Below are 70,008 nucleotides of genomic sequence, written 5' to 3' on the forward strand. Positions count from 1 at the left end.
CTTGCTTTGAGGCTGTTGACAGGTCGCTTCGGGATATCATGAAGAACGAGCTGGAGCCGTTCGGCGGAAAGGTAATGGTGTTCAGCGGTGATCACCGCCAGATTCTACCTGTACTGAAGGATGCTACGCGTGCGGAGACGATTCAAGCTTGCTTCAAGTCTTCTCCCCTATGGGAGCATTTGCGTCAAGTGCGGCTGACCGAGAACATGCGTGTCCGCACGGCCCCAGACGCGGCCAGTGCGGCTGAGCTAGCGGAATTCTCTGAATTTTTACTTCAAATTGGAGAAGGCCGTTACCCAGTCAACCATGAGATCGGTGATGGCGACATTTGCCTCCCACGCGACATGTGTATCATTCCAGAACGACGGGTACAAGAAAGGACCTCTGATGAAGAAGACGCGGATATGGAGCCTCCACCAAGTTTCAGGTTACTCCCTTCAGCGGACGAGGAGCACGAGCGAGACTTGGACGAAGTTGAAGAAGACCGACGAGTCCGCAACGTCAACACACTCATAGATGCGGTGTACCCGGGCGTCGATACTGAGAATTTACCCGATGAATACTTCGTTGAGCGAGCCATACTAGCCCCCACAAATGCAAGTGTTCGGCGTATCAACGACATGGTTGCGGAACGGCTGTCGGGTGAAACTAAGGAGTATCTCTCGGTGGACAGCCTCGAAGGAGTCGCGGATGCAAATATGTTTGAGCAGGAGTTCTTAAACTCTCTTAACTTCTCCGGTATTCCTCCGCACAGGATTGTTCTGAAGGTTGGAACACCTATCATCATGATTAGAAACCTGAATAGCGACGCAGGACTTTGCAACGGAACGCGGCTTCGGGTTGTGTCACTGCGCGACAGAAGCATCGAGGCCAGCATTATGTCCGGGCCGTTCAAGGGTACGAAGGTGTTCATTCCTCGGATCGTCTTTTATAGTGAGGACGATGACAAGGAGTTCCCGTTCAAACTCAAGCGTAAGCAATTCCCCGTGGTTCCAGCGTTTGCCATGACAATTAACAAGGCCCAAGGACAATCGATCCACCACGTGGGTATCTACTTGGAATCACCGGTCTTCGCACATGGCCAGCTGTATGTGGCTTTGTCGAGAGTTACTTCAAGGAAGGCGATCAAGATTGCGGTGGATCCAGAGGCCATCGATGAGGACGGGAACGTACACACCAACAATATTGTGTACAGGGAGATCTTTGGGACGCGGACTTGGTAGGGCACGTAATTCATATAATACATTTAGCTTTGATTTCAGAATGTTCTTTCATCCGCCGTAGCGCAGCGGAGGCGGACAGCCCACACTACACCAACCAACCCATGCCCTAGCGTCCGCGGAGCGGGCGCCCAGAGCGCTAGTAGTATCTTACCTCTCTAGTGGAGTGTGTTGTCCGTCTGTCTGTCAGTCCGTCCGAGGGTAGGGTTCTAAAATGTAACGCAAATACGCGCGTTCTACTGGCTGCCGAGCGCAGCGAAGGCGGCCTCGATTCGCTAAAACAGATATTATGTGCTGTACTTACTGTATGTGGACTACACATCGTACTTAACTGCACCATTTAAATTTCATTTTGCTCTCATTTTCAGCTGCGGCTCGCCACCTCACGCAAAGGGCGCTGCCTGTGTACACGTTAATTAGCACAATTAAAAGGCGCCGATGAGCACACACGTACTATATCGTCGTAGGAGCTGGAGAAAAAAATTATAGGCCCTGGTGACTTATATTTCGGCCTCAATCGAAACTTTAGTACTTATTGAATTTAGAATGATGTTTTAGGCTTCGTAGTACTGCTGTACTAATTTAACTTACAATATTATTTTTCTTAGTACTGTTATCAAGGCATTTCATATTTTTGCTTGCAGTCATTTGTAGTAGTAGTACACATAATAATTATATCAGCGTTTAATAATAAATAACAATTGTATTACTATTTTTAATAATGTGAAAACTTTAAAATATGACTATCGTGGCTTACACCCCTGCACCTCACACTGCCCCCGGGAAAAATTATCATCTTCCTTTGTATTTGCGCGCGTAGTGTGCGACGTTAAGATATTATGTGAACTTTCCAACAATATACGTTGTGTACATCAAACAATATACGTTGTGTACATCAAACAAAATGGGAACAGCGTTTGTGATTAAGTTGGCGCGGATGCACATGTCTAAGCAAGGACACGAAACACGAAGGAAAACCGAATTACACTATGTACACGATGGGATAGAAGAGCAACACGAAGCACGGAAGGCCATGTACGATGATAGAAGACTTAGCCGATGCAAACCACGAAGTTTTATAAGTAGCGTGAAAGATGAAAGAGCACGCAGCCATGAAAAGAACAGATGGAGAGAACATGACAGGAACGTACGGGCCACGGAAGGGAACTAAATACATAGACACCCCAGCATGCTGAAAAGCACGGGCTACGGAAGAGCACGGACGTTCGAAGCCACGGTAGAACACGTATCGGTGAGAGTGCACAGAAACAATACTCCAACAACACCACGGGTAAACATGGAGCACAGTCAACCGACCAAACCTGAGCCCGCAGGAGGCCAGATACGGGAAATCAGAAATCATCAATCTTTGGAGCTCGATGCCTAGGTAGAACATGAGCTCACCGATCCACGGAGCGTGACACTACGGTAGCTAACGATAACACAGACGACAGCCCAGCCCCGACACCAGAGATAACACGACAGCATGGACGGTGGGTTAGCCACTAAACCATCGGAGAACACGCTGCCACGCGAAATCACCGAGTCACGGAGCACCATACCAGTGTAGAACCTGAGCTTACCGAGCCACGGAGGACAGCAGTACATGATAACACGATTGCACGGACTGCGGACCGCCCACCAAATGCACAGGGGGTGGGCTTGGTATGACCACGATTACACACCGTGGAGCACGATGGCATCGTAGAGCACGATAACACGGACAACGCAGATGCACCACACGTGCACAATACCATAGAAAGCATAACCACACCGCGATTGCACGATAGCGTGATACCGCGGTCGATGACACTTCATCAGGAGATCACGATGCACGGGCGACGGAACAACACGACTGCATGAAGTCACCAAACCACGGAATAGCACACTTCGGCTAGAGCACCGGCGATGGAAGGCCAACGGTTACGAAATAGTATCTACCACGAAGCCAGTGCAACCCACATAAACGTTTGAGAACAGAGAAAAGTTAGCATTTACGAAAAGGCCGTACTAACGCGCATGAACCCACAAGAGAGAGGACAGAACCGCTGAGCAGCGTGGGCCATGGGTGGGCAGGAACCTCGAAGCCGGGAAGAGCACGAAAGAGCATGGGCCATTGAAGAAAACAACATCCAACCTGTAGTACGGGGTAGCGGAAACGTTCCAAACCACGATATTATACGGGGCCGAATGAGACTACGGAAAGGCAAGTGGTTAAATACACGATGCCAAGATCTACGGGGTGAGCCACGCTCTCAAAACACGCGACACCAAGAAGCAATAAAGTTCCGGCCACCTCATCTCCAACAAACCATGCCACTCCGCCGCGTAGCGGCGGCGAACGGCTAGTGTCCATCATTACCGCAACGAAGACACTGCAGTCTGCCTCGATCCCAGGGGTGGTTAAGTACGAGTAGTCTGCCAAACCAAAGGATGCGAACAATGCCCCGTAGAAAATCAGGGCATTCTGCAGCGTGTGCCGTCAGTCTCCAGACAGCCAAAGTCTTGGATTTAGGACTGCATATATCCATGTCTTCCATTTCAAACTTTGCCGAAATGTGTTGTTGAAGGTAAGCTTATAGTCTATCAATATCCGTAAAACGCGTTACATTGTAGACGTCAACTTCATTTTGTCGTTGTGGCGTCCGTCTCGTGCCATTTTGGGCCCATTGCATCGCTCAATCTGAGCCTGTATCCAGACCGTGTGCATTGGCTAGACGATAGACGGTTTTCTTGAATGGAATTTGCAACGTTCTGGAATGCTCGCGCTGTTGCTCTATCGAAGAAGAAAAAGTGCATGCTGCGCTGTACATGATGGTAGCTTATCGTTTTGGCCAAGCTAAGCATCTTCCTCAGATCCGGCGTGTTAGAGTGCTTCTCTTTTGCTGCTACTCGGATGTCCTCTTGAATGGCATGCGTGTGCTGGTGACTTTCACGATAAGTGATTCGTCATCGTAAATGTACTAGAAGCTCTCTTTCTACTTAACTTTGAATCGTTCTATAGAGGCGAAGGCGTTCCTTAGAATCGAGAACACTCTTAAGAAATTCAGGCACCCTGCGACATACTGTAACAAACTGGCCCCTTGTCGGAGGAAGAGGAGAACGAAGAGAGTCTTGGGGCTGGCGGGGAGAAAGCAAAGTGTGCTGGTCTCCCCGACCAACTGCCCTCAACCAAACAGTTGGTTGAGATAGCCCCTGTATTATTTAATATCAATCTCTAAAGAGATATTTCTCTATCTCGATACAATAGGTTATTCGATACACTCACCCCTCCAGCATTTGAAATGCTCGTCATACTTGTTTCTTCAAGTGCGGTTGAGTTCGTCGCCGGTCTTGACGTATCCGTTGCTCCTCCTCGCTTCTTACCATTTTGCTCTACGCCTTGGTCTCCACTACCGCAGCTTCTCACCTGCCTAAGACTCTACCCAGTTAGCAACTTACCTCAGTCGACGCTCGCCACTGCCGCTGTGTCCGCCGCCCTGTTGTGTATGTGTCCTTGGCTGCGCAGCTACTCGCCCCCTCGAGAGCCTGCCATGGCACGAACCAAGCAGAATGCGTGTCGGTCACCTGGTGGGCGAAAACCGCGCTGAGATCTGTGAGGATACGATTGGTGTAAGTCAGGTCCAGTTTCGTCTCGAAGGCGTTCAAGCTTGCGTCGGTCTGAATTTTCTGCTGCTGACGCCTGGCGTGTATCTGTGCGCAGGTGTTCTCCCAGGTCCTCAGCGTAAGTCGCACGCGTTCATGCTGCAGGTGACGAAGCACGGTCGCTTCGTTTCCGACGAAAGCCCCGTGCAGATGCCGCTGTAGGAATGCGCCTTTTCGTGGCTGGCGAAAGTGCGGTTCGTCCGACGCGTCCTGATTCGCTAAAATACCGGTCTAGGGAAAAGTAGGCTAGGCTGAAAATAGCACGGCTCCTTTTCATCTTGACATTTGTATACTTGAACTTGCGCCTGGAACTTGATGAAAATCTTGAAGTTTGTATACCTTGAACGTTTAACTGGATCACGCTTCTTGATAGCGCGTCGAATTTCTCGAGTGATTTTGTCCTTAGCGTACCCGTTGATAATCAACTTTATCAGCTCATTTGTTGGCCAAATCTCGGTAACACGAAGTTGGTAACTCGTCTCGTTGAAGCTTATGACGAGTAAATCGTGGAACTCCTTCATCTCAGGTTTAAGATATGGTCTTCGGCTCAGTGCGTCCGCGATACCGTTCTTCGCTCCTGGTAAATACGCAAAGACTGACTGCTATTCTGCGAGGATGTCGTTTTAGCGGGGTAACCGTCTATTCGCCATCTTCTGCTGAAAAATTCCCTCGATTGACTTGTGGTCCGTCTCGATCATCACCGGTCGATCAAACAGTAAATCCGAAACGCCGCCGACGCGTTAACAATCGCGAGTAGCTCCTGCTGTTGAGTTGGGTACTTCAGCTCTGCTGACTTCGGCTTCCGGCTGGTATAAGCGATTTGCCGCTCGATTTCATCGACAACTTGAGAGAGAACACCACCCACAGCGAACAGACTTGCGTCCGTCCGCAAGTGCATCTGCTTTGTGAAGTCGGGTTAATGTAGAACTGGTGTGTCGGATAGTCGTCGTCTCAGATCCTTGAAGCTCTTCAACTGCACTGCATTCAGTGTTATCTTCGCATTCCGCTGGTTTTACTTCTTCAACAGAGTAAATAGTGGTGCCGTCAGTTCAGCATTCAGCTTACACAATCGCTGCACGTATCCAGTTAAACCAAGAAAGCTGTGGGGTTGTTCTTGGGTCCTTGGGATCGACCAATCGCGAATTGTCTGTACTTTGTCTGGGTCTATACGAACTCCGTTTCGGCCAATAAAATCACCAAGACACGGGATCTCTTCAGCGCAGAACACACACTTGGACAATTTCACGTACAGCTTGCTCTCCTTGAGTATCTCCAGCACGTCGCGTAGCGCTTGCAAGTGCTCGTTGATGTCCTTCGACTTCGTGAACACGTAGATATCATCCTAGAATGATCTGGTGTGCGACAACCCCTTGAACAACGACGACGTCAACCTATGCATAGTTGCAGGAGCATTGCTGACTCACATAGGTAGTACCGGGAATTCATAGATGCCGCTTGGCGCTTGGGATGCGGTGTACTTCGCATGATCCATCTTCATTTGAACTTGGTAGTACGCTGACATTAAATCCATACACGAAAAATAGTAGGCGCCAGCCATACTATCGAAAACGTCTTTCTTGCGCGTCATCAGAACGCTCTGTCTGATCGTGTTGCTGTTGAGGTACCGGTAGTCGTGAACGATACGCCATTTCACTGGTTTGTGTACGCAGAATGTCGGTGCAGCGTGAGGGCTGATGCATGGTCGAATCAGTCCCTTCGCGATCATCTCGCGTACCCACTTGTCGATTTCCGTCTTCTGCTCTGGCGAGAGACGCCACTGCTGCAGATACATTGCAGTGTTTGGGTCCTTCACGTCGATACGGTGCTCCATGTCGCGCTCCATTGGCAGTCCATCGGGCAACTCTGGCTTGAACACATTATCCTTGTACTCGACGAGAACTGGGTATGCTGGGTTATCCTTGAACGTCTCCCAGTCCGTGTTTAAAAAACGCCTGGCCTTCTCGGATCCAACGTTGTCTAGCTCATCGTTCCTCTTAAGGTCTCGTTCGATCGCCTTGATCGTATCGTTTGTTACCACAATCATGAAGTCGTGTTCCGGTAAGTCCTTCGCAGGTAACCGTAGGAACTTCCGTAGCTTCTTCCTAGTGATGTACTTGGTCTCAACTCCTTCCGAATCAACCACTCCGAGAGTAAACATTGCTTCAGCTCTAGCGTTCTTCTTCCCACGCTTCGAGAGCTTCTCCACGTCCTCAGCTGGTCTTTCAGCGCTTTCTACTTCGCCCTCCAGTCGTGTTTCTGGCACGGCGGCTCGACAGGAATCACGGCTTATCGCGGCAGAGCGCTCGCAATCCGCAGCATCGTGAAGCCCAGAGCCATTAACCTGACTGCGCTCCTACAGGGAGTCGAAATGTCCGCCATTGAGGCTCCATCTGAGACGCATACCTTGAAGCAACGGTTCTTCCAGTCGATTTCTGGATGTACATCCACAAAGAATGGCATCCCGAGAACACAGTCAAACTCCTCAGGAATATCGAAGACAACTGCTACACACTGGTATCTTCAGCTCGTGCTTCTTGACGAATCCACGAGACACGTATACGGTTGTGGCACCACAATCCAACAGCATCTTGGCACCGAAATTTTTACACCCTGTACTATTGATCCTTGAATCGAAAACAATGGCGCACGAGTGTAGACGAGAGGGTCTTCGCAAAGCAGATTCAACGTATCCTCGTTTACGGTTAAATCTTTTTCGCTAGCCTTCGCCACGTCAGGTTCCTCTTCTACTGGCGTGGCTGATCGTTTCCCTCGTCACTCTTCAGCTTCTTGCAATCACGCTTGAAGTACCCTGGCTTCTTGCAATAGTAGCACACGGGTCGTTTCTTGGCTTGTTCTGCGGGAGCGTAGTGACCGGGCTTGAAGGACTTCTTTCTGAACGGCTTCTTGTTGTTGGACTGGTTAGAGCTTGCTCGTCCGCGGGACTGTTGCTCACGCTCCGGCTTCTCGCGGGTCTGTTTGCGCTCGCCACCGAAATGAGACATCTCATACTTGGCAGCATGGGCCATCGCCTCACTCAGCGTCGTCGCGTTTTGAAGCTTAACATAGGCCTGAGTCGCACGCTTGAGACCGTCACAATAGTAGCTGACTTGTTCGACTTCGCTCATGTCCTCAACGCGGAAGATCAACGACGAATACTCCCCATTGTACTCTTCGATGTCATTGACCTGACGGAACTCACGTAGCTTCTGTCGTAGCACCGCTTGATAGTTGGAGGCTTCGAAGTGAGCGAGGGCATCATTCGTGAGCCGACGCCACGTCTGCATATCCGCGAAAGTTCTCGAGACCCAGAATAGGAACCATCCTGACGCAGGTTCCTCCATCGCCGTCCCAGCAATCGAAGACAGCGTGTAGTTGTCGTCCGTCGTGTCGTGACCGTCATTTCGGCACAGGGTCTCAGCTTGGAAGAGCCACTGGTGCACATCGTCGTCACGCTTCCCCTTAAACTTCGGCAGGCCGATCGGAACGCGAGCCTTGGACTCTATCGGCGGTTGACGCTGTGCTTGATCGCTGGCTTGGAGGGCTGTAATCTCGGCACGTAGCTTTGTGAGCTGCGCTTCAAGCTCGGCTTGTCTCTCTCCTCCTGGTGGCGCGTCTTGGTCGTTCTTGCGCGTCGCGGGGGCCATGGTCGTCGAGTCTAGATCAACAAGTGCTACCAGTGTAACAAACTGGCCCCTTGGTGGAGGAAGAGGAGAACGAAGAGGGTCTTGGGGCTGGCGGGGAGAACGCAAAGTGTGCTGGTCTCCCCGATCAACTGCCCTCAACCAAACAGTTCGTTGAGAAAACCCCTGTATTATTTATATCAATCTCTAAAGTGATACATCTCTATCTCGATACTATAGGTTATTCGATACACATACTATCGTGCCTTCCGCCCCCCCCCAATGGTTTCCCGTTCATCCTTCGTGCCGGTGCGCACCTGACGTCCTGAAGTTGCTGTTGCAGGCTGCTCGCATAATGCTCGAAGACTTGCAATATGAATATGGCGGGATTGAGCATGAAGTCTTGATATTGTCCTTCGTCTGAAGTCTGCTCTTCGCCAGCGTCCCCTCCCTCAACGCCCGCCTTCACTTTTGCCGCCCACTGATTTATTGGTTTGGTTTTAGTCCATTTAACCTTGCTGATCATGCTGTGCATTTTCGCCTTGAAGGACTTGGTGGTGTCGTAGAGCTCCTCCGTAGCTGCTATCGCATAACCCCAGTCCACATACGAGCCATCCGTAATAACACACGTTTCCTATAACAGCTAGTACAACAATAGTTTATGTCGCCTTTAAGCTTATGGTAGCGCTGCTTCCCGGATGGTATCAACTCTTCTTCGAGACGAATCTTGTTGTGCGCGATACTGAAAAGTTCAGTGATCGTCATTGTCCATGCTGTCCAAGGCTGCTCGCTCGTCGAAGTCTTCATTTCTACAACAATTGTCTCAACCATCTCGCTAGGCTCTATCCCCGCGTATTGTTGACCCGGCCTGACTGAGGTTCCTGTTCGCCATCTGAACTGGGTATGCCAATGGTTGGCTCTACGGTTTGCTCCTTGTAGCGACTGGTCTGCTCATGATCCTCCACTTTAATCTATTTCTGTTTTATCCTTAAATTTTATGGTCACCGGTTGGCAGGCTTTCTTATGATGGTTCGAGCCAGTGTCTGGGGGTGCATCCGGTTTTAGTTCCGCCATCTCATCGTCGTCTTCCTCAGTCGATTGCTGCGTTTCGGGTACTACAGAATCTTGACTAAACTAGATATATTCTATTTCGTCGGAGCTGGGTCCAGTGCCGGCGTTGTCAGGAAGGGTTCCTTTGACAGGATGTCACGTCTCAGGGTCCGGCGGTTTGACCTACCTGCCTGGATCCTTCAGGGCCTTTATCGAGAAGGTCTTTCAGTAAAGATCTCAAAACTAAACCGAGTGAATCTTGGTTTGAATTGGGATACACTCGATCTTTTGAGCGACGACTGCTGCTACTAGGCGGCCGGGGCTTTGCTGGGTGCGCCGCCGATTCGAAAATGGGGAATTACACTTTGTTGAGAAACGTTCATTTCAGTGTGCAGAGATGCATCAGGTGGGGTGGGGGTAGGGGTGGGGTATAATCTGTGCTCGACACAAAAACCTAAACAATATAGGGTCTGAAGTAGGAGATCTCGTATACGGTAATCTCAAGGGCTGTCAAGGCTTTACCTTTAGAGCCACACACAGCGCGCAGTCCGCCTGGGTCAGTGCCAACGAGAATGTCGGCTGGTGGTTGGGTCACCCTCACTGGGTGTCACCCAGTGGGTGATATCGGCGGCCCCAACGCAAGCGTCTCGATAGTGGATACACATCTCACGAGATGTGGATTGGATGAAAGGGGATCATTTACCCTTTTGTCCAATCAGCATCGTTTACTACTTCTTGGCTTACTCTCAGTATGTCTCCATTACTTCCTAGCTTAACGACTCGCGCCACAAAGCAAGAGCCCGCCACGCAGCCGCATCGTCGGGTCCCTGTAGCCTCTCGCAAGCCCGACCCGCCTCCCCTGGCCAGCTACGCTCGTAGCACTCTGTCTCTGGTCCCAGTTTGTGCTCTCCCGGTGATTGTAAACTGGTTCTAGCCTGAGATCCGGGGCCAAGAACAAGCTCGAATTCACTACTGAGAGCTCGGATGCCCCCAGGGCCGCCACTTGCTGCTAAACGGTGCGTCTTGGTGAAATACATGCACGTATATATATTTCTCGCGGCTTTGAGCAGCGCGGGAGAAGCTAGCGTGGCTGTCCGCCGCCCCACTAGAAGCTTAAAACTTCCTCTAAGTCCTCACACTCTACCGGTGCTTCCATCGCACCCCACTATTTTCCCTGCTGCAATGTAGAATCCTCTCCTATGAAGAAGAGCCACCTCATGTCGCCTTCGCCTTCGTCAACGCGAGGCCCGCGCTCAGTGTCGCCGCCGAAAGGATCTCCAGTGTATGGAGAGGGCAAGATTTCGCTGCGCGTGGACCAGCCTGTGGAGGGCTGTACGATGATGACGCACGCCTTTTTCCGCTCCGGAGACGGCGACATTGACGATAAGGATGTGGACATGCAATTCCACTGGTTCAGGTCCTCCATGCGGCGTGCGTGTGCCAACAGCGAGTGTACACGCCACACCAGCGACGGTGCTGGCAATGTACTGCTGCTCGTGGCCAAGATCGAGTGCGTGCAGTGCTGCAGACTGGGCATCACAAGGGAACACTCGTGCTTCTGCAGTTCAGATTGCTTCCGTTTGGCCTGGCACAAGCACAAGCAATTGCACGACTCGCAAGCGCTGGTCGAGGCGCAGCTGCGACAAGGAGACGGCTACTTTCCGTGGAAATCGCAATTACACCATATGGACACGTTCTGCCCGCTGCCGAAGGAGTCGTGGGTCAAGGTGCAGGAAGAAAAGTAGGGAACCGCGTCGTTGACCCGTTTGGTCGAGACTGAGTTTCTCACGCACATGCCGCTATTGTCTTACAGTCGGTCGTACACACCTACCGCCGAGGACGTGGGCCACGTGATTCGAGTAGAATGTAAGGCCATTAAGCGTGTCGGCGGCGGCGTACTGACCAAGACAGTCGATACTGGGCTCGTGCTGCCGTGTAAGTGTGTGCTCTTTGCTCTGCTAGGCTAGATCACTACTCTGTGTGTGCTGAAATTGATGACTGTGGTTCGACCAAAGTTCCACCCATGCCTCCAAGGCGGCAGATGCTGGCGAATGTGAACGAAGAGCGACTGACACCACGACTGCGGCAGATTGGCGTCTTCCGCGTGCTCACGTACAATATCCTGGCTGAGATCTACGCGACGCGACAGATGTATCCATACTGTCCGATCTGGGCTCTTAGCTGGTCGTTCCGAAGAGAGTTATTAAAGCGCGAGTTGCAGTCGTACAACGCCGACATCATTTGTCTCCAGGAGGTGCAAGGTGACCACTACAAGAGCTTCTTTGCGCCAATGATGGAAGAGTGGGGATACGAAGGCTGGTATCTGAAGAAATCACGTGAGTCCATGGGTCTTGAGGGAAAAGTGGACGGCTGTGCGCTGTTTTACAAGCGCAACCGCTTCATTCTCAAGGAACGGTACCCGGTTGACTTCAATGACCTGGCAAACGACTTCCTCACGCAGGTGCAAACGGAGTACGACTTAGACTACCAGGGCCCGTCGATGGCCGCACGTGAAATGTTCTTGTCAACGCTAAACAAGATGCGACAGCGACTTCAGCGTGACAATGTGGCTCAGATCGCAGTGTTGGAGGTGGTTCCAGCGAACAACGAGGTGGTTGCGCGAAAATCTCAGTCAGGCCCGTTGATTTGTATCACGAACGTGCATATTTTCTCCAATCCCAAGTTCCCGGACGTCAAAATGTGGCAGACAAATATGCTGGCGAAACAGGTATTAGTTCGTGTTATCACCAATCTTGGACCAAAGGCGCGCATGTACTGATGTAGTTTTTGGCTGATTGCGTTTGTGACAGCTTGAGCGAGTCACGCTAAGTCGCAACCTGCCCACGATACTTTGTGGCGACTTCAACAGTGAACCTTCTAGCGCTGTGTACGAGTTTATGACGCGTAACCATGTTCTACTCGACCATCCGGACATCCAGTGTCCACCGCAGCAGCTCGCGAACATCTACGCGTCGCTTGACTTGGAGCACAACATCGGCTTTGCTAGTGCCTATGCTTCAGTCTTTGGTGCTGAACCGGAGTACACCAACTACACAGGTGCGGTCAGCTATTCAGCTAAGTGTGAAGTGATATTTGGAGGTCTCGTAACTTGAAACGCTGTTGCTCGTTGTCAGGGCACTGGACAGGTGTGGTGGACTACGTTTGGTATACACCGGAGACGCTGACTCCGTTCGCCGGGCTCAAGGTGCATCCGCCTGAAGTGCTCGAGGCTTATTCGAAGACGGCGCTGCCCAACTGCCAGTTCCTATCGGACCACATTCCTTTGTGTTTAGACTTCAGCATAAAGGCGGCCGCCATCAACAATGGTAGATACTGATAGAAAAACTTTGAAGTCTTGCGGTTTTGAGTACCCAATCAGCTTCAAGTCGGACCTCAATGTGACTCTTACAAATGTCAAGCCAAAACATGTCGCATTTCGTCACCAGCTGTCTACTACCACATAAAACGCCGCACTTTCACTCCTTACTGTACTTCACTTCCGATAATTACGCTCACGATGCAGACGTCGCAAGTATACGCGGTAGACCGCGTATACGGCGACCTGCAGCCGCAGTTTGTAGCTAAGGACGTGCTTAAGGCGCTGTCCCAGCTGGACGCCGTGGTGGGGGACGTGTTCAATCGCTTGGAGCATAAAGTTTCGCAGGAGAAGGAGCGTGTAGCCGCCGTGGACAAGCGCATCCAGGTGTGTCAGGCCAAGGTTAACGCGCTCACGGCTCGCCGCACGAGCAACAAGCCCACGACTGTATTCTCCACCTCCAAGTACCCGGCGCCCAAGCACATACCGCTGCCCAAGACGCTGTTCCACGACAAACCGTATGCCGATGCACCGCCGCTGGTGCCTGATGCGGACGACGACACGCACTTCCTCCCGGCAGAGCCACTGCCCCCCGCTCAAAGAGGACAACACATGGCTGAGGTGGTGGAACTCTTCGAGAAGGTGAACGAATACCAGAAGACACAACAGCCTGAGGCTGATATGGAGAAGGAGGGACTGGGTAGATTACCCGAGTATATCCCGTCTGTAGGCAGCGTGCTGCTCTTCAATTCCGGAGAGAATCCGTACCAGAAGGTAAGGAGGACGGTGAAAGGGAGAATGGGAATGTGGACTGATGCGTTTGTGTTGTAGTACACGTCGTGGGATAATCTACTGGGCACAGACTACGAAGAGGAAGAGGAGAAGCGGAAGGAACTGGCCAAGGCTCCTCGCACGATCGAATACGGAGACGAGTTGGTACGTGGAATGAATACTGGATCTATGTTGGTCTGATGACTGATGAAGTGTTTGCTGCTGGTTTTTAGCCGGCCGTGCACGGACTCAATTACGAGTTCCACCCGTCGATGGGCATCATGCCCGACATGTCGGCGAAGCTGCCGACGAACCTGCCGCTCGAGAACATCGCCGACTACAAATACGCGCAAGAGAGCAACGCGTCAATCGCTCCGTCCATGTTCCAAGACAAGACGCTGCCGGATCTGCCTACAGTTGCGAACTTTGAGGAGGGACCTGTGGCCCAGGAGCCGTCGGAGCAGAACTTTCAGGTGGGCCCGGTAGACGGTGCTCCCCCACCTCCTCCACCGGCGCCTACTGTAGACTTTACCAAGATTGAAGATGACGCTCCTCCTCCACCTCCTCCGCCTCCGCAAGGGGACGACGAAGATGACTTGGCCCCACCTCCGCCGCCACCACCCATGGCAAATGGAGAGGACGATGATGCACCACCCCCGCCGCCGCCTCAAGAGGTATGGTTCTCAGTCAGCTGGCAGCATTTATTCGTTTAGTGCTGACACGTAACTACACTTTGCTGGACAGGATGGACCCCCAGCGCCACCGGCCGCGGAGGAGGAAGACAACCAACCGCCGGCCCTCAGCTTGCTGGATCAGATTCGTAACCCCAAAATTAAGCTCCGAAAGGTTGGATCCGTTGATGCTGCGCTACGAAGCTCATGTCACTAATTTCTGTGTTATCACGCATAACCATAGGTGGACCCAAGTGAAAAGAAGGCGGATCCTATCGCGAAGGCAGGTGACAGTGCAAACAAGCCGTTGACAATTGCTGAAGAAATGCAGCAGCGAATGCTTCGAAGGCAGGCTGCTATCAGCGGCAAGCAAGACCAAATGGAGCAGAGACGCGAGCGCGAGAAGGCAGCTGCGAAGCCTGTGACAGTTTTGACTGCGAAGGAGGTGACTGCTCCAGTGCAGCCTCCTCCACCCCCTCCTCCGTCTGACGACGGACAACAACACACTAAACTACCCACGCTGGCTATGTCAGACGATGGAAGTGACGATGGCCGCGGCCACATGTCCGACGACGACAAGTCCACCGATGGGGACGATTTCTTGGCTCAAATCCGGAACATCAAGAGGAAGCAGGATGAAGGCTCTACTCAGCCAAAGCAACCGCCGCCACCGCCCAAGACGGAAGATGTCAAGAATCCAGTGGCGAATTTTGAATCGGTACGTGACCTCCTTGAGCATTTAGTGGTTCATCGGATGGGCGGAGACTGATATTTGTATGTGGTGTCTTGTAGCAAATGATTGGACTACGGAACCGTGAAGATTCGCTGAGCATGTCTGAAGCTTCAGACTGGTCGGACGACTAAGTACTGCGTGTCATGGGTACATGTGAAATCACACCGATGGCGTCTTCAGGTCGAATGTTGCAGCCGTCGCTCAATCTTGGTATCGCCAACGTTTTGCTAGTCTGTTGCGTGTGTTGATCATTGCGTTGTTTGCATATTGCTTCATTGTAGCTCCTTCCTCATCAGCTATCTCATTTCCCTTCAAATGACAGTCACAGGTGACACGGCCACACCCAGAGCACATTACAGAGTCTAGATCTTCTCGGAGATCGGTCTTCGGCAGTCGATAGTGATACGAATACTCCTGAGTGATCGCGTGCATCTTCTGAACAGCCTCCTTAAATCCATGGACGATGCTGGAATCACGCTTCATCGCCATCATCACCTCGCCCTGCTTGGCTCGTGACCTCGCGGCATCTTCAATTGCCTGCTTCAACTTGCGTTTTACAAACTGCTTCTTCTCAAACGCCAGTACACCCAATTCCTCCACTTGGCGTTTATCCAACGCCTCCTTCTGTAACAGTTGAAGGTCTTTACGCTCACGCGCCACGACATATTTACGCACGTTCCTCGTGCCCCATCGAATGCGCTGCAATCGAATTCTCCGAGCCCTCTCGTCGGCAAACATCATCGCAGCTCTCTGTAGCTCCACGTCGCGATAAGACTCGAGTTCCATGGTCTCGTTCAAAATGCACTCTTCCATGTCGCGTTCCAGATCTTCCAGTTCGATACGCAAGTCCTCAATTTCTTCTTCGTACTCCCTCACCTGCTGCTTTTTGGAGAGAATATCTTCCAGACTGAGCTCGAGACTGAAGTGTATAAGGTGCTTTTCAGTCTCGAATGCTTCGCCCCAGCCTCGATCCATGTCTTCCTCAGTGAGTTGACTCAATTCCTGTTCAACTACCGGTTGTCGTCGTTCCCACTCAATTCGCATCTCCTTCATCTCCCTGATTCGACGCAGCATCTTGGCCTTGTACTTCATAACACGTTTCAAATCGGCACGAGCGTCGAAAACGTCGAACTCGATCATTTCACGGTCCTCTTTCGACTGGGTAAGCGACGTCGCCTTGCGTTCGATCGTGGAGCAGAATCGGAACTCTTTCAGCTGCTTCCGACTGCAATAACTTCTCCAAGCTGCTTGAGCGGCAAGTGCAGCCTTCCCGTACCGTGCGTGGTGTGTGAGACGACGAAAGTCAAGTTCTTGTCGTGCCCGGTAGCAGAGATAACACCGTTGAATTCTTCCAGCTGCGGACTCACGAAGCGCGAGTCGAAAGCCACGTAGTTTCTCTCGAATCGTCTTGACGGTGGATCTGGAGCGCCACATTTGCTGCAACGTTATGGCAGCTTCAATCTGGTCGCGGATGCCTTCGAGTCTCTTTCGCACAATGTAGCCACGGAATACGCGTTGAATTCTTGCGGCGGACGGTTCAATTACACGTCGAAAGTGCCGCTTCTGCTTTTCGCGCTGAATAAACTTCCTTGTGAGAATTCCTCGCGCAATCGAACCAATTTGCGACGCCATCCGATCCATTCGGCGCAACTCCATGAGATCCATCCACTTCCGGAAGAATCGGCGAGAACGCCATAACTTCTGAATACTTCTCGCTGCTTTATCCACAGCACGAATCTTCATCACTGAACATCGAGCTAAGAAACCTCGGACCAACTTCTGGATTCGCACGGCAGCAGGAATGTATACACGAGCTTTCTCTCTTTCTTGTCGTTTACCGTTAACTAATACTCGATCACGTTGCCCTCGCCATACCCTCTGGATACGTAAGCATGCAGGAATAACGACTTGTTGCTTGTGCTGGGCTAAGAAAACACGCCGAGCTCGACGCCTCCCCATAAACCCCCTCACGAGTTTTTCCATAATGACCGCATTAGCTTCCAGGCGACGTAATCGCCGGGCGTGTCCTCTTCCGAGAAACCCACGACATACTCGCTGGATATCGAGTGTTGCGCGCTGGTATCGCGTACGCATCGCCTTGGTATCATGTCTAGACTTGTACGACCAATAGACTGACTGAATGATGAGCGCAGCACACGTGACAACGCGGAAGAAAGCTCTTGAGTACTTACGCCGTTGGTGGCCACGAAATAGGCGCTGAAGTGCCATAGCACCGATCTGCTGGCGATAGCATCGTCGTAAGGTTTTGCTGTGCATGTTGCTTCGATAGAGCTGCTGTAATTTGATGGCCACCTGCACATATTCACGTCGACGTTTGAGATACCTTCTAACGAAGGCGCCCTCTGTGTTCGTTGTGAGCTTCTGGAAAGCGATCGAGTCTGCTCGCCCTTGCGCCATTTTGGCTTGCTCCTCAGCGATCATGCGCTTCACTTCATCGGGTAATCCATGGTAAAAGTGCGGCATCGATTCCGTCCTCTGCATGGAGTAGAGATCCTCTTGGTTCAGCGATACTAACTCAGCGAGGCCCCGAGATGCTGGAAGTACTCCGGGATTCACATTAAAAGCTCGGTCATTGGCAAGATGACTCAAGCCGAAACGCTCAGTAAACGGCCGCTCGATCTCCTGTCTGCTTCGCCCAGCTCTCCACTGAGTCGATGATTTCGCACAAATTGTGAAGTGGCACTCCAGCGATCTCCAGACTGGGAGAGCAACGACGTTATTTCCAATAGTCGAGAATCCACGCAAGCGGGACTTGATTGTCGGCCACAGCAAGCCCGATTGCTGATGAGCAAGCTTCGTCTCTATGTCTTCTTGTGCATTGGCAGACTTCGGAGCTGCGTCCAGGAGCAGTCTGTAGATCATTTCAAGGCGCTCGTTCTGTGCCTTCCTTTGGAATCTATCCGACACGATCACTATTTGGAAATACTTGACCAGCTGCAGAGGTAGCTCGTTTTTTCGCACACTTAAACCTGTGAATGGATTCGTAATATCTCGTGACTTTACAGCAGCTTCCAGCGTTGTCATCGCCGCTTTCTCCGTATCGAAAAAGCCAGCAGACTTGACTGCAACATCTTCGCTGGAGAGTCTCGGCATCATGTGCCAGGTGCACTTCAAGAGTGCCTCAACCGTCGACTTCCTACAGCATATCTGATACATCTTTACCTCCCAGCGGATCTTGCCTTGCTTCTCCTGCTTGACCGACCTGTACCAGTAGCGTTTCGTACCCAATAGCCTGTGCTGCAGTCTTGCACAGCTCACATCTGTAACTTCAAGATGAACAGTTGCAAGAGGCTCCTGCAACGCGAGCTGCACCGACGAGCAGATAGCGTAGCTCTTCTCCGTCGCAGGACCTGGAGGCTGAGTCGACAATCGACGTCGGGCCTTCTGAGACGACCCGACGCTCGGAAGCTGACGACGTAGCTCAAGGAGATACGGAGACGCTTCCGAGTCAGCGCCAGGTCGGCCACTAGCCCTGCGGGTTAGAGCCATGTATCTCTCTGATAACAAAAACTGCAGCTTGAAGCGACCCTACTGATACAAAACCAGTTTTTAGCCATTAATTTTTGTGACGGTAATACCGATCCGGGTACCAATGTGGGCTCCGCCTGCACTCCAAGCCGAGGACGCCATTCTTACCAAGGGTATTTCATGCTCACAGATTAGCGAGGGAGGTACGCTGCTTGTCAGCGGTAACATCGCGTTTGAGCCACGGCGATACCGTGAAGAGCTTGTCATTGATAAACTCGATTTCTCTCAACAATCGAATTGCAACCGGTGGGGCCAGACTTCTCTCCTCTGAAGTAACCAAAGATGTGGAGAGTAGTGGCGAGGAGGGTATTTTGGAGGACAAACAGTTGGTGGAGGCCAAGAAGAGATATCGCTTCACTCGTCACGACTTCCAGCCGCTACAGACCAAACCTCTGCACTTTGATATGACATTTGACATGACTGAAGAAAAGATCAAAGCTACGCTACAGACGACGCTAAAGCATCTAGGAGGGCAACCGCTATCGGAGCTCAAGCTGAACTCGAAAGGGCTGGAGATCTTGTCAGTGGAGCAGTTCGACACGTTCACGCCGCTGGGTGGAAAGAAGGACTTTGTGGGCCATGTGCAGAGCTTTGCGGAGCCTCGCGCGCTGCAGTTCGAGGTGGATAAGGATGACCACTTTTTGATTATTAAGCTCGTTAAGCCCGTGCAGTCCGGGGAGGAGTTCGTTATCCGCACAGTGTCGGTAGCCACTCCAACGGAGAACATCCTGGAGGGTTTGTACTTTGATTACACGCCTGCGGGTGCCCCCAAGACCATCATCACCCAGTGCCAGCAGCACGGATTTCAGCGCATCGTGCCGTGTATCGACACGATGGATGCTAAGGCATACTACACCACCACCATCGTGGCAGACAAGCGCTACACTAACATCATCACGAACGGAGACTTGGCTCCTGGATACCACACAGAGACTGGTGTACCTGTGTTCCACCCCACATCGGAAGTTTTGGGCGTGGATGACTCCTCGCGTCATGTGCTTAAGTACTACAACCACAAGGTGAACATGGCGCCGTATCTCTTCTTCCTTGGTGTCGGCACGTACGAGACGTTCCGACGCACGCTCGAGTTCCCCGATGGTGACTCGACACTACTGGAGATCTTGGCGTTCCCGGGCTACTTTGAACCGGCTGATGCCAAGGCTGCTGTCAAGATGCTACACGACTCTGTGTTGTGGGTCATGGTGAGTCTGGGCCCGGAAGCCTGCGAGCATCACGACGAGCGCAAGCGTATCTATGAGTTGCTGGACGAACGCGAGGCGCTTAAGGCCAAGGAAGGTCCGTTATGTCTTGGACCGAACGAGGAACACACTAAAACCCCTCTGAACGCCTCGGATGCTGCACGCTTGGTTGCTGTTCGCGCGGAACTGAAGGATCTGCTGAAGGTGTGGAAGAAGACTGGCTACAAGTACACTGGTGCCGTGTACCGCGAGATTGCGATGGAGAACTCGTACTATGGCGGTATGGAAAACGTCGGTAACACCACTATCGTCAGCTCTTGCCTGTGTCCGAGCTGCCGTATGGACGACAAGTCGTACGAGTACATGGAACACGTGAAGGTCCACGAGTACTACCACAACATCAACGGCAGCCAGGTGACTGGCCAGTCTCCATTTGAGATCTGGCTGAACGAAGCTGTCACGGTGCACATGGAGCGCAAGCGTGCTGCGGCCATTTTCGGCGAGGACTATAGTCGTCTGAGCGAGGTGCTGTACATGTTCACCCCGGCTATTGGACCGCTTGCGCAGGACAAGTCTGCGACGTCTCTGTCGGTCGAACCGCAGGGTTTCAACCAGACGCAGGAGCTTGTTTCTGTCGTAACCTACTCCAAGGCTCCTGAGTTCGTCCGTATGGTGCAGTTGCTACTAGGCGACGCCACCTTCCACAAGGCTCTTGACATGTACCACACCAAGTATGCATTCGGCAACGCCACGAGTATGGAGTGGATCAAGTGCATGGAAGAATGTTCCGGTCTGAACCTGCAGAACTTGGCCAAGACGTGGCTAAACCGCCCTGGTCACCCAGAGGTAACCTACTCTACAGAATTCAACGCTGCTTCGAACGAGTACATCGTGGAGATTTCGCAGACGGGCTTCGAGGACAAGCCTGTCGAGAACAACGGACCGTGGGAGATTCCGATTGACTGGTCTCTTGTTAAGGACGGCAAGTCGCTGAAGAGCGGTGTGCTCCTCATGAAGTCGAAGGATGCCAAGCTTGTTATCCCTGATGTCGTGGAGGAGCCAGACTTTCTGTCTTTTGCTCGCGGTTGGTCATTCTTCGGCAAGTCCAAGCAGACGAACCCGTCGGTCGCTCGGCTCACGAAGCAAGCGCTGTCTGATCCAGATGCTGTTAACAAGTACCAGGCCTACCGCAGCGTGGCAGATTTTGAGAAAGCCAAGGTGATCGAAGGACTGCTCAAGGGCGACAAGAACGTGGAGATCTCGTCTGAATTCGTGGAACTACATGGCTCGATTTTGTTCTCGAATGAGCTCGCCCCTTCCGCGCGTGCGCTGACGTTGGGAGAAGCCAAGACAATCCCAAACCATGATGAGTTGAGTCATCACTATTGTGCTATTAAAAATGCGACCACTGCGCTGCTACAAGCTGTGTGGGCTAAGTATTCGAAGCAGATCGAGGCTGCATACTCGAAATTGTGTCAGGAAGCCCGTTCTGGCCCCATCCCGAGCAGTTCCAGCAACGTGCTTTGAAGCGCCACTTGTTGCAACTCATTGAGGTGGGAGCTAGGCCTCGCGTGCTTAGCACAACCCAGTCAATAGCCCCAACTACTGCGCCATCTACTTTAGCGCTGGATTTGTTAAGAAACTCGACGTTCGCCAGTGAGAAGGCCACTGGGTTTCGCATGGTGTTAGAAGATGAAGCTTTTGCGGATCGCGCAAACGTGCAAAAAGAGATTTTTAAGGAATGGAGCAAGACTCCCGACATGCTGACGAAGTACATTGGCATCGTAAGCAGTTTGGACTCGAGGGATGTGGGGAAGCAGATTCGGATCCTGCTCGATGATCCAAGTTTCAACCCTGCTCAGTCCGGTCATGGTCGTGCTGTGACTCGGTCTCTATCGCAGATCCGCGATTTCTCGCTGGCCACAGACGAGGGTCTCGACGTGATGGCGCAGGCGTTTGTGAAGATCGGCAAGGTCAATCAAATGTCTGCGTACCCATTGCTACAATGCTTCGACCACTTAGACCGGGTTGACGACGCCACAAAGACAAAGATGTTTGCGACGCTGCAGCGCATGCAAGACTCGATCGACAAGAAAGAGGAGGAATCGCTCTACAACCAACTCAGTCTTATCCTGGAGAAGCAGTAACCACGTCAAACGCTGGTGACATTGCATTAGGCGACTCCATATAGAAACGATTAAATGCAGAAATACTAGCTACGTCAAGCCGAGATGGTCGTTGGTTGCTGCGCAGCAGCCTTCATGTCAGCAGGATCGCCGTCTTTCGACCCTGTGGATAAACTTGGGGGAGCCGCCATTTCTGCTGTCTGTTTACCAGCACCCGCGTCACAAGATGAAACCTCGTCTTCCTCTGAAACTCCATCTTCAGAGACGATAGGAGACAGTGCAACAACCGGAGAGTCTGCTGCTTCTACCGGTTCAGATCGCTCAGTTTTCTCCACTGGAGCTTCGACCTTCGCGCCACTACCAGCCCCATCGCCCGAATCCTCGTCCCCATCACCTTCTTCGGTGAAGTCCAGCGGTGGTTGTTCTGACGTTGGGATGCAGGGTGGCGGAGAAAAGCCCTGCTTTCTTTTCTCTGTTGGGCTCACAATCTTTGACAGCTTCGACGTATCAAACACCGGCGACCCAACTGTTCCATCTTCAGACACTTCACTAGTCAGTGAAGGGCGCTCGGAAGGTGCAGTAATAGGGTCGATGGCAGGTCTCCCAGTAGCGTGGACCGTAGGCGGAGCAGAGCTTGAATCTCCTGCTTTTGGATGCGGAGCGTTCTCTTGCGCTGAGCGATGAGGCAACCTAACCCGAAGAATCGATCGAAGTGGCCCTGTGTGACGTTTAACTGGTGGGCGTTCTGGAGCCTTCGTCGATCCTGCTGGACGAAAGACGAGTAGCTTGGAGACTTCCACCTCCTTCTCAAACGAACACACCGATTCTTCTGCGGCAAACTTGATCTTCGATGGCTGCCAGTCGTCTTGCACGACTTCCTTCGTCTTCATAATCTCAACTTCCTGGGCAATCGTGGTCACTCGCTTGGTCACCTGATCCAGCACCACCGTCGAACGCCTCGCTCGCCAATTGTGCGACGTACCTAGCCTTCGCTTGTTCTGAGGAGTCATCAGATTCCCGAAAATGTCCCGCTCGCGGCGAGTCGTAATAGTGTCTCTGCCATTGCGCGAGTCTATTTTGCAGTAAACAACTCGAGTTAGTACTGAACATATTCGTACCGTACCAAGAAGACGGTCGTACTCATCAAGTTGTGCAAGTGATTCGCCGAGTTAGATCGCTTGGCGGCAGGACCGCTACCATTCGAGGTAGACGAGGTCTTTGACTTGCTCGATCGCGGGGAGCCAGCCGGTTTGGGAGCTGGTAGCCGATCGGCGCGTTTTTCGTCATCCCGAGGGCTGGGAATGCCTCGTCTTGGCGAGCTTGATCCTCGTCGACGGTTCCCGGCGTCGCTTGCATTCATCCCATCGACACTTTTACTTGGTGCGTGAGCCCCCTTCTGACCCCCGACGTCCGTTTTTATCTTCTTAATAACCCATGCAGCAAGACTAGGTATGCTCGCGTCCCTATAAGTGCCACGCTTTTCAATACCCCTGATCTTCTTGCCAATCCTGCTGTTGATGATGGCATCTGTCGTAATGCCAGGCAGCACCGCAAGAACCTGTTGCAAAAATTAACTTAAGTCAGCCACGAGACCGCTTCGTACTCAGCTGTACCAGCCCCAATCCTTACCTTCAGAACAAGCAGCACACCTTGCTCCGTTTCCACCTCGTCTTCCCACTTGGAAAGGAGTTGGGCTAAAGACGTCAGACCATCCTTTCGCACAAACACTTTCAGTGCCTTTTTATCCTGCACACAACGGGAAGCAACTGTGGTTAAGTACCGCAGATCAAAATTGGCAGAGCAGATTCTTGTGGTAAATATCCGGCAACGTACCTTGAGGTCGGCCGAGGATAGAACCTCAAGCTGCGCTTCCATCACGGCATTATTCACTGTACTCACAATGACATATAACACTTTGCGGACGATGTTGAACTCGTTATCGACCGTCAGCATATCACTCTCTCGAGCGACTGAGCTCACAGGCGATGACGGCGAGCCACTCCGCTTTGTCGATGGCAGGCCTTTGGTGTTTAGATCAAGAGTTTTTAGCCGCTTTGGCGACGCTGATGGAGCACTCGAGGCGCTGACTTTCTCTCCATTTCGCGGGGTTTCTTCCGCTCGTCGCTTTCTCTTTTGACCAATACCTACCGGCCGCAAGTCTACCGGAATACTGTTAAATACTTCGTGGTAGGAAAGGTCACAACACTCGCCGTCGAAGTACATCACGCGAAACATTTTTGTGGCCGGGAAGTAGCTCGCCACGGCGCCTTGCACAACGTCGACCCCGCACCCTTCTTTCGTAACGGTTCTTTCCACAGGCTTACCAATGAGCTGGTTAATTTCAAATGGGGTACCCTCTTCGTCCTCTTCTTCGTCAGCCATCATTTCCTCTTCTTCTTCTTCTTCTTCTTCTTCTTCTTCCTCTTCTTCCTCCTCTTCCTCTTCTTCTCCTCCCACCTCCTCATTTTCGTCGTCTTCTTCTTCTTCTAGAGTATTTACAGGGATGGCCAAGCTTAACGATTCTTGTACCTCGTCATGGGAGCTGGAGGGCCCTGTAAAGCTGTTGCTGCGCATCAGTCCTGGTGCATTCGCGTTAAGGCTCAGCACTTTCGGTTTTTGCCTACTTTTCCCTGTAGAAGCAGTCGGCATCGGGACGTTAATGCTGCTGTCACTATTGGCTCTCTTCATAGGCGGAGTAGTTGGCTTTGCAGGCTTCAGCTTGAGGGTCTTGCGTGGCTTGGATACTTTGGGTGATCGTTTTGAGCCCGGTGATTCGACGAAGTGAGTCGCGACGTCATCCTCCGTCATCTCTTCACTGTCTCCATCTTCGTAAGAAATATGGTAAAAGTCGGTCACGTCCGAGTGCTTGTCCACTATGCCCTGAAAGGGCTCCGCAAACCCGTTAAAGTACTTTGACACTCGTGTCCCCAACGGGAATCGCTGGGTGTGGTTGATCCTCACCTGCTCAAAACAATAACAGCAACAACAAAGCACATTAACACGTACTAGTTTAATACAGCATCACAGATCAGACTAACACCATACACAGTCACCATCACTCCGTACGAGAAGTGAAGGCGACAGGCAGCCAGCAGAGCCGACAGATAGTTGGCTGCCTCTGAAAGTGTCTTTCTTTTATAACAATTCTGCAAACTACCGACCATTTTTCTCTTAGTTTAAGTGACGGGAGGATTCCACTTATCGACACGTGATGTAGGCGTTTGTTTGGGGGCTTTGGACTACAGAGACGTAAGCGCACGTATTGTCGACCTATGGGCGCTCGGTAACAAGCAGTGAAGGGGCTGTGCCGTGCGAGCGTCGCAATCTCGGGACCAAGAACAGCGGCCTCTTGTGATAGGCCTGTTGTGATTTTGAAATTTGAGATTTTCAGCAATACCGGTACAGTACTGAACTGTACCTGTTTTTTAAATTGTCTTAAACATTTTGACAATAACTTGCAAAATATTAACTCATTACGGAACAGCTTTCTTTTTTTTAAGAGGTATTTATTAAAATAGTTTTTATTTCTATGAGCGATGTTAGGGTACCGAGTAGGTCGTACTTAAGTGGAAGTTAGGGTTACATGACGCAAGCCAATTCTAGAAAGGCACTCGTTATTTAGCCAGACTGGGTAACAACAGACAGTACAATTACACCAGAATACAACCGATTAGCATGCCCGAATATGCCAGACTCAGGAAGAGCCGGACGTGTCATCAGTTGACGTGTGCTCGGAGTATACGTATAACCGGATGTCAGTGTGTTGGCTTTGAAACTGAAACCCGCAAGACATTCAGCATCTAACTCTTAAGACAAAGTGCAGGGGGAATAACCTGGAGGTAGTCAACGCATCAAACACACTAACAAAAGACCAAATTATTGAAAAACTATTTGCATTAAATGCACATGCACAGGTACCGATAGCGCAAATACTGTAGCTCCTTCCGACTTAGCAGATATAGGTTTTCAGCACCGGCAAATATCTCAAAAGCTAGCAGCATATACATGCCACAATTGTAGCTATCAACCTCCACTCCAAGCTCGCTCGTGTATGGTCGAATTCGGTATTTTCTTGTAGCGAAATCTGCCAGCAGTGCTACCATCTTCTCAGCGAGAGGTCGAACTTTTACGCCGTAGCTTGAGCTCATTGGATCATAGATAAAAACTTCTTTAAGCGACAGATCCATCATAACCGCACACCAGTGATTCTTGTTGCAGATGACAGGAATCAAAATCTTTTGGTTTGTCATGCCAGCAAACACGTTAGTGGCTGAGCTTACACGGTGATGCACGATTCATCCCAACTGAGCCCGATTATGCCAGATTGGGTTTATTTCGCTACAAACCAAAACTATAGTAATCGCATACCTGTGCTGAGCATCCTTGGGCCCGTGTCACCTGACGCGGCCGCTTGCTTGTGGCTTGCGATCGGTATGTGCCGTGGTGTGTACACACGTACGTCTTCGCGTACTGATCCCACTCGGCCGGGATTTTAGTCGCCGCGGAGCCCTGAGCATCTATCCTAGCATTCCGCACAGCCACTGAAGTGTTTGTTCTCACTCGAAATATCTAGCAGACAAACAAAACGTGATGAGACGGTATAGACAAACACAACAGATAACTTAATAATGTACCTGGAGTGACTGCGCTTGGTACAGCGCTAGATAGGCCTCGAAGTCCTTCCACGACTGAAATTGTGTCTCTTGTGGTGACGAGGCGAGGACACAAATCTGACCCGATTCTTCACTTGCGCTACTGGTTACCGCCTCCGCCTCAGCAGAAGTCGGGCTCGACACTGGCTGCCAGTCACTCACGGAGCCGTCGGAGTCGTTGCTGGCGCTGTCGCTGTCGATACCCTCCAGTGCCAGGGGGCGCTTCTGTGCGCTGCGTGGCCGTGGTGCCATTTTCGTGCGTTTGGAGCCACGCGTTTGCTGGAGGGGGAGATTTTTTTGTGGTTCAGGAAACGGTGGCATACTGGTATACAGTATCTATACGCTATACCTAGTACGGATGAGTGCATACACAGATAATCGGAAGATAGGAAAGATTTGCTATGAGTAGAGTGTTCCCAGTCTGGCAAAAAAGTCATTCTCTTCTAGAAAAGGACAACCAACGTGATGAGCAAGCTTGGTGCAAGATCCGAACGTGTCGACGAACGATGCGGATATAACCAGGTCAATCAAGAAAAGATTTTTATTATCCTCTACAAGCAGATATCGCTTTCGAAAGTATCTTTGAGGAGCGAAGTTAGACTCGGGAATCCGCCAACGAGAACAACCCAGCAGCATCTTACACAGTGCATTTTGGAGAGATGAGTACACCCGCTGCTAAAAAGTATCGGTTCACGCGTCACGACTTCCAGCCGCTGGCCACCAAGCCGCTGCACTTCGACATGCTGTTTGATGTCACGGAGACTAAGGTCAAAGTGACGCTACAAACAACGCTCAAACACAACGGCGAGCAGGCGCTATCGGAGCTTAAGCTGAACTCCAAGGAGCTGGAGATCTTATCAGTGGAACGTTTCGACAAGTTCGCGCCGTTGGGCGCGGAGAAGGACTTCGTGTCTCATGCCCAGAGCTTTGCGGAGCCTCGCGCGCTGCAGTTCGAGGTGGATAAGGACGACCACTTTTTGGTTGTTAAGTTCGATAAGCCCGTGCAGTCCGGGGAGGAGTTCGTTATCCGCACAGTGTCGGTAGCCACTCCAACGGAGAACATCCTGGAGGGTTTGTACTTTGATTACACGCCTGCGGGCGCCCCCAAGACCATCATCACCCAGTGCCAGCAGCACGGATTTCAGCGCATCGTGCCGTGTATCGACACGATGGATGCTAAGGCATACTACACCACCACCATCGTGGCAGACAAGCGCTACACTAACATCATCACGAACGGAGACTTGGCTCCTGGATACCACACAGAGACTGGTGTACCTGTGTTCCACCCCACATCGGAAGTTTTGGGCGTGGATGACTCCTCGCGTCATGTGCTTAAGTACTACAACCACAAGGTGAACATGGCGCCGTATCTCTTCTTCCTTGGTGTCGGCACGTACGAGACGTTCCGACGCACGCTCGAGTTCCCCGATGGTGACTCGACACTACTGGAGATCTTGGCGTTCCCGGGCTACTTTGAACCGGCTGATGCCAAGGCTGCTGTCAAGATGCTACACGACTCTGTGTTGTGGGTCATGGTGAGTCTGGGCCCGGAAGCCTGCGAGCATCACGACGAGCGCAAGCGTATCTATGAGTTGCTGGACGAACGCGAGGCGCTTAAGGCCAAGGAAGGTCCGTTATGTCTTGGACCGAACGAGGAACACACTAAAACCCCTCTGAACGCCTCGGATGCTGCACGCTTGGTTGCTGTTCGCGCGGAACTGAAGGATCTGCTGGAGGTGTGGAAGAAGACTGGCTACAAGTACACTGGTGCCGTGTACCGCGAGATTGCGATGGAGAACTCGTACTATGGCGGTATGGAAAACGTCGGTAACACCACTATCGTCAGCTCTTGCCTGTGTCCGAGCTGCCGTATGGACGACAAGTCGTACGAGTACATGGAACACGTGAAGGTCCACGAGTACTACCACAACATCAACGGCAGCCAGGTGACTGGCCAGTCTCCATTTGAGATCTGGCTGAACGAAGCTGTCACGGTGCACATGGAGCGCAAGCGTGCTGCGGCCATTTTCGGCGAGGACTATAGTCGTCTGAGCGAGGTGCTGTACATGTTCACCCCGGCTATTGGACCGCTTGCGCAGGACAAGTCTGCGACGTCTCTGTCGGTCGAACCGCAGGGTTTCAACCAGACGCAGGAGCTTGTTTCTGTCGTAACCTACTCCAAGGCTCCTGAGTTCGTCCGTATGGTGCAGCTGCTACTAGGCGACGCCACCTTCCACAAGGCTCTTGACATGTACCACACCAAGTATGCATTCGGCAACGCCACGAGTATGGAGTGGATCAAGTGCATGGAAGAATGTTCCGGTCTGAACCTGCAGAACTTGGCCAAGACGTGGCTAAACCGCCCTGGTCACCCAGAGGTAACCTACTCTACAGAATTCAACGCTGCTTCGAACGAGTACATCGTGGAGATTTCGCAGACGGGCTTCGAGGACAAGCCTGTCGAGAACAACGGACCGTGGGAGATTCCGATTGACTGGTCTCTTGTTAAGGACGGCAAGTCGCTGAAGAGCGGTGTGTTCCTCATGAAGTCGAAGGATGCCAAGCTTGTTATCCCTGATGTCGTGGAGGAGCCAGACTTTCTGTCTTTTGCTCGCGGTTGGTCATTCTTCGGCAAGTCCAAGCAGACGAACCCGTCGGTCGCTCGGCTCACGAAGCAAGCGCTGTCTGATCCAGATGCTGTTAACAAGTCTCAGGCCTACCGCAGCGTGGCAGATGTTGAGAAAGCCAAGGTGATCGAAGGACTGCTCAAGGGCGACAAGAACGTGGAGATCTCGTCTGAATTCGTGGAACTACATGGCTCGATTTTGTTCTCGAATGAGCTCGCCCCTTCCGCGCGTGCGCTGACGTTGGTAGAGGCCAAGACAATCCCGAGCCGCGATGACCTGAGCCACCACTACGCCGCAATTAAGGAGGCAACTACGGCATTGTTGCAGGCAGTGTGGGCCAAGTACTCGACCAAGATCGAGGCTGCATACAACAAGCTGTGCGAGACTGCACACCCTGGCCCGCACGTAGAACAGTTCCAAGAGCGTGCTCTCAAGCGTCACCTGCTGCTGCTGATTGTGGCAGGCGGCAAGAATCCAGTGCTCAACACGACCCCGAAGGTCACGCCAACCGTGGAGTCGTACAAACTGGCGCTAGACCTGCTGAAGAAGTCGACTTTTGTGACCGACCAGGCTACTGGTTTGCGTCTTGTCTTGGAAGACGAAAGCTTTGCGGACCGCTCGAAGGTGCAGGAGGAGATTTTCGAGGAGTGGCGCAAGACGCCGGACATGCTGACGAAGTACATCAGTATCGTAAGCAGCTTGGATTCCAAGGACGTTGGGGGCCAGATTCTGAAGCTGCTGGCGAATCCGAGCTTCAATCCTGCTCAGTCCAGTCATGGCCGTACACTGTCGCGGTGCCTGTCACAGATTCGCGATTTCTCTCTGGCCACGGACGAGGGTCTCGACGTGATGGAGCAAGCGTTTGTGAAGATCGGTAAAGTCAACCAAATGTCTGCGTACCCGTTGCTACAGTGCTTCGATCACCTGGACCGCTTTGACGACGCCACAAAGGCGAAGATGTTTGCAACGCTGCAGCGTATGCAGGACTCGATCGATAAGAAGAAGGAGGAGTCGCTCTACAACCAGCTCAGTATTATCCTGGAGAAGAAGATGTAAGTAAGGAAGAACCTCTGTCTAGTCGTTGAGAGGCAGTCCAGATTGGAGCGCCGTCCTTTGTGTGATGACAAATATCACTTGGAACCACATTTTAGCAGTATCTTGTTGCCTACGCAACCCTTCACGATCAACGTCTCTTCACACTACTTACTGCAATTCCATGGAGAAGTATGATGTCAAGTTGCTGCTTGCATTGGTGTTGCGTTACTTTCTGCACTATCTTAAGTTTGTACTGCAGCATGTCGTGCATCTCGTGAAGATATCGATAGTAGTCATTCGACACTATTCGGCTGTTGTGGGCAGGTCTTCGATCGTGTCAAAGCTCATGGCCTGGACGGATCGAGTTGCCAAGCATCCATGGTTTCGAAAAATTTGCAATGCTGTGAATGTCTGCGCCGCTTTCATTGTCGGATCGACCTACATTGACGAACATGCAGCGTTTACAGCTCGTGGGCTCGTGAAAAATGACGCCTATCGCGACCGCCTGCTTGCTGGGGAGATCGAAGACCTGGTCATGTTGAGTGACGCTTTGCGTCTCACGTTACCGCAGCGCAAGGCATACTTCCAGTGTTTTCTTCATGTCGACTTTATGCGTCGGTCGAGCGTCTCTCGTGCGGAGTTGCTGCGCTATTGCAATCTACGATCTACTCCACTCACAACTTTCTTACTACCAAACGCGAAGGAAGCTGCGCATCGAGCAACTGGACGAAATCGTTGGGATATCACGCAGCTACTGGCAGCGTGTTTTTCCTTGTGTACAGCCGACATTGCTGAGGTTTGTAGCTATCGGTATTGAAGAAGCTCGTGAGTTTTTAAGTTCACATGTGTTTTCGGTGCCATGTAAGCTTGTTCGTCGTGCAGTGACAGAAGCTATTCGTCCGCAGGATGAAAGTGACGAGGAGGAGCTTATGCAAGAAGAGATTGGAAAGGAGGAACACATTGGTGTGGGGGTGGAAGATCAAGTGGATGATGGTACCTCTCAGCACTTCAAATATTTGCCGGCACATTGATCAGTGCTTCACATTTTTCATCGGTGTTCCTGATCCCGTGGAGCGCAATCTGCTGGCATTGCTAAAGACATTCTACGATAATGAGTGTGCTGAACAGCAACTTAACTTGACATCTCCACGCATCCGCTTCCAAGATATACACAAGGTGGCTACCATATTTGACGTTGTGCGGCTATTCCCAGGTAAGTCAGCGTGTTCCCGTTCACCTTCCTATACTAGCTTTCACTTACTAAATCGACCATCAAAGTACTCATCTTTCCATGCATTTGGACGCAGCGTGTGCTCCGAACGCGCATTCTTGGTGCCAAAACATGGGAATGCCTGCAACGACGCCGTGTGAAGCTCCAGCCACACTTATTTGCAGAGGACATTACTCTGTCTGTTGCTGACCTAATAGCAGCATCACAAGTGCAACTTCAGCAAAAACTAAGCCGCGAATATCAAATTCTGACACCAACAAGTGAACAACAGGCTACAGACAGCGCTCCATTCACCCCACGCAAAGTTGTCCCAAGCACGTACGTTCAAGCTCTGCTCATAAATTTGAATTTCTGCATTCACGAGCGATCTTACATTCTGCGTTTGATTTTGAAGTGGTAGTGAGATGGGAAAACCCACCACAGACGAATCGTACGAGCTGGAAGAGCCTCCAGGTTTCATATTAATATCTGATCCTTGCTCTTCCTTGAACGAAGCTTGGCGCATCTCCGCAAACCACGCACTGGCATCCGTTTACATCCAAGATGTGCTTGAAGATTCGACAACGACACTCGAGGCGCTTCGAGCAGAATTTGAGCAAGTCACCAAACAGATCTGCACAGGAGAGCTCAGTACCGATAAACTGGAGCAGATTCGTCAGCGACTTGTGAAGTTCCATGGCTATCGCTTTGCACACTCGCTGCTAACAAAAAGCAATTTGAAAGAACTATCGCATGCGTCCAAGACGCAACCTGATGAACGTCGTGCACAGCAGCGCTACACCAAGGCATGGAGTGGCAGTGGTCTAGTGGAGGACAAAATGATCTACTGGAAAGAGGTGAGCTAACGTTAGTTCGTTTTCTTGGGCTGCAGTTAGAAAACTGTGAACGTGTTAACTATTGTTATCTGCCGCAGTTTGAAGATCTGCGTGCTAGGCGGGCATTCTATTACAACATTCGGACGGGTGAATCACGGTGGGAGAAGCCCGCCAATTACGTGTCCAAGAAAAAAGTGAGAGGATGTAAGAAAGAGAAAAACATTGAAGCTCTAAAATAATAAAAAAACAGAACGAGGTGCCTTTCAACTTTGTGGAATTGTGAAGCCATACAAATGCCGATCAAACCGTACTCGATACTCGTTCTATTGATTTCAATTACCGAGAAATCATCATCTCGTATCCTGCCAACAGGATGGCACTAGACTCTTGCAGCAAGTCGTAAATCGGACTCAACTCGGCATTCGCCGATGCGCTCACGCGCTGGGAATACGCATCAAGGCACTTGGTAATTTCTTTCCAGGCCTGCTTTTCAGCTTGCAGGCCAAGTCGACGAAATTTCCAACACGGATAGCCAAGGGGGAGCTCCTTCCAAGATGGCGATGAAGCAGATGACTTGCCACTGGAAGATGGTGGAGTCGTAGATGGCGACGAAGGCTGGCCGATCACTGCACGCGTATCTAGCCACTCAATATACTTGGAAGCCGTCCAGTGTTTCATTTGATGTGGGAGTTGGAGCTCAGGCGGAGCGCGAGAAGTGAGGTGGTGCCAGACGTTACTCGGACGGATTCTGTCGATTGTGGGATCCCGAAGAATCTCACTGTTGCCAAGAAAGATCATGTGGCGGAACGCGCGCAGCTCCTCGTAGACCGCCCCGACATTTCTCAATGGCACGATGTGCTCCAGTCTTAGCTCTAACTGTGCCATGTCGTCCGCGAGGCGCAGCTTACCGTTTTCAGTTAACGGTCGTAGCAACGATGCATGTCGAATGAACACGGAGATAAGCCGCTCTACAAAATCTTCCAGGCATTTGGTAGCGAAAACAGCAACGGGGAGGCGGCGCAGGTGCTCATCTAGAATAATTGCAAAAGTGTTGCAGAACTCTTGCATATACTTCGAGCCACTTAAGCCTTGCGATGGCCGAACTCCACCGCTACTTCGCGGCGCATCGCCTGACGTGGCCACTCTGGCCGCCGCACTTTGATCACCGAAGGATTCCTCGTGCATTTTCGCAAAAATATTCTCGAGTAGTGCAGCGAGGGCTTGTAGGTAGAAGCCCAGCAAGGCGAATTTCAGGTCACCGATCATCTCACGACACGGAATCAGGATTTTTGTGCACAAAGCTTTAGCTTCTTTTGATGAAACCACACCTGTTGCGACGGTATCCGCGGCAGATGGCACATTGGTTGCTGCTCCCGTTTGAGTGCCATTGTGAGCTGCTGCTGTTTCAGTACGGTTTACAATCTCTTCAACTGCATCATCCAGCAAACTCAGCACATTCATGAGCCCAACGTTATGAGCCTGTGCAGGAGTCCGTGCGAAAGACGGCATCGTCGAGGCTGCAGCCTTGCCTTGGTACATAATTCGCTTCACGTTTGAACAGAAGAGGCTAACTGCCTTCCGCACTTGTTGAAGTGTACCATCTAACAGCACGGGGTCTTGACCAGCGTGCTCCAACTCGGAGAATATTGTGCGTGACAGAGTTTGCATATCGCTCCGACCAGGTGGCGACGCGTGGAAGTTTGAGCTCTGAGGGAACATGAGCTGAATTGGGTTCGACATGCGACGGTACGCTCGCTCGATAAAGGCATCGTAAAGTGGTGCCATGGAGTCCAGTAGCTGGGTGCGCTCGGCCGGGCACCCCGCAATTGGCGTCAACTCTCGCTTCACCGAGTCGTCCATCGTGTCGCCCTCACTATCAGCCGTGGAGTCGGCAAGAAATTCTGTACCTGCACTTTGCTTCGTCGAAGCGAACAATTCATGCAGAACTCGTGTCGCTTGCTCGCGCATACGCGGATACTCCGCGATCAGCACTGATTTGACTGCTGTACTGTAGCCAAGTGTGGACGCGAACAATTCCCGTACAAGAGCACAAGTGACTTCCCAGAATGTAGCAAAAAGAGATGGCTCATCCGGCTCCAGCACCAGATCTAAATACTTTTGGCCCGAAGTCGGGTCCACCATCTTCAACAGCACACGCTGAAGATTCCACACTTGCATAGCATGAACGCGGATGACATCGAAAACATCTTGGAGGGCTTTCCACACGTCGGACTTCTGAACAATGCTACCTGATGCTCCATTACTTGTGTCCAAGCCGTTGGAGCCGCAACTGCCGGAGCGTACAAGCTTCTCCTCCGCGATAGCAGCAGAGCACTTCCGCTCCACTTCCCGAATCACGTCATTCACTGAGGCTTGAGCTGTCGTGGCTAAATCTCCCAGATAAAGGAGGATCTGGAGAGCGTCACCCACGTCTGCCTGGCTCAAATTCTGGATACCTGAACGCAATGCGGCACGCACTTCGCGCTTCAAGTTCGCACTAAGCTTGCGCGTAGCTGGTAGCTTTGCGCGTACAGCACTCAGCTCTTCGAAGTTTTCATCTTGTACCAGCAATTCCATCTCTCGGATCGCGAGCGCCACTGACGCCATCTCGTTCTGTCTCGCATATCCCGTGAGTCCACACCCATTCTCCACTGAAACTTTATTCGATGTCGCATCAGCGCGGTTCAATTCAGACCCCAGCACACGGTCTGAGAGCTGCTGGAAGCGCAGAACACGCCTTACAATGTCCCCGCACTGCTCCACGTTGCGGTAGCGCTGGATGGTATCGCGTAGATTCTCGTGCTGCTCTCGCACCAACGCATGGAGCGAGTGTACTGACTGCTTGAGTTGACCCACCGAGCTCTGCACCGATGTTACGTGGTCCTGCAGCTCATCCACGGAGCCCACCTGATCCAACAGCGTGGCATGGTGCTCGCCAATATGCTCCGAGATGACACGGTCAATGCGCTTTACGGCGCCATCTAGACGCTCCACAAATTGCTCTGATTGGCTGGACTCATCAAGATCCTCAGTCAACGTGAAGCTGGTGGAGGAGCTGGAGCGGAGGCGAGAGTTACCACTGACGTCCCGCGAGGCTGAGTCGCGCGCAACAACGGAGCTGGCGATGGCACTAACGTTGCAATCTGGACTCAAGAACACGCCCAATTGCGCTACAGTTGTGCAAGTGGATACAGAAGTCGTTAGCTGTTAGCAAGAAGGTAAAATAATGGATCCGGCCGCCCACCGTCGCTCTGGAGCTCGCGCACAACCGCCTCCATGCTCTGTGTTTCGCGTCACTGAGAGATACAATTATGATTTAAGAGAGTTTTGTTTATGCTCAAATGACGGAGGAGAGACTCTATGAGAGTTGAAGTTTATCTTTCAGTTTGTATGGACCAGGAAATCAGTTGCAGCACAAGGCAACGAAAAGTGGCTCGAGGCGCGCATTCGAATTGCGGATTCCGCACTCGTTGCTAAGAAGAAGACCATCACTCTGCATTCCGCGTCGTGGTGTGCATTCAATTTCCATACCTAGCGCAAGGTAAAATGACAACGAAGGAGGCGGGCGCGGGCTCCAAGTGCTATGTGCCCGACGACACGTACGTCTGGCTACCGGCACAGATCCTTCGCGAGGACAAGAGCTCAGACCCCAAGAAGCCCGAGAAGACAGTTATGCTGCGCGTTTACCCTCCGCCCGGTGATACAACTGCTGTTGTGGATAAAGAACGCGTGTTGGACTTCAATGACCCCAAGGTCAAGGCCATGCTCAAGAGCTTGCAGCTCGAGTCGCTGCCGTACCAGAACGATAACTTGGGGCCCGAGGGTATCGAGGACATGACGGCGCTCAACTACCTGCACGAGGCCGCTATCCTGTACAATGTTAAGACGCGCTTTCTGCAGAAACTTCCCTACACGTACACAGGCGACATTTGCATCGCCGTGAACCCTTATCAGTGGCTACCAGAGCTCTACTCTGAGCAGACACAGTCTCAGTATCTCACTAAAGCTCGTGAAGAACTGCCGCCACATGTTTACGCGACGTCCATGGCGTCTTACAACGACATGAAGCGGTATGAAGTGAACCAGTCCATTTTGGTGAGTGGGGAATCGGGAGCTGGTAAGACGGAGACCACCAAGATTCTCATGAATCATCTGGCTTCAATTGCTGGCGGTCTTAACGACTATACTATCAAGAGAATTATTGAGGTGAATCCGCTGCTCGAGTCGTTCGGAAACGCCAAGACGGTGAGAAACGATAACAGCTCTCGTTTTGGCAAGTTTACTCAGCTGCAATTTGATAACGCCGGCATCCTGGTGGGAGCGAGATGCAGAACGTACTTGCTGGAAAAGACTCGTGTGATTTCGCACGAACAACTGGAACGGAACTACCACATTTTCTATCAGCTGCTTGCTGCGAGTGACAGTAGGGAGAAATGGTTCCTGGATGACGCCAACGAGTGCTATGCGTACACGGGTGCGAATAAGACCATTAAGATTGAGGGCATGTCGGATGATAAACATTTCGAGCGAACGAAAACGGCTCTTGGGCTTATCGGCGTCACGGAGGAACAGCAAGAGGTTCTCTTTGAGGTGCTTGCAGGCGTGCTGCATCTTGGTCAAGTGGAAATTCAGTCCAAGAACAATAATGAAGAGTCTGGACTTGTGCCGGACGATCAAGGAGCGAAGAATGCGACCAAGCTTCTCGGTATTTCTGCAGCAGCTCTGGACAAAGCGCTGTGTTCGCGCCAGATTGCAGTCGCTGGAGACAAAGTAACTACTTTTTTGAAGAAAGATCAAGCGGAGGAGTGTATCGGTGCCTTGTCGGAGGCAATTTACTCCAACGTGTTCGACTGGCTAGTGGAAATGATCAACACGTCCCTAGAGAATGATAGGAAAATGCGCTACCATGTGGGCATCCTCGATATTTTCGGCTTTGAGCACTTCAAACACAATTCCTTTGAACAATTTTGCATTAACTATGCAAACGAAAAACTTCAGCAGAAATTTACCCAGGATGTCTTCAAGACAGTGCAGATTGAATACGAAGCTGAAGGCATCCTCTGGAGTCACATCGACTTCGCAGACAACCAAGATGTGATATCTGTGATCGAGGACCGCCTAGGAATTATTTCGCTGCTGAACGACGAGGTGATGCGCCCCAAGGGCAACGATGAGTCTTTTGTCTCCAAGCTCTCAACCATTCACAAGGACGAGCAAGATGTCATAGAGTTTCCTCGCACATCACGCACACAATTTACAATCAAGCACTACGCCGGTGCAGTTACATACGAGTCACTGGGCTTCCTCGAAAAGCATAAAGACGCACTTCTTCCTGATCTATCCGATTTGATGCGGGGCTCGTCCAAGCAATTCCTCAGGACGATTTTTACCGAAAAGATCGGCAGCCCTGTTGCCTCACGGAAGAAAAGTACGAGCAATGCTCGACGTGGCGGCCGAGCTATGGGAGGATCTTTGACAGTGACGAATGTGGGGACCCAATTCAAGGACAATCTCAACGAGCTCATGACTAGCATTCGTCAAACGAAGGTGCACTACGTCCGCTGTATTAAGCCCAACAAAAACAAAAGTCCAAACGAAATGGATCAACCAATGGTGGTATCGCAACTACGTTGTGCTGGTGTGATCGAGGCAATTCGTATTTCTCGTGTTGCGTACCCGAACCGACTGCTGCTGGAGGAGTTGGTGGATAAATTCTGGGTGTTCGACGTGGAGCATCGCAATACCGATGTTCCTGTCAAACAGCGATGTGAGGCATTGATGAAAAAGATGGAATTGTCGTCGCCGGAGCAGTACCAGATTGGTCTCTCACGCATTTACTTCCGATACGGCATCCTAGAGCAAATGGAGGACAAAAAGGCAGAACGCCTGGATGTGCAGGCTCGCCACTTGCAGCACTATATGCGGGGATTCTGTTGCAGGCTTCGTTTCCTTCGCAAGTTGCAAGCAATTGTCAAACTGCAGGTATGTTTCACTCATCACCATTCAGCGTGCGCTTCGTTCATGGCTAATCGACTGTCTGCGCAACGCGTGTGAATAGTCTGTTGCTCGATGTGTTATCATGATGAACCGGTACCAGTCGTTTAAGACTGCTGTGATAACACTCCAGGCGCACTGGCGCGGATACAAAGGGCGTTGCATTGCCCTCGAGGCCAAGAAAAACAAGAGTGCGATTATTATTCAGAAATATGGTCGTCGCTTAGTCAAACGGTGAGTATTTTACTGTCGCGATATCATATCGCGTAAGTTCTGCTAATTCGCTATGTTGGTGTTGTCGATATACAGCAAGCAATTCAAGGATGAACGGAAGGGGGCTGTAAAGATTCAAGCATTCCTGCGTATGAAGTACGAGCGACCGAAGTATATGAAGGCTCTCCAGGAGAAGAAGCAGCAGGCTGTTATGGAATACCAACTCAGCAAGTTGCAGGAGCGCCTCCACGACGAGCAACGGCGAAACGCGGAGCTTAAGAAAGACCGGTTATCCAATTCATCCACGGACAGCCAGCTGTATGCAGAAACTAACGGGACACGATCTCGTGGGCGATCAACTGCCCACATGTGGATGGCTGACGCTGATGGTATTATCAGCCAGCTCAACGAAGAGGCAAATCGTTTACGCAAAGAGAATGAAGAGCAACGTGCACTGACGGCACAGCTGAAGAGTGAGGTTGAAAAGCTTAAGTTTGACCAAACGGTACTAACCGCTAACTTCCAAGTCAAAATCCGCGGATTTCAAGATGTGGTACGGCTCTGGCTGCATTTGAATTATCTCGCTCTTACCCACGTGCTAACTATCCATAACTGTATGTGTCGTATGCAGATTCGTGAAAAGGATAAGAAACTCGAGGCTGTAGAACGCGAGTGTGTTAAACTTCGTGAGCATGTAGGGTCCGACCCTATGCAGTCAAGTCAGAAATCTTTGCGGAAGGATCGTCGTTCCGTGTTCAGAAGGTTGGGATCGAAGAAGGAGTTTGATGATGGCTATGACAATGGCGATGCCAGTCGTGCGTCGACGGCAATGCAAGCGGCACTTGCTCAGAGATCCGCGGACACGGCGCAGTTTCTCCGCCAATCTGCGCGGCGTATGTCTCGCACAAAGATGTGGCGTAACAACAGCGGTGGTGACAGCGATGGCGAGGGTCGTTTCTCTGGTAGCGATATAGGCGACTCTGGTGGCCGCCCATCGCTGCTGCAGGAAGTGAGTGCGGCCGGCGCCGGAGCTATGGAGTCTTTGAAAAACAGGCTCACTGCTGTCAAAGAGAAGTACTATGGAGAGGAGGGGCCATCCGCAGCGTCGCGTCAAAACGCGGAGCCCCGTAGAGCATCTGCTGCAAGGGAGTCGTTTAACTTAGATGCTTTGCCTCTTCCTCCCGGTTGGGAGACTCGATTGTCGCGCTCAAAAGGCAAGGCATACTATTGCAATCCGGAACTGCGGATCACGCAATGGGATCATCCGTCTATCGAGTCGAGTAAGGTGAAAAAGCAGGCAGCCGTAGCTGCTCATCGCACGAAACGGTAAGACGATGATAATGGATGCTGTGGACTACATGCAGAGCAAGAGGATGTTAACTAAGGGTGGCTGTGCAACATTGTGTAGAGGAACATCTATTATGGGGAGCACTGTCGGGAGTCCGCTGCGGGATTCAATAGGTACGTTGAAGTGTTCGATGTCGGTGCCCATTGAGCTTGTCTCACTTTCATACTGTAGACGGCGTGCTCACGATGGAGGGTCATATCTAGATAGCTCCGACGGAAGCAAGTGCTAGGCTAGTACTTGAAGTAATGTAAAGTGACCACTACATGTACATCCCATTTGGGCGAGATCCGTCGTAAACGACATACACGTCAACCTGGAGATCGCCTTGCTGACTTCGTTCTACGTACTCGTTCTCGTAGCACGTTTGACATAGGTACGTGTCGTCGCGGGAATTCCAGACAGCAGCAAATACGGCGCTTGAAAAACCGCTACAGGGTCCGCAGAATCGACACTCATCAGGCTTTGCCCAGCTTTGCTTCATTCGACACGGATTGTAGAAGAATTGTTCATCTAGCAGGATTCAGGATACCGTCAAGCGTTAGTGCCAACAACACCTTGCTTACAGTACACTGCATCCTCGGCACTCACCAAGCACGCTGTCAACCATGATCACCCAGCAGTTATCGTACTCGAGTTCCTTCGAGCCTAAACCAGTAGGCTTCTGAATGTTGACCTTCCCTGTTAATCTGTTGCGATACCATGGTGCTTGGGTCAATATGTCGAACTCCTTTATGTACAGCTCGGACAGCATATCGCGGAGCAACTTGCGCGATGTAAACCCGCGGAACGCACACTGAATGATCAATGCGCTTTTTTGACGAGCTGCCCGCTCCTCGGTGTTTTCAGCAAGCTGCAAATGCAAACATAGTACTACGTAGTAAGATCACCAGCAAGCAGAGCGACAGCTCTTCGAGATGATCGTACCAAACGCTCGTCCTGCTCATCATCCAGCGTTTTCAAGTAGTCTGCTTCTGCCGTCAGCCAGTCTTTCTCCCCCTGCGCAAACATCACGGAAGTAAGCTGCATGTTCAAGGCTGCCAGTTGTTTGGCATTCGATACCTTGAGTCGTTCCTCCTCAGCTTCTTCCGCCACAATCTCACGTTGTGCACGCTCGATGATCTCCCTCTTCGGCATCACCACACCACTGGACTTGTATTTTGTTTTGAGTAGCTTCGAGCGCACCTTCACGCGTTGATGGAGTTGTGCGTGCATTTTTTCCGATTCTCCTCGAACGTCATCAAGCTGTAGTAGCTGCTCGACTAACTTCTCACGTGTGTGAACCTGCTCCGCAATTGTGTTTTCCCATTGAGTCCTTAGGCGTTGGTAATTCTCCTTCTCCTGCACCTTCAGTGCTTCTTTTCGTGCGACCCTCTCGGATTTGAATGCTTTCCACTCTCGCTGACGCCGTCGATGCACAATCTTTTGCTTCTCAACATCGTCGATACGACGGCGTTCCTCCTTGCATTCAGCCTCCTCGCGCAGCTTATCATACCTCTCTGTCACCTTGCGTCGGTGTCGGGCCGCTTGTTGAGCTGCATCTCCAGAAAGCCGCAACATATTCAGCTCAAAATCTCGCTTTGCGTTTTCTTCTTCAACTCGTTGGGCATGTTGTTTATCAGCAGCAATATGCCGGAGAAATTGCTGCAGGCGACGTGCCATCTCATCGTGCACAGATGCTCGGAATGCCTCACGTTCCTGTTGTATAGCCGCCATTTCGCGATAATAATGTGTCAGCAGCTTTTTACGAGCTTGAATGCGTCCTAATCGACCTCTATAAAACCGCTGGATGTGAATGGCAAAGACGTTGTGGCGTCGAAGTTTGCGCACGTGGCTTGTGAAATGAGCTCGCATCCGATAGGCGCCTTGCACAGCTAATACGGCTTGTATCTTGCGCCAGATCTCCTCTGCTCTCATTCGTCCGCGCATGCCGCGAAAGACACGTTGAATTTCAAGAGCTGCGATGCTCGCCAACGCGTGACGACGTAGTACCCCAAAGGCAGTTCGCTGCTTGATACGCGTCGCGATAGTGTAAGCGAACATCATAGTGGAGCGAGCAGCTTGGCGGTCTCGGGCATTCTGTGCCCACCTGTGGAAATATAAGCGTGCCACCTTCGTCTCGTTGAAGTACCGGAGTCGCCGTAGAACCCTCCTGTTGTGTTCGCGCCGTCGGGCACGGTACACGAAGTCGCGATAAACAGGAACACTGAGTTCGTCAATTGCGGTGGTGTGTGGTGTCATGCGATGATTCATCAACGTTCGTAGCGGTGGGAGCTGAAGTAGTCGTTTGAAAGCCCGATACGTGATTCGTGAGCACGAGAGACTGGCCGAGGATACTGAATAGGGCGTTGCTCGAAGCGAAGGAAGCATACTAAATGCAGCTTGAAGCTACAAACATGTTTCACTATTAGAAGAAATATTGTGAGGCAGTGATTGACTTACCCTCTCTAAGACAAGGTGCGAAGCGGCGGGATTTTTCATCGTGTGAGCGAACATCAGAGTCACATCGCCAGCGTCGATCGTGTCTCTGTCGTTGAGCTCAAGACAACCACTTGACGCAAATACACTAAAGGCCCAGTTTAACTGTTCTCGCATTGTGAGCAAAGGTTCCTGTAGCAATCTACCAATTCGGCGTAAGTCAGAGACAAAGTGTCAGAGCAGCAAGCTAGGAGAAATGATACCTCAGCGCGATGAGTAGAATTCTCCAGTTGAGAGCGAGGACATTGTCGGCCGATCGCTCACAACAGTACTGTAATTTTTCCAGATGACGGTCGAGCGCCAGGCGAGCTAATATCTTTTCGCCTTCCTCGGTTTCGGTGTTGTAATCTTCACCTCGTGATTTACCTTGCTTGGCTTTTTTGGTTTTACTGCGATGGCGAATCGTCGACACGGCTGGAATTCCAAAAATGTGTCGAACAACACTCGTGAATCGAGCTTTCGTGACGAGATGATGGGGGAGCGCACGAAAGAATCCTTCATAAAGGGATCTCTCATCACCCGCAAGACGGATGCTACGGAAACATGGTGCGGACATGAGTTTCATCTATTAATCCAAAAACCGTAACGGTGTTAGTGTGCTGTGTGGTTCCTAAGACAACGATATACATTTCGCTTACCAATTGCAAAATCTCACGCCACTTCTTGACTTGAAAGATCTCAAGCGTTGCATATGCAGGAATAATTACTTGTGTTGGCAGCTCAGTGATGGCCCAAGGTGCATCCTCTCTTCTCTTCTGTGCTTCGGTCTTACTATTTTTTCGCTCAGATGAAATACCAGATTGTGCGACATCGGACTCGTCCCCTCTCGCTGACGCTAATATGCGTGACTCCAGCTCTTCCAACCGCGCATCAAGATAGGTAATAGCCAGCTGATTCTCCACGTTAGGATCCTTCTCATTTCCTGTATCGATAATAGACAAAGCGTCCCTGACATTGCCTTCAGGGTCTGCATCCATGACGACGCTTTTGTGTCTCTTGGACCTCAAAGCTCCATATCGGGACTTGCTTCGAAAGGTCTTCTGTCTCAGATAGAACTGAAGATCTAGCCCACTGCAGCCTGCTTTCCTCTCCTAACCAACTCGAGACCTCCGTATCGTTCCTTAGGTGTCCGCAAGATAATAGTTTATGTCGAAATATTTGCTGATGGATCTTAGCGGCAAACCTGCTGCTCTGTGCATCTGCTGCGGGGGAGGCTTCTAGTCAGCTATGGTAGGCTCTACGACATGGTGGTGTCCTCGGGGCTGATTAAAGCGTCAACAAAAGCTTTGTCACCTGAACCACTTTCAATCATGTGCTGGATCGACAAGAAGCCATCCCCGTTCATACGGAGAAATGTTTCATCTGAATGAGCAAGCGCCTTGAACGCCTGCTGGAGCACCGCAACGTGGAAAGTGGCCGCACAACTGCTACCATACTCACCTTCGTTTGATGCAGCACAGGAAAACTCGATAAACGCCGACGACGTAGGCGCAAAGTCGATCTCGCACGAACCTGTCTCCGACGTCGCGCTCAAGATTAGACACTTCGCTTCCGATCTATCTTCAGGGCTTCTGCTGTCTGTGTCTGCCATGGCGATCGTCACACTCGCAGCACTGGGCAGATCGTAGAGCTCGGCAAAAGCGTCTCGTAGAGGCTCCGACTGCATAATGCAGCGAGCCACTACTGCAGATTGCTCGAACGCGGTTTCGAACTCCAGCTGGCCCATGTCGCCGCCTTCGTGCTCCAGAACTTGCATGGAGCACTCGCACATGACTCCGCCGTCCTCCACGACGAGTAGCAAACTTGCACTCTATCACAAGAATAAAAGTATCGTCAATACTACATGCGAATCTATCGTATTCTGTCACCTTGTTCTTTACCTCTGGCTCATACGTCATCCGTAGTGACGTGGTGGCTAGAGCGGGGGGTCCAAACATGGACAAGCACTCGATCAGCAGGTTTACGTTAAGGGCGAAGCTCAGCTGCACGGCGTCCTCGTCATCTTCGTCCTCGTCCTCGTCCTGCTCTGCTGCTTCGGGTCCTCCAGCACCGAACTTGTACTTTTCGAAGAGCTCTCGCCCGATGGACGTCTTGATCTGCAGAGATTTGCCCTTCGAATGCGAAGTGAATAGTAGACCCCGTCGATCCACATCGCAGCGCACACGCTGGTCGCGCTTGCCATGCGCCAGGCAGCTTAACAGCGTCACAAGGATTTTCACACTCTCGGCGGTGCAACTAAGTGTCGGTAACGGGACATGTAAAGCACTTCCACGAGTGCTTTCTCCGCGGTTGCCTCTGGGATGGTAATCGTCGAGAAGCATTTCCTAAATGTATTTTTTTAAAATTGCTAAAATAGGCGAAGTCAGAATTGACTTTTTGCTGACTGTAATAATTAGCAGACTAGCCGAGCGCCGCCGCTACGCGGCGATAGTTAAGGTTTTATTCAAGTTGTTTGCCTTCCTCCCTCCGCTTCGCTTCGGGTAGATAATTATTCTAAAACCTATGAGCCCCTATGTGCCTAAATCGACTTCTTTAATCTCATAAATCTGGGTTTAGTTTAGATCATTCGCTACAAAATGCTGAGTTCCCAGTAAGCCGTGCAATTACTACTACAAAAACCTAAGCCCCTAGCATCATACTTACAATGTAAAAAAAGATTATTCTACATGTAGTGATCTTGACACAGTATCTTTATTATTGTTGGCTATCACTGTCAGAATTACCTGCACTTCAAATAGCATGTCTACAAACGCCAAACAATATATTTAGCTTTGCGTCGTGCTCGATATCACGGGCCATTTCTGAGCCGCTATGAAACTTAGCTCACATCAGCGCAAACGATAGTAATGGCCTGTCCAGCTTGCACTATTTGTTACCATCTATTTCAGCTGGTAAGTATTGTGCTTTGCATCGACTTTGTCGCACTTATTAGTGCCCTAATTCATACTTATCTTTTGCACCAATTAGTGCATGATTTCCCACAAGTCGTTAAGATATCCAGTGGAGAGCAGGCCGCACTGCGAAGCTCACAGTGACTAGATCAATTGGCAGCGTCATGTTACAAGTCCACAACGGTGCGTGTGTGTCGCCACGGCTACATGTTTACTTCAGGGAGCATGCTAACACGGACTCTTGTCGTCAACGTTTATTGCGCTGTGAGCTAGTTAGGCAGCACGAGCTTCTTCGCTGCACCGTCAGCGCCAGTGACTCGTCTAGACCGACAGGACTACACGACTATCGGAATTATTATGCTGGTATGACGCTCATCTTCGTCAACACTCTGTCTGGCGTGCCAGATCCTCTTCAAACGCCGGCATCTCGAGCACGGGACAGCTAACAACGAAGGTACGTTACCAAACCTTCACGAGCAACTACATTGAAAACACTCACGCGTGTATGTGATGTCATGTCAGCTGAATACAGAGAAGTATGGTGAGGGTAAGAATACATAAGACATAATTTGCAAGTAAAACGGGCTCGCACTAATTCTGGTTTCGTCTTCATGATCTTATGTACACAGCAGAATTACCTTTTGTTTCACATTTTTCATTCATGGAGTCTAACGCAGCTACAAACGGCGACACTGTGCAAGACATATTTGGCGATGAAGAGATCCAGGTAGTCTTGACTATCAAACTGGGTGAGCCCCTGAACGATGTTCGAGCCGTTCACAAGCAACCACATTCATTGAGTTTACGGTCAGCTGAAGGACATGCCGTATTGCTTGCGAAGGTGAACGCAATTCTAAGCGCCCAAGAGGCCATATCGTGGCCTGAAAAAGACATGTATCTTAAACCTGGTACCAACACGAAACAGCGCGAGTTTGTCAAGCTAAGTGCTGAATCATTTGACACGCAAGTCGTGCAAGCTTGGCGAAATTCACAGCGCAGGAAAGTTGCGCTGACTGATTTCCGACTGCTAGTGTTCGTGTATGCTGTAAAGGTACGGATGTAATTGCTTTCTAATGTATCAAATTTTAATACTAACGTGTTGTGGCTTTGATATGATTGTACAGATTCAAAATTCGATTCGGCGAGCAACTACAGCTCGGATCAACGAAGCGTCCATTCGAATTAGAGAGCACCTCGCTGCTACTAGCCAGCCCCCACTTGAACAAAATAGTTTGGCTTTGCGGTACTTTGCTACACAGCACGCGCGCGAACCAGATGGAACTCAACCAACAGTCCCCGAGCACGCAACCTATCGTCAACTCAGTGCTGTCGACGAGGCTCGCCGCGAAATGGCGCATGAGCAACAAGCTGAGCGAAGGCGACTGGATCGCCGCTTTAGAACGGTAAGAATTATGATAAATGATAGCGAAGTCAACATCGCTGTTTCACTGGATGATCTTCGCGATATCCTCGGCTTGCCGGACTGTGATCTCAGGCGCCCTCATAACGCCGATATACCGATGAACATTCCGGCAAACAATATGGAGGATGAAGATCATCAGTAGCTGTATTATGGGGTTTGTTCAACGCTAGCAGCTCAACTAGCATTTATTAATAATGAATCAGATGCATATCCGCAATGTTTGTAGATTCCACGCGTTCCCTGTTTCGCACGTGTACAGGCGTACATCGCTAAGTCGAGTACTTCCTGTGGCGCAAAGGCAAAAGCCAAATTGGCATTTTTCTGGATCCATCTCTTCAGCAGTGAAAACCCAACTTCGATCGGGTTGAGTTGAGGACAGTACGGTGGTAGATAAAATATCAGCGCACCCACACTGTGGACCGCTTCCTCCAGCTCCCTGTACATGTGAATTTTAGCATTATCCAGTATGAGTATTGAGCGAGGAAGCGGCCATGGGTTCAAAAACGGCAAAATGTTTTCGTGAAAGGTCTTGTGAAAAACGTGCCGGGTAAAAGTCCCAGTTGTGAAACCCCAGCCAAAAAAACCATCCGTCGACATTGCCGCCAGAACGGAAACCCGATCTCCTCGCACAAAAGGCAATGTGACCACTGCAGGCGTGTTGCGCTTCGACCATGCGTATCGCCGGCCTCCATCGCGACTATCCTTCGCAGTCTCATCTAGAAATACAAGCTGCTCGGGCGCTGAGTAGAAGGGAGTTAGCTTGTCAATGTAATCTTGCACTTGGTCGGCCTTAGCTTCGCGTGCTCGTTTAGTTAAAACCTTCCTTGACAGCCCTAAATCGAACCGAAGAGCTCTGCAAATTGTTGCTGTCGACAACTTAATATCCCCATACTTGTAGCGAAGCGTGTCTTGTAGTTCCTCCAAATAAAAGCATGGGTGGTCCTGGACGTACTTTAAAACGAACGAGCACACAGCTGCCGGCCACCGGGAGGCTCGCTTTCTCCGCTTCGTGCCTGTCACCATGCCATGCCTTTTAAAAAGCTGATTCCTGCGCAAGATGGAGCGCGCCGAGGCTCCGAGCACGTGGCCTATCTGGACCACATCATAATTATAAACAAAAAATAGTACTACCGCACGCCAACGAAGGTCTTTTGAATACGCCATGCTGTAAGACTTGTCTTGAAATGGCACTTTTTAAAAGTGCCAAACGAAATGCTTCTCATGTTGGTTGGCTCCGCGCTACTCAGTACATCTACGAACTCTATTGATGCCTGAACACTAACTCGTTCACGGATTACAACAAATCGTACTTAAATACGATTTGTAGATAGCGATACATTCACAAATCGTACGAGTTACTACTAAAACTGCCAAAAAGGCTGCAAAGCACAATAACTAAAGATTATTCACTTCCCATGTCAAACTCAATGAAAGCTAAACAATATTCAAATTGTACTATTTTTAATATATGTAGCGTTCATTTTGTGCTGATTCAGAATTAACACTCGAATCTGGTCAGTTATGATTAAAGCATTTGAATATTATGTCGCAAGACGCCTTGCTGCTGCTGCTGTTGACGGTAGTGTTTTCTATTTGATAATTTACCGATGATTCCAGGATTATTGGACGTCATTTAGGCTCCAAGTTTACTAATGTTTCTTTATGGGGTCTACTTAACCAACTATATTTCTCACCTCTCGTGTTTTGTTGTTGTCTTGCCCCTCCTTTTAAAATTGTATCCTACGCCTCTGTCGACGACACGTCCGCCAGTTAAGTAGTATCGGATTTTGCTGTCTTAACAGCTCTTAGAAAACAATGGTTTACAGCAGTAACACATATGAGTTCATTTTATTCAATCCAAAACTATCTATTTATCTTTATGGATCAAGTGACAATGTTTATTTGCGGCGTTTTGTTCTTACGGCCAGCTTCTGTTGTACATGTACTACGATTTGGCAGCTCAGTCAGTTACCTCACTCTCAGATAATTTATTAATATTTCTACAACAAAAGAGTTGTAGTTGTTATAATCACTGTAACTTGAAGAAACTATTAAGTGCAGAGTATTATATTTTAGTATAACCTCGAAAACACGCATTCCTACGTGTACGCTAAGCCTTGCAGCTTAGGAAGCGTCTTCAGGGGCTACTTCATTTGAGAATAAGAAGCTCTGTCTGTTTAGCACTTAAATATTTTAAGCAACATGCATTATTAAAAAATTAAATATTAATACTTCGTAAAATTAAAATGATGCCGCCTTCGGATAATGGATAGTCTCGTGCAAATCTCCACATGTGCTCTGTGAACCACATGAATTTACTGATGTAAGCTACATATTAATAATTCTGTTTTAACCAATCGAAGCCGCCTTCGCTCAGCTCGGCAGCCAATGATAAAGCTCAAAAACCTGAGCGTTTCGTGTGACGGACGGACAGACACCGTGCTAGCCTTGATACTTTAGGACTAGCGCTCTGGGCGCCCGCTCCGCGGACGCTAGGGCATCGTTGGTTGGTGTAGTGTGGGCTATCCGACTCCGATGCACTGTGATGGGCTTAGAGTTTCAAAGCAACATATAGTACATGTATACTGTGATCTAAGTATATTACGTTCCAAAACAACACCGCACACAGTATCTATAGTGTTCACATGTTATTGAAGACACGACCAGAGTTTAATGTGATCTGCAAGAAGAGCACCATCTTACCCGGAAAGGTTTTGTCTATAATCTCGTTTGAGCGCATTGCTCCCAAAATGACACGAATCGGAGGCGCGCGTGGCTGCAAAGCTAATATATGCTGTTCAGAAGACGGGTCAGTATCAATGATGCTTCGAAATTGGCATACATCGGTGAGGAATCCCAGGTTACCTGGAGTAAATATCCTACTCAAACATCTTACCATCTGCACGTAGGCAGTCGACACCGTATCTTTGATTGCGACGGTCTATTAGAGCACGGTTTGGTCGGCTCCTCGCGTGAGGTATCTTTTTTCAGGTAGTATTTGCCGATGGTCGCCACAAACACCAATATTATGCCTTGAAATTGTTCCGCTGAACTCTTTATGATATTACTGAAGGGCAATCCACTATCTTCCGCATACATTGATCTTACGTGCATAGCTGACGTTCTTACTGGCTTATTTCCGTAGCTACTGACTGATAGAGTGGCGTAGATCCTTTCCGAGTGGCATTTACTGGTTCGGATATGTATGCCGAACATAGGAAGCCAGATAACTGTAGGATGATTATCTGATCGTATACATCTTAGACTTGAATCGAATAGTAGCTCATGTACATTAAATGAAGTACTTTTGCTGCCTACTTATAAACTCGGCGTGCTTTTTTATGTGTCCGGTTCTTATCCGCAAGGTGTATATACCACGTGCTCGTGATAGCCAGAACATATGCATAGGGCCACTGTCGCTTTCTCGGTGCATTTGCGTCGTCGTGCTGGCTTACGGTGCTTACGCTTCTGATGTGTCAGTCTATATGACCAAGCAGGTCACTAACTGGACACAGGCCATACTGCAGCGATACAGGTATGCTGAACGCGCGTCTGCTAGCAGTAGCCAACGCGATATATACGCGCGAGGCGGGCACACCTTATAGTCATCCGCGACTCAACCGAGCTCTTATTTCGGTCATTATGGACAGGACACCAAAGTACAATATTGCGTTCAGACACATCGACTTGCCACGTCCATCTGTACGGTCTGCACTGTCACGCAGTGGTAGTATCTATGTAAACAGCAGCTCATTCGTCGCACGTAGTTCCCACTCAATACTGTGGTTTAAATTGTGAGCGCCAATTAGTGCAATACACGCTATAAGGGCTGATGGTACAGATAACATGGTTTTGCGTATGCCCACGTGAGCGAGTGTACGTACCATCTACGGTGACGCGTATGCAGGTAGAGACGGCCAACTTGCATAGGTACACAGTACATACCTCGTGCTCGTTATTATATGAAACGCGCTACGCTCTATAGGTGCGTCAACACGCTTGGTAGCGCCACAGTCAGCTTACAGTATGTGCGACCCCAAGCCTTGCACCGTCAGCCAGTATACAAAACTATGCGAAGTAAGGGCTATAAGGATGTATATCCAAATCACCTGCTCTTCTGCTGCTTCTTTCGCTCGATGCACTTGACGTTTCGGGCGGTCAGCTTGCGAGGGTGGCTGTGTCTTTTTTTACTCTCGGGGTACCAGTCAGGGCCCATCACCTTCTTGACGTTTGCCAGGCTTTCCTGGCGGCGCACTTCGGCCGAATCAGGTGGTGGGGGCTTTTCCTCCCAGAAATCAACCGCTTTTGGGCCATTCTCGCAGGCAATACAGCGCCGCACGATATTCTGCCCGCTGATTGTATGGATCGTACGGAGCGCATATCCGTACTGGAACTTCCCGCAGCAGACACAGCGCACCCGGGAATTCGTCGTAGACCGCTGCGAGTTAAGCAGAAGCGGGTCAATCTTCGCCTCGCATTGCTTGCACACAGGGCCCACCATTTTGCAAACTGTGAGTAAGTTAGCAAAACTTATTGTTTTAACCAATTACTTGCGTCAAAATATTAGCCAATGGCACGGTACTGAAAGGCTGGTATTTATTATTAGGCAAAATATTAAAATGTTTTAAATATTAGTATTTGGCTTAGCTTTAATATATTATTATCAGATTTCCAAACAAATACATACTTTACATGCAATATAAATGGACTAAAACAATTATCTATCGTGCGCGCATGCATTCGTCGGGTACGGACCGTACCGTACGGTGCACGGGAGCAGATACCGCAATGACCGTGCAGCCGCGCGCCTTCATTGCACGGTGGCAGTGTTGAGTGCCAGGTGAAGTAAAAAATATATATATATTCGCAAGGTCCCTACAAAAAGCGCTGGTCGTGAAGCCTACTTTAATATTAAAAAAATACTATCGTCTCTACTTTAGAAAGTCTGTGGAAAATAGCATCGCCGAGCTCTTACAATTGCGGCCTGTGAAGCTTATATTAGTAATATTAGTACTATTAATATCGTCTTTGCTTTGAAAAGTGTGTGGAATATAACATTCCAGATCTCTTACAAAATACTGGTCTGTGAAGTCTACATTAATAATAATAAACATCTTTATTTGAGAAGTGTGTAGAGCTCTTAGAAAATAACGTGGTTACTGTGCCCGATTTGCAGTACATACGACAGGTTTTGTGTCGCTAAATGTCAATAACCAATCACCTACGCAGCTCGCCTGGCTGTTTGCAACCAATCGATGCGTTTCGTGCTCGGCAGAAATGTTTACCTTACGTCCAATCGCGAGGGCGACAGACGGTCTGATCGTGCGACAGATCCAGTCAGTGTCACAGGTCGGCAGGTATTGCCCAATCAGGGCGCGAGTTATTTGTGTCCGCTTTTGGATATAATTGTAATTTTAGCATAGTTAGGTCGAGTCAGAAAGGTAGGCGCGGTCGATAGGATGGGACGAAACTGTATTAGCCAGGTCCAGTGTAGCCATGCGAAAAGGCAGGAAAAAGCAGCAAGAAAGGAGAACGACGGACTTATTGACAGACGGACAGACACGCTGCAAGTTTAGGTGGCGGGAAATTCCCATGCTGGATGTAATCCGGCCAGATTATGTATTCCGGATGACAGTGGATAGGTTCAAATTGCAAGCCAATGAATTGAAAACAAAGCCCTTCATTCTGCTTTTTTCAGCGCGGACCCCTCAAGTGCCGAAGGTCAAGTACAACCCCCCCCACATCCTCACGCCCCCGTAGCGCAGCGGTAGAGCGGGAGACGATATCTCCGGGCCGCTGGTTCGAACCCAGCCGGGGGCAACTTGTATGTAATGTGCTATGTGCTGTGCTGTGTAGGAGTGCGTGCTGCTGTATGCTACGCTAGGTCTACTGCTGCCCACAAATGTGACGATGGAGTACTGGCATCAGCAGCAGCGCCGCTTAATTTTTGCGCAAGGAATTGGGCGCAAGTGTCCTGTACGCCTCGGGATGTGACGCGCGCAGCTGCCTCCAACGCTTACGCAGCGACGATGCCTTACGGGTTGGCTTGTTGTGGTCAAAGGCATGGAGTCTCTCGTTTGCGGCTGCATCCATTTGAAACGCCAATTCCCAGACTGAGTACTCCCAAGCCTGGTACGCAGTGAGATCGGCGCGTGACGGTGGCGCAGCAATGCTGAACGGCTTCTGTACAGTATCACCATTATGCTTACTGCCGCTTTTGCATCTGCACGTTTGGTTCTGCTCCTTTTTACCTTTCACTGTCTCCCAAATGTTGTTTGTGTACCAATTTAGGAAGCTGCCCGCCAGTGCCCGAGAGTGTGCGTGCGGCTACAGGAGGCGCAGGTGCCTCTGTTGGTTGGTTGCAGAACACCTTCAACGGTGGCAGGACGCTCGGATGACGCAGCCAATGCATATTCAACGCGGCCAATACGGTCGTTGATAGCCGTTAGCTGGGCCAACATGTTTTCCAGGGTCTATGCAAGCTGTGAGTAGCCTCCAGATGCAATGCGGCTGAGCTGCGCGTGGTTCATGGTGCACCAACGAGCTGACAAGTGGGAGCCCATTCACGGCAAGTCGCGGTCGTGATCGAGCATCCCAGGAGTGCGTTTGTGGCGGCGAGAGCTCGCTGTAGCTCGTACAGGTAGCGTGGCACGTATGCTGGAGTGGTAACACTATTTGATGAGGTATCGAACACTGTGCCTATGTGAATTAGCAGCGCTGCTACGTAGCATTCACAACATCGACATTCAGTCGGGGGTCAGTCGAGCCCAGCATGTGCCGGAACAATTCATTGCGCAGCGTCACGAGCTGCCCAAACTCCGCTGCCAAAAGGCGCTGGTGCAGATCACCAACAGTGGGGTTGAGACAGGTAAGTCTGGAGCCTCGTATCCTGCCAGTTCTTTTGCAACACTTTGATCCTCACGCATGGCTGTTGCTATGTAGGAAAAGACCTTCGTAAATGGCTCCTTCAGCCAAGCACCTCTTGTTTTATATCCACTGGATTGCCAACTTCGGGGACGCATTTGCGTACGCAGCGGCACCTCGACGCAGCGAGTAATTGCTCGTGTTCGGCGTCACGGTCTGGCGCACATTGAGAGGCATGTTTCGGATGCAACCGCGGATGACTTCGGTAATATAACTCGCTATGTTTGGCCGCTTCCTCTCCCGTTTAGGTACAGACTGGGACTCCTTGTCAATGTTGTCCTGTAAGCTCTCCTGAAAGACCACAGCTTCTTCTTGCGTGTACGTGTGGCCTCCTGGAAGGTCCGACTCCGCGCAACGGGGAACTAGTGGGAAGAGGTATTCGGATGGCTCATCGTAGCAGACAAACTGCATACCAAACGCATGCAACATGCACTGTTGCCATCTCTCTGCAAACTTTCAAATAGATACACCTTGGACAACAGATGTCATTAAAAGAGCGATATGCAAAAGCAGCTCTCCAGATGCAGAGATCGAAAGCTGTTGCTTCGGGGCGAAACACGTATCGATGGCTCGTCTAAAAGTATGCCACATCATAGTTAACATAGCTGCATCATGAACATTCTTAATTCCCGTGGCCACATCAGCATGAACAACAAGATGTTCCACCAACACACAGAGATCAGATAAAGCACAGCCCGGAGAATCATTGCTCTGCACATTTGAACGGAGATATCGTTCTTCGATAGCACTAGCGATTTTGTCTAAAATTTAAGCAACTCGCTTGGCATCAGAGAGAGATCCACTGTATCGTTCGCGTAATAGATTCACAATTTGAGAGAAGTAGCCCAAGGCTGTTGCATTTGCTAGGAATCCATCAGCAGCACGAGTTTTCCACTTTTCTCTGTCTGTAAAAAAGATTCCAAAGGCTCTTAGTAAAGAGTAGAAGTTTTGCATCGGCATGTTAGTTGCGTTGGATAACGAGAAGTGCATTTTGTCTAGGGCGTCACTGCTTAGATCTGTTGATACCAGGAATTCATTGAAAACCTTTACTGCAGCAAGCTCCTGCCCTACCGTGCCAACCGGGATGTCAAGCCCGCGAGGTGCCCTCTTCATCTTTGATAGAGGTCACGGGTTTTAGGCTACGTTGGGCTTGTACGGAGCGAAGGGAAGAGTCACCACTCGGGGAGTATACCGGAGCGAAGACACTTGGGGGGGAAGGAGGAAGATTCCGAAGTGATTGATTTATCGGAGCTTACACTGTCCTCACTACCTAGGTCATCCAATCAATTGGTACATCCAATCACCAACACTCGTCCAATCATCCTACTCGTCTAATCATCGATAGCGTAATCAGCGTACCGTAATCATTGCGGGATCGTGTTGGACCGGTTTGGTTACCGGTTTATGGGTACTTACCGCTATAAATCGGTACCCCTCAATACGCCCCCTCAATGCAAACACGCGTTGACCCCGAGCGCCGTCGTAAGGTCCTTGTGACGTGGCCCCGGAAGCGTCTTTGTCATGATGTTCGCCAGCATCACAGAGGTCTCGCAGTACTCCAGTTTGACCTCACCGCGCTTGACCTCATCACGAATGTGATGGTACTTGATGTCGATGTGCTTGGCCCGACCATGGTTCACTGTGTTCTTGGTCATCTTAATGCATGACTGGTTGTCTTCGAGGATCTTGAGCTCTGGTCCCGATTCTCCTGCTGCCGTCAAAATATCGCAAAGTAGGCGGTGAGCCCACTTGGCTTCTTGAATAGCTAAACTTAGCGCGATGTATTCTGCCTCGCTTGTTGACAACGACACACTTGACTGTTTTTTTGCTCCCCCAACTCACGGGTGCGCTCATCAAAAGATACGTGTAGCCCGAAGTTGACTTGCGATCGGAGTGGTCACCAGCCCAGTCTGCGTCAGAGTACCCGCGGAAACCCACTTTGTCACCAGGCTTGAAGTAGATTACATGCGACTTAGTTCCTTGTAGATAGCGAAAGATGCGCTTCACAGCAGCCCAGTGCTCGACTTGTGGGTTCTCCATAAAGCGAGAAACGTATCCCACGGCAAAGGCAATGACCGGTCGTGTCGCGGTCATCAAGTGCATGAGTGCACCTACAGCCTCGCGGAACGGAGCGTTCACCTTGGTCGATGCACTGCTTGGGACTAGTCAAGAGCTCAAATCAGCTGGACTCACCACCGCCTTGCACTCATCCATACCAAAACGCTTAAGGATGTCGTCGACATTTTGGCGCTGGCACATCGTTACGCTCCCGTCAGCGTTGTACACCAATTCGATTCCCAGTACGAACGCACACTTGCCACTTTCGATCATCTCGAAGCGCTTCTTGAGATCGCTGCTGGTGGTTGCAATTAGCTCGGCCGAGCTACCAGTCACCAAAACGTCGTCTACGTAGACCAGCAGAAGCACACAGTGACCATCCACAATCTTGATGTAGAGACACGGGTCGTATGCTAGAACTTGAAAGCCGATGGAGCACACGTAGTCGTCGAAGGTCTCGTTCCACACGCGTGATGCTTGCTTGAGACCGTAGATCGCCTTCACCAGCTCCAGGCAGTCAAAGTTATCATCAAGTTCGACATCTTCTGGCACCACGCAGAGCACCACCTCTTTCATTATGCCATACATGAATGCTGTCACCACGTCCAGCTGGTCCAGGGGCCAGCCGAGGTACACGACCAAAGCAATGATCATGCGCAGTGTCACATACTTCACCACGGGGGAAAACGTTTCCGTGTAGTCAATGCCATACTTCTGCTTGAAGCCTTTCGCCACAAGGTGCGCCTTGTACTTCTCGATTGAACCATCCGCTTTGCGTTTGATCTTGAACACCCACTTCGTACCGATGGCCCGTTGACCGTTCGGTAACTTGGCAGCTCGGAGCACACCGCGAAGTCGCATCGACTTAAGTTCGGCACGGATGGCCTTGCGCCAATGCACTTGATCAGGCCCGTTCACCGCGTCTTGTAACGTTGTCGGCTCAGCTAAATCACCAGCTTCCATTGCGTTGGCACATGCTCGCCAAAATACAGGCGGAGTTGCATCATCGTCGTCTTGATCCTCGACGCCTTTTTCTTTTTCATCGGCCACATCACAGTCATTTCGCACACCTGATCGGCGCTTTCTTTGACGCTCAAACGAGGTTTCTCGAGCACTAGCTTCCTCCAAACCGGCAGCCTGCTGTGCAGCGCGCGATCTCGTAGTCATGACGTGAACGTTACTTGTGCGGGCCTTGCGGTTATCCGCCTGCTTGAATTCCGTTGGGCCCGCAGTTTCGGTATCGTTGATACTGAGAGAGTCGAGGTCGAGATCAGAATCTGCGTCGCCTCGCTTGGACTAGCCGTCGAAAACCCAAAGCTTCTTTCGTCGAAATTGACATCGCGACTGATCACCACCTGCCCCGCCTCGATGTCATAAACTCAATACGCCTTTGACACTTCTTCATAACCCATGAACAACCCTTCTCGAGCCTTGGGATCCCACTTGAGTCTCTTTTCCCTCGGAGTTAGGACGTACGTCCGACAACCAAACACACGCATGTGCTTCACATTTGGCTTGGACTTGTACACGATATCATATGGAGTCTTGCTTTCGATCTTGGGTGACGGTAGGCGGTTCTTAGCGTAGATAGCGGCCATCGCCGCTTCGCCCCAGAAACACTTCTCCAACTTGGCATGGTGCAACATGCTGCGACCAATCGTGACGATAGTCCTGATAGCTCGTTCTGCAGTGCCGTTCGTCTGGTGCGCGTACGGAACCGTGGTCTGCTGCTCGATGCCTCGATCTTCGTAGAACACCTTGAGTGAGTTTGTCGCGAACCCACGAGCTCCGTCATGGCGTACGAACTTGACCCGCTTGCCGAATTGCGTCTGTACCTTCATGATATAGCTCTTGAGGCATTCTTCAGCATTTGACTTGGCTCGTAAGCAGAAACCCTTCATGCATTCACTGGCTTCGCCAACGATGAGCAGCAAGTACTTGCTCCCACCCAACGATTCTTCTTCCATGTGGCCGCAGATGTCGAAATGAAGCAACTCGAACGTGTCGTAACTGCGTTTGTCGCGGTTACTGGGGAGCGGCTTCTGGACCATTTCCCCCTGCTGACATCCGCGACAGACACTTTCCCCACTTGACTTCAAAGGTGCCTTGGCATCCTTGATCATGCCGTTGTTGACCATCTTGCGTAGCACGTCGATAGGAGCATGGCCCATGCGCGCGTGCAAGTCAACGTTCGACTTCGGAGTCACTGCGTTTATCGAGCATAGTGGTGTGCGCAGCCAGTAAAGACCGTCTACGAGATCTGCTGTAGCCACGACTTCCTTCGAATCCTTGCGCGCAACGTGCATGGGTTCACCGTCGAACACCACTTGAAATTTGCCGCTTTTGTTGATCTGCGGCACCGATATCAAGTTCTTCTTCATCTTCGGCACGTAGAGCGCGTTGTCTCGCGCTCATCGCCGTTGGGCAGAACCACGCACTCGATGATGGTCCCCACACCCTTGATTGCAACGTTAGTGCCATCAGCGACCTTCAGGTCGCCTTCCTCTCGTTCGTTCAGCATGACAAACTTAATCTTGTCATTGCAGATATGGTGTGTCGCACCGCTGTCGACTGCCCACAGCCTGGACATACGCTTGCCCGTCAAAACTCCACATTCCAACGAAACCGCAAATGCCACACGATCATAGCTGTGGTCGTAGTCGTCGTTTCGCAACTGGACATTGTTGGCCCCGCGTCCACGACTGTTGCCGCCGCGTCGGCCTCCTCGATTCTCATCCTTCTGCTTGGTCCAGCACGTGCCCCAATTTTCCGCAGTAAGTACACTGGCGAGACTCCCGCTCGGTACTGAGCGCCTTCGTCGCGTCTTCAGTCTTCACCGCAGAGGTCTTCGCGCCTTGTCGCTTGATATGCTCGTTCGTAAGCACCTTCACAACGTCTTGCGTCTTCAGCTCAGCAGTACTCATCTCCAGGTGTAGCACGACGTTCTCGTAGCTCTTAGGGAGACTGCGCAACAAGCAGATCGCAACGTCCTCGTCCTCCATCTTGGCGCCGATGCTACTAAGCTTGGCGCTGATGTTGAGAACTTCATTGCAGTGATGCAACACATTCGCGCCTTCAGACATCTCCATGCTGAAGAGCTGTCGCTTCAGGTAAATACGACCAGCCTTCTGCGATCCACCGTACAACGTCTTCAAGCGCGCCCACGCGGTCCACGCTTCCTCGCAGTTGTCGGCCACGTGGTGGTAGTCCGCATGCATGTGGACCAGCATCAATCCGAACGCGATGTTGCTCGACTTGACATACTCGTCCTTCGCACGAGGGTCCGTGAAGCTTGGAGTCGTCTCTCGGTTTACGGCATGCCATACTGACTTGGTCAGGAACACAACACGCATGTAGCGGCTCCACGTCGCGTAGTTGTCACCGCTGAGCTTGTCGATGGAGACCTTAGTTGCAACGTCTTGCGCAGAGGACACGTTACTTGGGCTCATAACCTGATAGAGGTCACGGGTTTTAGGCAACGTTGGGCCTGTACGGAGCGAAGACACTTGAGGGGAAAAAGGAAGATTCCGAAGTGATTGATTTATCGGAGCTTACACTGTCCTCACTACCTAGGTCATCCAAATAATTGGTGCATCCAATCACCAACACTCGTCCAATCATCCTACTCGTCTAATCATCGATAGCGTAATTAACGTACCGTAATCATCGCGGGATCGTGTTGGACCGGTTTAGCTACCGGTTTATGGGTACTTACCGCCATAAACCGGTACCCCTCAATAATCTTCTTCGTAACAACTGGAAGGGATACACGGGAAGCCTCTTCGTACAAATGCAATTCTCTTCTGCCAATATATATGTCTCTAGAAACTCCTTCCCGGTACACAATGCAATTATCGGATAAGTATTGTTTTAGCTTGACTTTAATATGACGTCTTATTTTGTGACCCAGTAAAATACCGGAAAATTCCGAAATTAAGCTGGAATAGTTTACCCCTACCCCTATTGATACTTGATTGGTAGGATTGTTCTCTGGACATAATCCTATTGGCTATCGAGGGATTACAGCTACAGTAGGGGTTGGGTGTCCGGCACAATAGAAGTTATCCTACAATAAATCGGCGACTCAAATCGTACTGGCAACTCGACATAGATATTTAGTAAATCGACCTTTATGCAAACGCAATTCGATAACACGTTTATTAATTCCATGTCAGCTCGTACATTTTCCCTGCCTCTTACAGAGCAAGCAAAAGAAGCCAAAGACAACCAAGTAAGCTTGATATTACTACTATTGGAAGTGTTCAGTGGTTCGTCACACGAGGATTGCTCTCCTTGTGTCGATCGCTTTCAAGAGTAGGTGCCACTTAAATGCAAGTACACTTGAGAATCAACTTTAGGAAAGTAATCAAGAAAATGTGTAAACACGTATGTGCCGGGCAAAAGGCCGCGATAGGACCGCGGAGTCTGGTGAGGCTACTCTCGTGTGAGCGGCAGGCGTCAAAACGCAAAGTGGTGAGCAGCCTCCGCCAGAACACCGCTGTTCCGCAAAAGGTAGATTAGTATACAAATAGCAAATAAGTCTGTACTAAAGTCTAGATAAATGCACTCTCGTTGAGCACACCATCTTGGCAGCGTACAGCCAACGATGTCCTTGTGTATACAGTCCTAGGTATAGTCCTTCGCCATTGCACGCATGTGTACTCAGTGTAGCCTGTTGTAGTGCAGCCGCAAGCTGCACTACCAGGCGCATGAGTGTCCTTGGGATGTGTCTTGCAGACACTGACAGTGGACGGTAGCTCATAGACAGGGGCACTGGACACTGGCAGACTGCATTGCACTGGCGCTCGACACGCAGGCAAGTTCATAATCTCACACTCCCACTTGATCTCGGCGACGCACTTGGAAGTCGACGCGACCACCCACGCACATTCTCGTTGCCACCATAGTCCTAGCAGTAGCGCAGTCAAAAGCACACAGGCAATAGCAGTCTACACAGTAACAACACTTTCACGCGATCGCCATCGTCTTCATCAGTGTCGCTCAGGTACAGCCTCCGCATCAACAGCAGTAGCCAACGCAGCAGCGGTAGTCGTAGTTGTAGCCATATCATTGGATACGTTGGCGTCGCCCGACACAATAGGTAAGACCTTCATAGCCTTGCGAAAGTGTGTGAGCTTCACCACCGCAAGCGCCTTCGTCATGATATCGGCCACCATATCATCAGCTCCGATGTGTTGGGCTGTAAGTTGCTTCAACACCACGTGGCGTCTGATCATGTGGTACTTCATGTCGATATGTTTCGATTTCGAATGCTTGCCAGGTTTTGGAGTTAAGGCAATGGTTCCTTGGTTGTCTTCAAGTAGTTGGGATACTCGGTGTCTCTAGCTCAACTCCTCGCATAGGCCAGCAAGCCACAACAAGTCGTTGGTCGCCTCTGCCATCGCAACGTACTCCGCCTCACAGGTACTTAGCGCGTTGATCTCCTGTTTACGAGATGCGTAGGAGATGACACTGTCGTCAAGCATAGTGATGTAGCCACTGATACTCTGTCGATCCACAGGGTCGTTCGCATAATCAGCATCGGAGTAGCCATTAACTTGCACGTCAGTCTGTAGCTTCACATTCATCACTAGTCCAAGTCACACGTAGCCTTCAGGTAACGCAGCACCCTCTTGGCTTGTGTATAGTGCGTATGATCGTAGCTCACCAGATACTCGCCCAGGTGTCAGGTAGCATGAGCTATATCAGGTCTCGACGCACTAACCAGGTACTGGAGAGCACCCACCAGCTCTCTGTAGGGAAGATACTCCTTCGAAGCAGGCACGTCTGGCTTCAAGGGCGTTGTAGCTTCTGGTGTAGTGCAGCAATTACAGTTCTCCATGTGAAAACGATTCAACACCTCCAGTACGTATTGTCAATCCGGATCTCGACGCCTAAGAGATATTTGACTGTTCCCATCGTCGTAAGCTCGAATGTCTCTTGCAATGAGGCAGCGATCGTGGCACACAGGTCACGTGGTCCCATCAAGTGTAGATCGTCCACGTAAGCAGTCAGTAGCAACTTGGCTTCACCATCTTTCCTCAATGCATATAGGCCAAAGTCAGAGTCCGTCCTTGTAAAGCCCATCGCAACAAGCTTCGCGATTCAAACGTTCGGTGCTTGCTTCAGTCCGTACAAGCTCTTCAACAATCTGCAAATGAATGCAGGTCCATCTACCTGGAAGCCAGGAGGCTGCTCCATGAAGACGGTCTCGCTCAAGTCTCCATACAGAAAAGCCGTCTTCACATCAAATTTCAGTTCCTCCTAGCCTCTTTGTACAGCATATTAGATAGCCGCACGCATGGTTTCGAACCGGATCACAGGTGCATAGGTCTCAGAGTAGTTGATTCCAAGCTGTTGCTTGAATCCATGATCACTAGTCGCGCTTTGAATCGTTTGATCCGTCCACGCTCGTCTCGCTTCACAGCGAAGACGTAATCTCCTTCACTTACTTGGCATCCTTGCGGGGTACAAGTTTCCAGGTCTTGTGACCCTTCAACGCTTGAAGTTCCACCAACTTTGCAGCTCTACACTGCTGCCAGTACTTGCTTGCACGTGCTTCTTTGTATGTCGTCGGGATTTGCACATCCGTTGTCATAGCCTGCACTAGGCCTACCACGTAATCCGACAATCGAACGTTCGCCTTCTGCTTCCTTCTTGGTCGCTTTAGACAAGGCTCTCTTGGTGGAGGTTGAATCTCGAAGCCACTTGTCTCCTCTCCACCGTTGCAGGATTCTTCTTTGTTCTGCGTCTATTGCGCTTCCTCGCTTTTGAACCTTCCTTGGCGTCTTCAGCAGGATCCTGTAACACGGCTGCCATTGCAACACCAGCAGTCTCTGCATTGGCCTTGCTCATACGTGCGTCAACAATTGACGAACTCCCACTCGAACTTAACTCAGTCTCTGCAGGTTCGTCAGCAAGTGGTACCGCCTCAAGTGGCTTCTACGCACTAGTGATGCTGTCACTCCAACCGGGAAGGTACGTCTCCATGTTGGTCTTGATGCGCGTCACAGGTACAGCCTCGAGTAGAATATGGTCACCATCAAAGAATGCGCTCCCTAACAGATGCTTTATGTAGATGCCATCAGTCGTGAACTCCTCATGAAACTTCACATTGCCACTACGAGCTGGCACCACTTGAGCTGTCACCAGGTCAATGAACTTGTAGCCTATAGTTGACTCACTGTAACCCAGTAATAAACACAGTCTTGCCCTTGCTTTCAGCTTTTCTTTCATCTGTCTTGACTCAGGGGGAACACGCTCGTGTGCTAGACAGCCCCAAGTACGCAAGTCATCCAGCATAGGCACAGTTTCTGGTGCGGGGACACCAAACCCAAGGGCTTGGTGGGCAACCAGGTCAACGTCGTCACCACATGCAGAAAGGCTTCTACCCACAAGGGGTTGGACATGTGTGTGGCCATCAACATCGCTCTGATTTTTGGTAGAACCACGCCGTTAGCACGTTCCACAATACCAGTCTCTTGAGGAGAGTAGGCGTTCGTAAACGGCTGCTCGATCCCTTGGTCGACGCAGTAGTCAATAGCTCCTTGCTTGCAAATTCGCCTCCTTGGTCAGAATGTAGTCTGCGCACCTTCTTAGGAAAGCGAGTTGGTAGCCTGTTCAACAGGACTTTGATGTGGAACGCTGCCTCACTCTTCTTCTTGAGTAGCAACGAACACTTGTATCCTGTAGACTCGTCTATAATGAAGAGAAACATAGTAGCTCCATCCACAGACTGTTCGTTCACAGAGCAAATGTCCATCCTGAGAGCCTTCAAAGGTTCGGACTTCCGTGATGGATACCGTTTATAAGACATTATTCTCACCTAACTGGCAGCACAAGCAATGCACTCGTAAGAAGTAAGACCCTTTGCATTCATCTTAACCTCAACATCGAGTTTGTTTGGCAACACTTTCACCGTCCCTGCTCATAAGACCAAATCGTTGATGAAGCATCTCCATGGCTTTCTTGCTGTCCATGCCTTCTTTATGAGCTTCCATCACCATCACTTCAGTCACTCGCTCTGCACGTAGTCGGTAAATGCTGTCACGAATCACGAACTTGAGCGATGTGCTCGGCTTCGAGATCCAAGCAGTTTGTTGATCATCTGAACATGTCAACTTGATGTTGCCCTTCGTCTGTAGGTAGTCCAGACTAATGATGTTCACCTTCGCGTTCGGTGTGTACACCACGTCGTTCAGACGACGTTCCTTAAGCTGGCCGGTTGCCTGGTTAACAACACGCAATAGCACAGACCCTGGGTTAAGTTGTGCCATTCGCAAAGTCAAGTCGACTAGCTTGGTTTTCCCTTTTGGTAGTAAACAATGACAGGTCACCACAGACATTCGTCTGGGATCCTTTTTCAAGTATCCACTTCACAAACTCAGACTGAGCCGATTGCATACCTTGATTTTGGCTCACAGCATTGATTTGACGAGAGTCAGACGGTCTGTTGTCACGACGGTCTTCAAATCGACGTGAAGACATGTTCCGCCCTTGGAAGTTGTCACGTCGAGGTGATGGTCCTCGTCCCCGCGAAGGATTATCACGCCCCTGCTGCTGCGGATACAACGGTCCATAGCGACTCAGTCGATCATCACGTTGGGTCAGTGGTCCATAGCGACTTGGTCTCTCGTTACGCCACTGCTGCTGACGCGGTGGGTATCAGTAACGACCCCGAGATCCTCTTAATTCACGCCCTCGCGGCGACGTAGAGCGACCTCTTCCTTTCGGTGGAGATCGTTCTCGATTGAATTATCGGGGTGGAGAACGACTTCGTCCTCGTCCTTGGATAGGAAAATCAAATTGTCCAACATATTTGCTCCAAAGTCCTCTCTCGTACGCACTCTCCAAGCTAGGTCTGTAGTCATTGCGCATCCCTGGTTCTTGAAGTCTGTTAAACCCGGCGTCAGGACCTTGATAACTATCCCCCCCGCACAGCCGAACCCTTTTGTGGTTCAGCTGGATTGCGCCATGGCTCAAGTGTAGGTCCTTGTGCGTTCCTCATCAGTCCTTGTCCTAAGTAGTAGGCTACTGATTCCCACGTAGGGCCTGGTCCAGCAGTAGGCCAGCTGCCCTCACTCTGATTCTGCGCAGTACTTGGTTCAGTAGGCCGCATACCCGGCTGTACAGTAGCATGAACTGCAGGTTGTCCAGTAGGTTGCACTCGTGTTGTACCGCAGATTGTATGTCAGTTTGCACAGCTACCGGTGCTTGCAGTGTAGGCCGTGAAGTTTGTTGTCGCAGTTGCTGTAGTTTTTGCCCTCCAACTTGTACATGTCAAACAGGAACTTCAACATGCAGCTGCCGTCGCTGCGTTGCTTGCGCAACAGTAGGTTGAGTGCGTTGTGTACTCGCATGAGTGCTTTCAGCAACACGACGCTCTCCCCCTTCGTCACTTTCCGCAGGAGATGTAAATGACCAAACAGGTGATTGCGTTGCGGTAGGTGATAGTGCAGCACCGTCTGTAAGGTCAATTGCATTCGCATCGCATAGTGATAGACCAGCAAACAGTCCTAGGCTATCTTCATCCGTAACCACCGCGCCCACTCGGCGTACAGAGCTCACCAATGATACAGGAGCTCTGGGTTATCTCTCTTGCAATTTTCTTGCCAACTCTGGTTTCAGTTGCTGGCCAGTGAGTGCTGTACACTCAGCATACCAATGTCCTTCTCCTTGGTAGCTCGCGCAGTTCGTTCGTTGCTTCGTGTCTGCAGCACCCTTGAGTCGCTTACGTTGTTGCTTGCTGCGCTTTCGTCCTCGAGCTTGACCTTGTCCTTGAACATGATATGTTCCGACGTGAGCTACTTGCATGAAATGCGCGACCGGTTGTTTGGTTTGCGTACGCAGCTGGTCATGTTGGTGCTCGGCAGCGCGCAGTCGTTGTAAAGCTTCAGCAAGTGCCAGAGTCCTACGATCATGTCTGTTACGCCAATCACCGTGCTCGCGGGCGAGATCCTTGAGCGCTTCCACGCTGTTTGATAGAAGTAGGCTTGCATGTTGTCCCTCAGCGAACTCAGCAATACATGTAGTTTGGTGTTGAAGTGTCACCTTCTTCGCAATGTCGTCAACATACAGCGACATGGACGCATTTGGCTTGAGCCTACGCGTCACTAGCTCTAATAGGTAATCTGGATCAATACCATCTCCAGTCTCAAAGTGCTGCGAAATCGCATCGTAGAGCATAGCGGCGGCGGCCATGCTGTCTTGGATGTCGTCGATCTTGAACGTCGTGCGCAAGTCCACAGACAGCGACAACGCGAGCGCGGATAACACCTTGTTCTTGCGCGACTTGTACTACACGCGGTACTTGTCGCGGCGCATGCCTTTCACTGCATCATATCGCTCAGAGCCGTAGACGATGTCACCCAGCATCTTCGGTTCGAAGTGCAGCGGCACCTCGATCTTCCAGGCATTGTAGTCGCCCTTCACATGGATATTGGGCAGTTAGATCGGGGGCGCGTTGATGAGGACATTGGTGTACTCAGCCAGCTCGCCGTCGTCGTAGCGGCCAGTAGAATTCATGCTGTCCAGAGGTCGGCACGGGTCGCTGGGGTCTCGGTCGGCGTTCGGTTGGCTTAGCGGCGGCTGGGAAGAATTGTCAACTGGCACGGATTCTTCCGTGTTTTGATGAAAGTTTGTGCATACTTTCGAGTAACATTTGGAATAGCGGGCGGCCACCCGGAATTCCAGCCAATGAGCGAATTAGTCGTTCAGCATCACTGTGCGACAGTGTTGCGGCACTGTTCAAGCTTGGACTTTCTGCCAATCAGGTCGGATCTTGATCTTGATTGGTCGAAATTCCAGAGCTCGTGTCTGGAACACCAGTTGCCAGGCTGCACCCTGATTGGGCTCATAACCAGTGGTGACGTAGGGCTCGTCAAAGGAGGATTGCTCTTCATGTGCCGACGCTTCTAAGAGTAGGTGCCACTTAAATACAAATACACTTAAGGATCAGCTTTCGGAAAGTATTAAGGAAATGTGTAAGCACGTATGTGCCGGGCAAAAGGCCGCGACAGGACCGCGGTGTCTGGTGAGGCTGCTCTCGCTGTTGCTCTCGTTGGAGCGGCGAGTATGGTAAGATTGAAGAACAATTGTGTAACGCTACCGTTCATTACTTTTCTCTGTTATTGCTGTCGAGGACACTGACAGTCACAGGAAGTGGCTAAACATGACTTCCAACAGCGAAATGCATTTTAAGGCAGCGAATTTAGGCCATGTCATCCCATCATTGCACGTGTTAGGACCGCATCGCCCCATATCTATATTTATATGTTTGTATCGATGCCTTATCATAGTTAGCTACAGGCTGCTGCAGGCTGCAGCTGACCAATTACATTCTAAAGAATACTTCCTCCGGCTGAATAAGTGCAATAATTAAACAGATAATCGTCTATAAATCTTACCATTTCAGAGCTATTATTGATGGAATCGACGCGGTTTAATCTCCTCTATTCATAAAGTTTTTGAGCTCCAAAAATGTTTTTAAAAGGAAAAGTTACGAGCAAATTTGTAACGGGGTCCGGAGGCGCCTGGTACTCGTACTCGTACGAGGCCACCTCCACCCCTGCTCGACCGGAACGGAGAAGCCCACTACCACGTGGAGCGGATTCTCCAGGAGCGGCGGCTTCGCAGAAAGGGTTAGCTCCCTGTGAAGTGGAGGGGTTATGCCTACTCCGAGAACTTGTGGGAGCCGATTAACCGGCTCCTGATTGACTGTCCAATGGCTGTCGTGATCTTGGAGGAGAAGAAGCGGCAGCTTCGTAAGTAGTCCGGAGTTTCTTGCCCGAACGGGGTACGGACTCCGTACCCGCGCTCATCGTGAGCGCTAGAAGCCGCGCGCTTCAGAAGGTCCCATGGCAGCATGCGCTTACTGATCAAGTGGGTAAACCGGACATGAAGATCACGCTGGTCCAGGATGCGGGACAGCAGATGATCCTCATGGAGTTCCCGTAGCTCCAAGGTGACTTGAGAGACTCGACCCACGCCCAGAACCTGTCATCACACGAGCTCCATTTGGGACAGTACTCGGCAAGAACCCAGGGGTAGCCCCAGAGCGTGTCCGGCTCTCGGGCTTCTTACGACAAGTCGTGAAGTCCTTAAGAGGGATTCACTACGGCGCGAGAAGCACACACCGGGCCGCCTCCAAGTTGTCGACGAACGACTGCTCCTTCTGGAGCACCATTTGCTTTTAAGTCCGCCTTTGTACATGGTGGTACCTTTGTTACGAAGCCATCACCATCTCTTTACAGACAAAAGTTATCTAGCGTTTTCCCATTTTAAGCAGCCTCGATTCTAGCGACGCTCGGTGCTATAGAAATTGCTCTGAGAGTCAAATTTTGGTTTGGCGATAGTATTGCATTGCAGTGTTTCGCGCCAGCAATTTATCCTTCTTTCCTTCACTAAACGAACGTGACGCACACAAAGTTATTGCCACTCTCATCCGCTTCAATACACTTCTTTACGTATTCCTCTTCAAAATCATCACCCTTAAAAAACTTTTCCAATGTGTTGTCAGGCTGCAACTCCTCCAAACCCATCGTGATGGTCCGAGAAAGAGGGATATGAAAGTGATATGTCTACCACTTGGCAATTGAATGAGCATACACATGATTTAGAGCTTCTACGGACTTGATACGTCCGATCGGGTGGCTTAGATGACTCGTTTATACCCAGAGGTGAGAAAATAAAATAATCTTGATATATTTCGCTTTCAAGCTCAATAATATACATTGCAATACAGGACAGATCAATAATTTGGTATTTAAACCAAATATTGCAATAAATAAATGCGCCCGAATTTGATATCTTACTTATAGTTTGCATGTCAATAAGGTTCGCAAAAGTATGTTGCAAATTTATAAAGTATTGGAAGGAAGATGGTACAGAAATATGTTATTCCGTACGAAAATACAAACCTAGGATATACATTATATTGGTTTTTGCTAAACTATACTATATCCGATTGACTAAAAGTATGCTGTGATTGGCTGATGAATTTAGCTGGCAGGTAATTGGTAATACATACCCATACACAATTCAAGTATGGTCCGATAAACGATCACAATTATCCATATTAACGGTACGGCTGGTCAGCGACGGATATAAGAAGTATGAGTAGATCAGTGAGGAAACACGGGGAAATATATAGCTTGAAATCGAATCTGTTTTATTGTGGCCAATCGGACCTCCAAAAGCTCGGCCTAAGATGAAAAAGGCAGGGCTATGCCCAATATTTGCCGGCCATTTCCTCCTTCGTAGGACCTGCTCAAGAAACGGTAAAATAACAAAATAAAATCATTATTAGGCAAGTAGATCTTATTTAACCCCTCTGTTACCAAGGTCGTAACTTACGACTTAAAAAAATTACAAAGTCGTAAGTTACGACTTTCGAGATGCCAACAGCAGGGAATGGCTCAATAAAAACGTTCCATTACTTTAATCAAGTTTAATTTAATCTTCAAAACGTATAAGGTCACACAAGTCAAATTTAAATGTGCACAAAACAGACAGTGGAAGGGGTTATGCGGGAAAAGCTGATCCGTTCCCGAGTGTTGCATGGTTCCACGGCGCCAGACCTGTTCATTTGGAAATTCAGGCTCTGGCACGCAAGTGGATAGATGGCAAGGTTGCAAACGAGTACAGCGACAAAGAATGCTGCTGTGGCCCGTTCGGTAGACTTCAGGCATCTTTGGCGGCAGCTCCGAGCGGTCGGGTGGACGTCAAAGAGACCAACGCGGCTTGCTACGGAGTGGATCTACTACGCTCCGAATCGGGACTCGCATGGGCTAGTTGAAGGGACAAACATGTTCACTGGTAAGCGTTTTTTTGGGAGGGCTCTATATACAAGCACTTACTGTGAACATGGATAAAGGCGAGGACGCGGTTGTTACGTATGCGATTTCTTCACGGCTGATCAATCTGGGCGAAAGCAGTGACGAGAATGAAGAGGTGTCGGATGGAAACGTCCGTCCATCTCAAATTGACTGCTCTCTGATGTTGTCCGCACCTACTTTGGATGCCCTGTTTGATGGCAACAGCGATGATAACGAGGCGATGGCCGGATCCGACACAGAAGGGGCTGCACAGACTGCGGACGTAGCGCAGCAGTTACCAGGCCCGATCAAGTTATCAGACGAGCGCGCTTCAGCGAATGCTGTCCGAAGCTGAATCCGAAGGATATGTCCATTTCTTGGACAACGAGATAAAGACGGATGAGGGGGAACGCGTGGAAACGCCTCCATACGCTGCCCACGTCAAAGCGGCCGACGTGAATGTACTACATGAAGACGAGCATTCCGATGACTTCGAATGTATGGACTCCAGCAACAGCGGTGATGATGATGATGACTGTGAAGAATATGATGAGGTTGATCACAGGGAATACGCTGAAGACAACGACGAGCATCCGGGTGATGAG

General features: G+C 50.5%; 11 protein-coding genes and 1 non-coding gene across 12 annotated transcripts; 6 read left to right on the top strand and 6 right to left on the bottom strand.

Annotated features, from left to right (window-relative positions):
* Window positions 1-10,328: 10,328 nt before the first annotated feature.
* Window positions 10,329-15,251, top strand: PITG_01614 (carbon catabolite repressor protein, putative; the record flags this gene model as incomplete). Its single annotated transcript, XM_002908197.1, has 12 exons — window positions 10,329-10,551; window positions 10,724-11,276; window positions 11,349-11,470; window positions 11,551-12,263; window positions 12,346-12,592; window positions 12,682-12,861; window positions 13,081-13,625; window positions 13,683-13,787; window positions 13,856-14,296; window positions 14,367-14,468; window positions 14,538-15,011; window positions 15,086-15,251. 11 exons carry the CDS (start codon window positions 10,735-10,737, stop codon window positions 15,155-15,157), a joined length of 3,543 nt encoding a protein of 1,180 aa, XP_002908243.1.
* On the bottom strand, window positions 15,228-18,536 carry PITG_01615 (uncharacterized protein; the record flags this gene model as incomplete). Its single annotated transcript, XM_002908198.1, has 2 exons — window positions 15,228-16,727; window positions 16,773-18,536. 2 exons carry the CDS (start codon window positions 18,534-18,536, stop codon window positions 15,228-15,230), a joined length of 3,264 nt encoding a protein of 1,087 aa, XP_002908244.1.
* Window positions 18,537-18,979: 443 nt separating this feature from the next.
* Window positions 18,980-21,921, top strand: PITG_01616 (metalloprotease family M01, putative; the record flags this gene model as incomplete). Its single annotated transcript, XM_002908199.1, has 2 exons — window positions 18,980-21,281; window positions 21,371-21,921. 2 exons carry the CDS (start codon window positions 18,980-18,982, stop codon window positions 21,919-21,921), a joined length of 2,853 nt encoding a protein of 950 aa, XP_002908245.1.
* A 74-nt stretch (window positions 21,922-21,995) lies between these two features.
* Window positions 21,996-23,221, bottom strand: PITG_01617 (uncharacterized protein; the record flags this gene model as incomplete). Its single annotated transcript, XM_002908200.1, has 3 exons — window positions 21,996-22,201; window positions 22,262-22,972; window positions 23,041-23,221. 3 exons carry the CDS (start codon window positions 23,042-23,044, stop codon window positions 21,996-21,998), a joined length of 921 nt encoding a protein of 306 aa, XP_002908246.1.
* A 714-nt stretch (window positions 23,222-23,935) lies between these two features.
* Window positions 23,936-24,708, bottom strand: PITG_01618 (uncharacterized protein; the record flags this gene model as incomplete). Its single annotated transcript, XM_002908201.1, has 5 exons — window positions 23,936-23,991; window positions 24,072-24,264; window positions 24,400-24,506; window positions 24,573-24,603; window positions 24,694-24,708. The coding sequence occupies 5 exons, from the start codon at window positions 24,706-24,708 to the stop codon at window positions 23,936-23,938; spliced, it is 402 nt and encodes a 133-aa protein (XP_002908247.1).
* Window positions 24,709-27,211: 2,503 nt separating this feature from the next.
* Window positions 27,212-30,238, top strand: PITG_01619 (metalloprotease family M01, putative; the record flags this gene model as incomplete). Its single annotated transcript, XM_002908202.1, has 1 exon — window positions 27,212-30,238. The coding sequence occupies one exon, from the start codon at window positions 27,212-27,214 to the stop codon at window positions 30,236-30,238; it is 3,027 nt and encodes a 1,008-aa protein (XP_002908248.1).
* A 325-nt stretch (window positions 30,239-30,563) lies between these two features.
* PITG_01620 (uncharacterized protein) lies at window positions 30,564-31,034 on the top strand (the record flags this gene model as incomplete). The annotated part of the gene is made up of 1 exon (XM_002908203.1): window positions 30,564-31,034. One exon carries the CDS (start codon window positions 30,564-30,566, stop codon window positions 31,032-31,034), a length of 471 nt encoding a protein of 156 aa, XP_002908249.1.
* Window positions 31,035-32,517: 1,483 nt separating this feature from the next.
* Window positions 32,518-35,541, bottom strand: PITG_01621 (conserved oligomeric Golgi complex subunit 5, putative; the record flags this gene model as incomplete). The annotated part of the gene is made up of 4 exons (XM_002908204.1): window positions 32,518-34,101; window positions 34,171-34,880; window positions 34,959-35,433; window positions 35,508-35,541. 4 exons carry the CDS (start codon window positions 35,539-35,541, stop codon window positions 32,600-32,602), a joined length of 2,721 nt encoding a protein of 906 aa, XP_002908250.1.
* Window positions 35,542-35,809: 268 nt separating this feature from the next.
* Window positions 35,810-40,021, top strand: PITG_01622 (myosin-like protein; the record flags this gene model as incomplete). Its single annotated transcript, XM_002908205.1, has 6 exons — window positions 35,810-38,245; window positions 38,322-38,491; window positions 38,567-39,023; window positions 39,102-39,796; window positions 39,879-39,931; window positions 39,990-40,021. The coding sequence occupies 6 exons, from the start codon at window positions 35,810-35,812 to the stop codon at window positions 40,019-40,021; spliced, it is 3,843 nt and encodes a 1,280-aa protein (XP_002908251.1).
* Window positions 40,022-40,324: 303 nt separating this feature from the next.
* PITG_01623 (uncharacterized protein) lies at window positions 40,325-42,794 on the bottom strand (the record flags this gene model as incomplete). The annotated part of the gene is made up of 5 exons (XM_002908206.1): window positions 40,325-40,328; window positions 40,448-40,668; window positions 40,743-42,203; window positions 42,258-42,425; window positions 42,648-42,794. The coding sequence occupies 5 exons, from the start codon at window positions 42,792-42,794 to the stop codon at window positions 40,325-40,327; spliced, it is 2,001 nt and encodes a 666-aa protein (XP_002908252.1).
* Window positions 42,795-43,530: 736 nt separating this feature from the next.
* On the bottom strand, window positions 43,531-44,614 carry PITG_01624 (uncharacterized protein; the record flags this gene model as incomplete). Its single annotated transcript, XM_002908207.1, has 2 exons — window positions 43,531-44,101; window positions 44,229-44,614. 2 exons carry the CDS (start codon window positions 44,612-44,614, stop codon window positions 43,531-43,533), a joined length of 957 nt encoding a protein of 318 aa, XP_002908253.1.
* A 7,743-nt stretch (window positions 44,615-52,357) lies between these two features.
* PITG_25496 lies at window positions 52,358-52,427 on the top strand. Its single transcript has one exon. It is a non-coding gene; the product is annotated as a tRNA-Ile (tRNA).
* The last annotated feature ends 17,581 nt before the right edge of the window (window positions 52,428-70,008 follow it).

The sequence above is a fragment of the Phytophthora infestans genome, genomic scaffold (assembly GCF_000142945.1).
Source record: "Phytophthora infestans T30-4 supercont1.2 genomic scaffold, whole genome shotgun sequence".
Taxonomy (NCBI): Eukaryota; Oomycota; class Peronosporomycetes; order Peronosporales; family Peronosporaceae; genus Phytophthora; species Phytophthora infestans.